This window comes from Passer domesticus, chromosome 5 (genome assembly GCF_036417665.1).
Source record: "Passer domesticus isolate bPasDom1 chromosome 5, bPasDom1.hap1, whole genome shotgun sequence".
Taxonomy (NCBI): domain Eukaryota; kingdom Metazoa; phylum Chordata; class Aves; order Passeriformes; family Passeridae; genus Passer; species Passer domesticus.
In genome coordinates, this window is record NC_087478.1 from 40,503,532 (window position 1) to 40,564,479 (window position 60,948).

Consider the following 60,948-nt stretch of genomic DNA (forward strand, 5'->3'; position numbering starts at 1 on the left):
GCATATACTTGCTATACTAATACTTTTAAGTAGACCACAGAGGCTACTCCTTTTTGGAGAGGCTGTAGATAACAAATTTGAGCATCAACTGCTAGTTTTTCACAAAGGCCAGGTGTTCCCTCACAGTTCAGAATCCCTTGATCTCAGCTATAAACTTGCTACTGCTGCTGTGCTGTAATTTCCCATACATCTGTGAAGACACCAGCAGTATATGTGCAAGAGAGCAATAAGCCTTAGAAAGATTCCCAGTGGGTCCATCAATCTAACTTAGTGGCATTCTACCTCAAAAAAGGACACGAAAAAGTAATGTGGAATGGCTATGCCTTCATTTTATAACCTGACTGTGTAATTTAGGAGCAACATGCTAGAGCTCCTTCCTTACTTCAGGACCGACAGATAATTCTATTTTTTTTCATTTTTATGTCATTATATTTCAGTTGATTTCTCTCTAATAGTCACCAAAGATTTACATTTAGGTGAATAGATCCTCTAGTTTCTGCTCAGCTAAAACTTGTATCCACTTTTACAAGGACATTTAAAAGTCCTGCACTGAAATTCAATAAAAGATAAATACATATGTTCAAACATGCATGGTTTAGACATTTTCTTCCAAATTTAACAAAATAATTCTGTCCATGATTGGTTTCAATGAGACTACATATGGAATGACGTGATATTGGCAGCAGATGCAGGTATTGTGTATTTAAGAGCTTCACTGTCACTCTTCATTAAGCTGTCATTATGCAATACCTTCTATCTAGCAGGTTATTTAGTGGGGGCGGGCACACTGTTGTGTGTGATGTCTGTTGTCTGTTAAAGATAATCTGAAGTACATATTTCCCTCAGCTGGTATCTGAGAATGTAGTGTGTTATTCTTATTTTTAATTTCTCAAAATAATGGAAATTATAGAAAACAATATAAAAAAACCAATTAATTTTTAATGTAACTCTAGAGCAAATTTCTTATTACAGTTTTAGAAAAAGACGTGAATACTGAAAAAAATAAAAGAATTTATGGGCTTTCTCAAAATGCTACAAATGATTGAACAACTTCAGAATTGCAGGGTGGTGAGAAACCACTGAGGTACTTTGAGGCATTGATGCCTTTGTGTGAATACACCACTGCAACTCTTGAAATTTTTTTCATTCTTCTCCTATTACTAAAAAAATCTGTTCATTCATTTGATAGAGCGTTTCTTGACTTTCCTTCAGAACAAGCTAACATACTATTTGTACATAAGTTCTTCTTGAGATCTTAGACAATACTAATGTTGAAGTTTAAATTAATGTGATTACTTAGTAATTCAGTAATTTCTCTTTTCTTAACTCTTTTTAGAAATACATACAGGAAAGTAGTCTGTGGACTCTAACAGTGCTCTACAATTATCATCAATTTGGAAGAAACTGAATGAGACAATAGGGACTAAAATGACACTTTTTAGAATGTCTGACGTGGAGGAAAAGTTTAGAAAATTGAGGCTATATTTTAAATTGTAATACTTTTGATATATTGTTAAGTGATTTGGGAAAAGTAAAAACAGAACCAATTTTTAGAATTGAAAGTTTATGTACTTCATAATCCCTACCACAAGTAATGAACTAAAATCTGATTTGAAACTCAGAAAGAAGTGTAGTTGTCAGGTTTTATCTTGTGATGTTTTTGTCAATATACCCTGCATAGAGAAAATTTCTAGCAGTCCTCTTTCTCCCTGAACTGCTAGTATGACTAAACAGAATTTAATTATGATTGCTTCATAAATTTTGGTTTGCAAGCGATATGGGTTTTTTTCATGACAAGAAATAAAAGAGCATTACCCAGGTAGTAAAGAAAAAAAAGTTTTCTGAGACAGCCAGCATGGCTAGAAACAGTCAAATTTAGAGCTTGGCAGCCTGTCAAAAACTGTATGTGTGCTGCAAGACTAAATGAAAATATCAGAACTTGTTGACAGCCACTACTGCTGACATCAGCAACTAGAACACCACAGAATTTTGCTCACTTTTGTCTTGTTTTCCTGTGTCCATTACCCTCTGTATTCAAACTGTTGCCTTGAAAGCAGTCAATCATAATTTTCCCAAGGAATTGTCATATAGACAACAGCCAAGTACCCTGATAACGGCACTAAAGTTAATTTTATTTTACTCAATTTAAAAATGCAGCCACAGTAGATTAGACCATTTATTCACTTAATCTGGTGGCAACCTTCTAGCAATGGGTAATGTCTGCTGTAAAAGAATGTTCTCATGTTGCAAAAAGCCAAGTGTGAATAACTACATTCACATGAGAAACAATTCCTTCATTACCAGTACCATGATTATTCTCTGTCTAAAAGATCTTAATGTCTTTGGCACACACTCTGTAGTTCTTCATCAACGAAAACTAACTTATAATTAGCGCTTGACCTAACAACCAGCTAACACAAATTTAATTGCTTAGAAGTATGAAATTAAAAACTGTGTTAGTAGAAGAAACATATGAACTGGTATCTACCAGGCTTTTACTAACCTCTAACTCAGAAAAGGCAAGAATGTGAATTTATGCCGATTCTATTTGAAAAGGCTTGAAAGAAAGAATTCCCTGTGATGCATAGAATATATTCCCCTGAGTAAAGACACTTCACATCTCACTGTTTTGAGGGAAAAATGTGCTCTAGGTTAGGCATAAACTGGAAATCTGAATGCCAGATTTCTTACTGAAAATAGCTGGAACACTAGTCTTTTAAGCAATGTGGACGCTGCTGCCACTCAAATTCAGGATAAGCAATTATTAACAAAAGCTTTCTGCCAGCAGCTGCTGTTTTAACTTCCATCTCTATCCTTCCCATCACCTGCTCCTGGGATTCCTGCTTTTCTTTCACAGCAGACATAGTGAAGCAGCTGGATGACAGCAATGTGAAGAGTTAGACAGAGCTGTGGGTGGTAACTCCTTTACGTGTAGGGACTACATAGAGACATTAAAAGACACAGAAGTTTCTAGGTTCAGAAAAAATGAAAAATAATTATGTTGTATGATATTTATAAAGAACATGGGATTTAAACTTGCAGAACCCCCACCTATATTATATGGTACTGTTGGAAACTCCAATGAAAGAATAACCCACAGATGATGATATAAGAGAACTTGAAGAAACTTAGAAATACTATAAAGAAAGTACATTTCATAATCTGGATTTTTCTTATAGTTTTGCAGCAGAGAAACAATATTGAAAGGAAAAATTGTTTTACAAATCCTATCACTGCATTTATGTTTCTGAGTCAGCATTAAAAACATGTTTAACCTACACAATAAAAATGATACAATGGAAAACACTAAAAATTTTATCACCTATTTTCTGGACAAAATAAACCTGAACCAAACATCCTAAACTGGGCAAGAAAACCTAATAATCATTAAAATAGGGTAGCTTCCTTTAAACCAACGAGTGCAATCCATCTTAGTTAATATATGTCATGTAATGCCAAAACTATCCTTATAAAAATATTTTACAAGTTCTAAAATTACTTTCTTTCTGAGTTTGCATGCACGCACTAAACTGTCTGTAGCAGTGGACTTGATATAAAATTTGGGAAGATCACATCAAAACCATTCTTTAACAGTTCCTGTCAATTTTCTTTAATCACAAAGCTTGTTAAAGGATATGTATGGCTTTCCCAACAATTTCATCCTGTTTTTGGATGACTTTAAGGACATAAAATGACCTTTCTGCTGCATATTTATCAGTATATACTAAATTCCTCCTTGAGTGTCCTCTATTACTTTTTAATGCTCTTTCTCTTTACTAGTACTGTCTCATGTTCCTTATGCATTGAGGAAGTTAATCTTTCAAATTCAATCTTTAGGAAGTTAATCTGTTCAAATTTTCCACTGGAGTGCCGTATGAAGAATTGTATATTATTTCAGTACTCATTCATTTTGAAGAACTTAACTAGTGCAAATGAACTTTTGAACTCAGATGTTAATTATTTGGGAACTTTTTATGGATGTTAATTGGCTTTATAAAAAGCCAACAACAACGTTTAAATAGTAAAAAACTTCTGCAATAGTCTGATCAGAGAGTTTTAAGACAAAAAGTGTATAAAAACTCAGATGTCAGACCCCTAGTTTAACAAGCAATGCACTGTCTACTATTTTCTTTCTTTTCTGTTCTACTAATACTCTCTAGTTCTTTTTGTAATACTGTTCTGACAGACAGTTTGCTTCTCATTTCTGTGCTGGCCCACTCAGAATGACACTTTTGGTAAACTGGCAATTTAAACTCTATTATTATTCCGCATTAGACTGCTACAGAATGCCAGTCAGATATTGCAATTTTTTCTATCCAGCTGTGCTGAACTACAAGTAGATATGAAGTAATTGACCTTATTGTTCAAAGAATTGTACAATGTTTTGCTACCTACTGTTTTGTGCCACTCACTTCACTTCATGTGTCTTTTCAAGTCATGACCTTTATGGGGGATATTACTCTCCAACATAGACAAAAAACACTTTTACAAAAGTAAAACATTAACCACGATCAGCACAACATTTAGGCAACAGAAAGGCCAAGCAGACATTTACTGTTAAGATTAGAGATTCTAGATATGATTTTTTTTCCTTTGCACGGGTAAAGGAAAAACATAATAGCTTTTATAAAACAAACACTTGAAAAATCTCCAGTGGATGAGTTAATCTTTCCTATTCTTCCAGAAAGACATGGTGGTTTATTTTGTAGTTGGAAAAACTAGGCAAAATGAATGTGCTACACAGAACAAGTTAAAAAAAAAGTGTAAAAGTAGTCCAACTGGCTAAACTCTATAGATTTCATTTGACCTCAGACAATTTTTAATCCATTTCAATACTATTGACAGCAGTTCTGGAAAAAAAAAAAAAAAACAAAACCAGAAATCCACAGATTGTTCTGAGTTGCAAGGGACCCAGAAGGATGATTAAGTATAATTCTTAAGTGAATGGCCCACAAAGGGATTAAACTCATGACCCTGATGATACTAGCACCTTCTGGATCCCTTGCAACTCAGAACAATCCTTGATGATATTTTTTTATTAAATATCATAAGTAAAAAAGAATAACAATACTAAAAAGGCACTGTCATGAAAAGGGGAGAAAATGTTTCACTGTTTTATTGGGATAGTTATATAGAACTTAAGGAAAAAAAAAATAGAAATCACACTTTGCATAACAATACAAAGAGAATTGTCTCATTTTTAAACTTTTATTTTTAAAATCAGTTTAGTTCATCACCTCCTTAAAAGTTCAAAAAGAATGGACAAAAAATACTTTTCTTGTATAACATAGATAATTCTGTTGCACTGCAGATAAAGTCATCTTAGTCCTTCATGGTCCATGATGTGTTGAAAGACCTATCTTATATATGGCATGCTAGGAAAAAAAAAAACCTTGAGGGACAGCCAAATCATATAGGCAGCTGATTTTTCTTTATTATTTAAATAGGAAAAAACCTCTTTAGAGTGATCTTTTACATTACATACATTGAGATTTTGGGGTTTAGCATAAAACTGCAATATTGGAAGGAATGAACAGATAGAACAAGCAGAGGTCAAACTGACTTTTGTTTCTTTTTTGGCATAGGTAATTTTGTTTAAGACTAAGTATGTCAACCTGTCTAGTCTAGATGAGTGTTCATTAAGCTTTTATGTTTTAGAAAACTCCTCCAATACTTTGGTGTTATGGCTTGTTACAAGGAAAGACGATTCCTACAGTCTCTAAAAGAAAAAAAAAAAAAAAAAACACACTAGAAAAACCCAAACAAACAAACAAAAACAAAGCAAAAGAAAAGCAAGGGGGAAAAAAAGTTCCAGGGGCAGTAGGTAAGACAGAAGAACCAGCAAAGAATACGATGTTGGATTTCCTATTCATTACAAGTTTTATAATAGAACCTAAAGTATTCATGTGTGCTTTGAGAAAGATTTCCTGAAGCATATTTCCACCAGAAGAACCTTGTTCTAATGTTGTAGGTTATTCTGTTTTCACAGAGTATCAGATCTCAATACTCACAAAGCAAAATCCAATGCACAATGTTCCACTTTACATGGGACATGAATGAGAAAGAGCAAAGGCAGATAATTAATAGTTCTTATTCCAATTCTCTCTTGCAGTTGTTCTCAAGGAAAAAACACCTGTTTTTCAGTTCACACTTACTGTGTTCATTACTGTGCAGAAATATTCTGTAATGTCTAGGGCTCTACAATACTTTTTGAAAACAGAAGCTCAGTGCTCTAGCTTATAATCCAGTGTATCTAAATCACAGAAGCACAGAATATTCTGAGTTGTAAGGGACCCACAAGGATCTTCAAGTTCTACTCTTAAGTGAATGCCATACAGGGGTCAAACCCATAATACTTTTCTTAGCATAAGAAATAGTTAGCTGTTTTTTGTTCTTATTGAACACTTTAAACACGAGTTTAAACTTATTTAATATTTTCTTCTTTTTTTATCAGTCAATTAAAAAATATATTTTCTGTGCAAGCACCAAATTTATGAGACACTTTTACAAGTTCATCTAGATTTGTTCCTTACAACAATATAAAATTTAGTGGCTTCATTTTATTTCTCTCCTTGAGGGTCTTGAAGACTCTTAAACTCCCATTACTAGTAAGAACTTCAGGGCAAACTACAGAGATACAGCTAGTTACTGATTTTCCACAGATAATGTCATTCCAAAACTCTCTGGGATATGACATGATTTATGATAGCAGCAAATAGCTTTCTGTTATGAACACATTTCTGTTAGTAAATCTCTGCTTCATAACAGTACTTTTATCTGCTTATAAACAGTTATATATATAACTGTTTGTACAACAATTATCTGTATATAACAGTTATACAGTACTTTTACCTGTACTGTATAACAGGGCAAACTGGCACCTAGTCAATCACAAGAATTTAAGAGGTCAAAGATAGATTCAGTTTTCAGATATTGCAATGAATAATCCTCTTCCTATTTTTAAAGCTCTCTCATAACAAATTCCTAACAGTAAAGACAATTAATTTATGAAAATCTCTATCTGCAACATTTAAGTGTCATCAGAAAATTATAGCAAAGAATACATTAAACTAAATATGTATTTTCTAAATGAAAGTATGTATAAATGCAATGGGATATCATATTTCTTATTCTAAGATATATCTGTAAATAAAACATTACTTCTGAATGGTTCATTATCAGTAGTAGTACAAGTTTAGAAGACAATCACCCACCAGCCTAACAAAGGTAATAGAGAATTTTACTCCATATCTTAGAACAGCAATAACATAACAATAAACAAACAACTGATATAAACTAATACACCCTAATGTTTTACCCACTGAAATAAGGCAATACAAACTTAATCTTAAATTTTCTTTGGCTTCTTGAAATGCTATTTCTTTTCAAGGAATGAAGGATTGTAGTCTCATAGAAGCAAGAAGCCTAGGAAAGGCAGATTATTCAGATGATTCTGAATAACTACCAGCTCTTTATTCTGTTATCTTTTTTTCTTAATTTAATGGGAGAATTGCTTACCTCAAAGAATGTGTCATGTGCTGCACTTAACAAATGTTATTAAAATGCTTAGTCTCAAAAAAGTTCTATCTAAATGCCAAATGTTATGATAAATAGCATTTTTCATTTTATGCAGAACATTATATTCAAAAACTCATTTCTCTATAGTACACTGTCATATCCAATTTCAAGACTAATAGTATTCTATATGGAATTCATAAGTGTTCCACAGAATAAAACAACACATTATTCTTTTCCTTTCAAAATATATCACACACTTTTACAATAATTTTGACAGAACTCAAAGGGTTAGAAACATAACATACTTGACCATCTCCTTCTTATCTTTTACCACATGGCAGATTTATCTGCTCTGAATAAACAGATCTGACATTCCCAAAGAATGCAGACATGAAAATAAATTAGCCTAGAATAAGCTGCTGCATAGAATAATAATGTGGCTACAGAATGATCCCAATCTTTAAAACCAAGGCATCAATTAAATAAAAATTAATGGCATCTTAACAAAAGCTGCACTCGTTTAAGATGACAGCACTGAAACTGCTTGGTAGTAATATTCACCTGGTGAACATCATGTTTATGTATGTGAAATATATGGCTTCACAGAATCATCAAGTTCTTCCTAATATAATTTGTATGTCATTCATGTTATTTTCAAGGTTTTAAAATTGGTCAGAGCCTTATACTTTAAACATGTACATAGGAAAATTTTTCAAGATCACTGTTAAGATTACCAGGTTACCAGTTTTCCTTTGAAATCTTTGGTAGGTTTCCAAACAGTATTCCAGTGGGGAAAAAAAAAAAAAAAAAAAAAAAAAAAAAAAAAAAAAGAAAGCTAATATACTTTCTAAGTTACTTATCTTGAAGAACATTTTTGTTTCTTGACTGCTGATCCTGAAAACTTAACTCTACAAAACCTTGGAGATAATCCTGTCCCTCAGAAAGATTCAGAGAGATCTGTTTTCAGTATGCTTTACAGTTAATGTTTTAGGAATTATTTCCTGTATGAAACATGTTTTCTTTGTGTCAGTGTAGGTGTCTATTTATACACACAGACTTTTAATAGGCTCAGTAAAATATTCTGACAGGAAGTCATTGAACAGATGTACGAGCACCTTATTCAAGAAAAGGACTAAAGATGAGGGCTCATTCCTCCTTTGCACCCAGATCATGGAAGTTGGGTTCAAAAATGTGTCTGTGCATGTGCCAGGGTGTACAGGGAACAGGAGATGTAGAAACATGCACATCTCATGTATACTAAAGGTAAGACATTTTGTTCCTTGAACATATATTCCCCTTTCAGCAATTCCCAAGCCTGAGCATTTATGAACTAAAGATTAAAATTCAAAGTTGATTTGAAGTAAGAAATGCACTGTAATGATGAATGTATTAATGAGTGATTATGCTCATTCTCAGAATGTTATCATTGTACTTGCCAAGAATCCTTCCTGAAGAAACCAAAATCATGGTACAGCAAAACAAAACTGTGGGTAAATAAAGAGGATTCCCACAGAAGGGAATATCTAATTGTGAGTGTACTTTTACTCCCTAGACTATGGTCTTGGGAATAATAAAAAGCTAGTAAGAACCTTAAAGTATAATTTATTACTATTATGATTTAAAACTAAAACTTATATTATTTTTCCCCTGAAAAGCATTCATGGCCATATTCATTTTTTAGTTCTAAGGTAAGAAGGAGTATCTCCTAACACAGTAGTCTTTTGCAAAAGATAGAATATAATTAAATTCCTCTATTTAGTGAGAAATAAGGGAACACTTTTTCACACTCTAAAACATTCTTTGACAGCATTGCAATTGAATAATGAAAATCATAGGTGCTTCTAAAAGGAAAAGACATATAAGGCAGACTAAAGTAACTGCTGAATTAGTAACTGAAGAATAGGTAACTCTAGTAACCTAGAGATAAGGAATACAAAGAAGTGAAACAAAAGTTGAAGTGCTACTATAAAAAAATTTCCTCTACAAGTCATCTCTCTTCTCACAAATGCCCTGAAACCTTTCTCCAACTCATCTCTTCTAGTGCATGAAATTTTGGGTCAGAATTTTTTGGACAAGCTAAAGCAGATGATGTTGTTTTCCCAGCACAAGTACGTCATTCTTCTTTAGTAAATACTATCTGGTGTTCTCAGCCTCTTAATGTGCTAACCAGAACTTCTGTTGAGTCAGCCTGGATGTTACCCCTATTGAATTTGCCTGCAGAATTTGTAGAAAGGCAAGGTTAGAAAAAAGTTTTCTTTCATCGGTATTAATTATATACCTACCATAACCTTGCAGCCCCACAATACACTATTGACACTGTTAATAAAGAGATTGCAAGGTTTATACCCTCAGCACTGATGTTTGACAGACTTTTTGTCTCTAAACTTTAGTTGTACTTCCCGATTTAGCAGGTTGGGTTTTTTAGCAGATCTTTTTGATCTTATCTTTATATGTCAACACCACAATGGTTGTATGACTGACATATTGACTCTGTATTGAGAATACAGGCTTGGTGCCACAGATGATATCTTAGAAAACGGGAGACACAGGATGTGGCACAGAGGTGCACCTACACAGGATGATGAATTGAGACACAGGGTGGCACTGGAGACATGGCTGTAAATGCTCATGCATGGTCAGCTATTGACTTCAAAACATTAAGCTGGAAAAAAACTGATCTTTAGTCTAATTAAAAGAAAAAAATAAAAAGAAATAGCTTCTGACAAATGTAGGTGTCAATATACATGATAAGTTCAGATGTGAATTGCAGATGCAGGCCAATGAAAAGAGCAGTTATAACAGCATTCTAGAAAACACAGAAGCAGATCCTAGACTGAAAAAGAAGATTACATCAACATGAACCAAGAAAAGACCTCCAAGTGCTGGCAAGTTATCATAACATTCACGAGACAAACATGGAAATACAAGTTCAAATGAGCTCTGTAGTACTGCATCATGACAGATTCCTAGGTAGGGATTTATGTAAAAATTGCAGTAGGTAGTTAGGAACAAGAATAAAGAAATCAATTCCCTTACTGAAAAACAAAAACAATGGATACACTCAAAACTAAGAATAGATATTTATACTTACTTAGGCTATACTTAAGTTAGCAGACTATTTCCTCAATAAAATAATTCAAAAAATAAGAAAAAATCATGCCAAGTAGAAAAGAAGATTTAATCTCTATCCATAGTTAGAATCTGTGAGAACTCAACAGTCGTGTCCATATCATGTCCTGCAGTCATTACTATTGAGTCTGCCTCAAATGGCACCTGATACTTAGACTTAGGCAACTAAAGGCTACCTCTACTGACGAGAGCAAAATAACTTTCTGGAAGCCACCGTTAGGTACAACTGTCATGACACAGGATCTTCAAAAAACCTACAGCCTTCAGTAAAGCCTGCTGGAAATGGGAGGTATCAGCACTCAAGGACATTTAAAACAGCATTCGGTACTGATGTAAAACAACTGAATTCTGCCATGAGTGACCTGCAGTATAAACTGAATAGTTCTCTATTTGGGACAATAGATATTTTATTCTTGAACAGAATTTCACTAAGGAAAAGAATATTTGCTTTAAATAAGCCTTTGATTTTTTTTTTCCTAAGGAACTTATATTATTTGTAGATTCATGCATTTCTCTGCTCATTCTTAACCACAGCTATGCTCTTACATAGAAAATTGTATTTCATATTAAAATAATTGACAGCTTTACATGTGAAGGGACATGAAAATGTACATGAAGAAGAGCTTCAATGAAATAACTTCATTTTCAAATGCATTTTCACAGGTTGTTTTTCAAGCAGTCCAGCACAGAGGCTACAGCTACAGTCCAAACAATGAAACCAAAGGCATTTTCAACAGAAACATTAAAATAAATCCCCAAAACAAACTCCAAAGAAACAGTAATTCATTGGATTAAAAACCCTTCCATACGAAAATCTTCTACTGAACAAATCTTCACTGTAAAATCAACCACTGGAGAAAAGCCTATGCTATAGCAATCAGGCTAGGGATGAGTAATAACTACATAGAATGTGTGAGCACATTTTGTAGAACATTTTCTTGTCTTTTAAAGATTCTACAGTCAGTTCAGCACAGTTTCAAAGAGGTAAAATATGTTTTATGATTGGTTGCATTCTCATCCTGAAGCAGCATTTTTCCTGGCTCAAAGAGAAGAAGGATCAGAACATTCCTAGCAGTGGATCTGAGTTATTAACTTGTCTTATGCAATAGCACATTCATCCAAATACTTATTTAGTTATAAAAACTTCACAGACCTATTGCAATAGGAATTACGAAATTTTAGAACCTATGTTACAGGGTATTATAATCACAATTGGTGGGTTTACTGGTACTACAGAAATTTGTATGTTTCCAGAAAGACGTGAGTACCCCCAAATGACTAGATGGTTAAAAAAAAAAAACTTTCAGCTTTATCTTATTACATCTGAAGAAGTTTCTGAAGGCTAATTCAATTACAAAGGTAAAAAAAGTTGAGAATTTGAAGATTCTAGTATATATGTGAAAAAGGAAAGCAGAAGGGCATATTTCAAGAAAAATGCATGAGCAAAATAGAAAGGTAATATTCTCATCTGATTCTGCATGTTAGTGTGATGCAGAATCACATTACCTTTTTTTTTACGTTTCTCTTTCCCTTTCAGGAGAATGATGATGAGCTGAGTTTCTGTTTATAGTCTGGTTCTTAACTGTGGAGGTAAAGGCTGTTGATGACAGACACGCCTAGGGAACTATGAGTAGCTAGCACGCAGTTTTCTTAGGATTTTGCTTTACATGCATATATGAAAGGTCCAAGTTTTCAACATAATTTAAAGAGCTCAAATTTATATCTATATTAAATATGTTTGCAAAAGGATCACAGAAAAGAAATGTATTTTAAAAAAAGGAAGGACAAAGTGTCTAACACAGATCCGCATGCATAGGCTATAGGGAATAACCTCATACACGTGGGGTTCTTACTTCTTCACCTCCTCACAAGAAATATTTAAGGGGGTAACTCCTGTTTCCATGGTGATTCCTGATTAGGAACTGGACCCAAGATGCCTCCCTCCTTCATTCCAAATGATAACACATCTTTTTCTCTAGAGAGTATTTCTCCACTCCACCTGAAAAATAGATATATTGGATGAGGGAAAAAAAATTATTCCCAATTTAAACTTCATTATACTGCAACCATTGTTATTACCCAGAAAAATGTTTCTTAGAATCTGTGCTTTCTTACTGCCAGGGAAACAGGATGGGTTCCAGGAAAGACACTAACAACTAAATAATATATTAAAAATGAAATCCATTGAAGAAGAGTATATAATGGGACAGATCATATCATTTTTTTTACGTTAAATATCAAAGCATCCATAGATATCCAGAGACACTGTTAGACACTTTTGCCCTCACTTGTTTGTATGCATCAGAGTAACAACATAATAGTGACAACAGAAGCACCATTTCACTTAATAGGTTAAAAATGGTGAAGTGCTTTAACTGAACTTTTTCTTGAAATACCATTTAATTAAAAGCTGGACATTTAATTCCATTTTCTTGCTCTTCCTTGAGAGATTAAATTTTTAAAAATAACTCTGATAAAATACTACTTTTCCTACATTGCTGTTAGAAAGGCTCAAAATAGAGTATTTTAAAAGGTTTAAGAGTAGGAATCTACACTGGAGAGAAGGCATACATCAGGATCAAATATCCCCCATTCATCAGCAGAAATATTTCAGATAAGAAAAACAAAAAACAAAAACCACAACAAAAGCCAAGCAAACAATAAATCCCCAGAAAATAGAAGACAAATGGATGACAGTCCTACCAATATTTTTTTCAGGAAATAAAACAGCAGACAACAATACTGTTTCATTAAAGTTTTAAAATCCACAATACATTTCAAAACCATAACTGCAGTAATCCAGCATAGTTCTCCTAGGGTAATAATCATAATTTCTAGTTAACATGCTGTACATCAATGAGGAGTTTTACACAATTCCTTAAATTCTAGCTCCTAATGTAAGTTACTATTTTATTCAAAGTATTACTATTGCATATAGTTTCTACACAAATGAAAATATAAACAAAGAGGAGTATTCTTTCTAAAAAATAATAATTCCAAGTAGAACAGTCAGATTACATGAGTTGCTAGGATAACAGACCTCTGACAGTGAGACAAGATGAACGTTAAAAGTATCTTTAGCTGAAATGTGTCTCTGCCCATGGCAGTGGGGTTGGAGCTGGATGATCTTTAAGGTCTCTTCTAACCCAAACAATTTTGTGGTTCAATAATTGTCAAACTTCTAATTATCTCCACTAGTCTAAGATTTAAAAAACCAAATTAACTGGATTTTCTGCCTCCAAGATTGTTTGTTATGCTTAGACATTGGTCTTCCCCTTTAATCAAGACAACGCTGACATAATTACTAAAAAACAAAGTTTGAAATAAAATATAATTTGGATATGTCTACTTCTCTCATTTACATATTTTATTTTTTCTAGTTGAAGATAAATATTTCTATGTACTCAACCTGTTTTTATTCCACATGTACAGCAATCTTTGTTAGAAAATAACATTTTGGAAAGTTGTAGTCTATCAGTTCCTTTTCAATTTTTTTGTGAATTTTTTCTCCAGATGAGCTTTTCTCCCATTTTATTTTTAGGAGTCTCTTCTGGTGAATTAGAAAGACAATAAACAACAGTTCTCATTAGGGAAATATTTCAGTGGATAGAATATTGAAGACAACAATTTTTTAGAAAATTTCATCATTTCAAGGTTTTCTGTATCTTCTGAGTACATTAAAAAAGCATACTGTTAATAAATTAAATTAAAGCAAACGTGATTTCCAATGGAAATTAGAATCCATGTGTTCATTGTTACTGCCATAATTAAAGACTGTAAAAATAAATAAAATATCTCATAAGCTCTTTTTATTCAGCATATTTCTTCCACTTTTCTCAGTGAACTCACCAAAATCAATTTTGTTTCTGACTGCAGCAAAATATTTTAGGAGAACATTTCTGATCAGGTCTAGCACAGTAACAGTATGTCCCTGAAAGCAAACTACTGTGCACTAGATAGATGGTCTGTATTTAAAATGACTGATTTTCCATTTCACTTCAATTTACCTATGAGATTTTATGGGAAAATACAGGAAATAGGCTCACAGTTGGAAAGCAGGCAGGAGCAGAGATGAAATCCTACACTGCCTGGCAGAAAGGAGACCTGAACCTGCCAGGATCCAGTGCAGCTGAAGTCCTTCAGCCTTCAGGCACATCTACCCCCAGATCCTTGGCCATATGTGTCTCAGAAAATTTATGGGTTATGGCTACAAAGATGCTATTATTTTCTGATACCAATAAGGTTTATTCACGCAGTGGTGATGAAATTCAGATTACATTGTTCCTAAGCTTACCAACTTTTTACTTGTGCATAATTATAAGCCAAGTTCAACTTGCTTTAAAACAGGCATTAATAAAATTACGTGCTGCCAAAGTAGTCTTGTTTAATCAGTGAATAAAATGGCATCAGCTACTGTGAAAAATATTTTTAAAAGGGCAAATCAAAATGACTTAGGGGGTTATTTGATAAAAAGTGTAGCTTATTATGAATCTTTCATTTTGTGATGCATAAATCATTGTAGAAAAGCCTGTACTGTAAGCTAACTCAGGGGATGTTGGAAAGGTTAAAGCCTAGATAAGTAATGAATGAGTGAAAGGAAAAAAGAAAACCTTTTCCTTGGTGAGGTAAGGTACTGCATCATGACAGATTTTGTATAGAATAGATTTATTAATATCTTCAAGCAAAATTTTTCTAAGGATCTTACTTATTAAAGGGGAAAAATGGACTCATGCTGTCATCACCCGCTGTTTCTACAGTTAATAGATGTTTCTTAGTCCAAGGTTTCTCTAGATGTCTACAAGTGAAAAGTAACTCTATAACTCTATTTTCTCTCTTCTTTCAAGTATTCTTTCCTCTTGGTTTCCTGCCTCCAAAGACATAGCTCAAGATTTCAGCAGGGTTTTAAAAGGAAGCATAGAATCATTCTGCACTATTTCTACCATTCAAGTTCAAGTCATTGAAAAAAGTTGAGTTTTTAAGAGGTGGAAGAATGGCTGGAAAAGAGCCCTTAACTTACAGGTTATTTATTAGATATGTCATGCTTATTGTTAAAGCAAACAAGTATCATTCACATAGACTACAAAAATCTATATAGATACACCAAAATGCTTTCTGATGCTCAGAATGTGATCCTCTTCTCAACAGTGATAGTAGGGACACTCATTTTTTATAAGAAAAAAAATTATAACTGCTTACCTCTGACCCACCTAAATTAAGAATATTGATATACTTTAGAAAAATATATTGATATACATTTTTACAAAATTACACCATTTTAATATGTCTTGTTTCAGCTGATTATTTTGAATTCATCCACCTTGGAAAGAAGTGTGCACACAGCCTAAACAAAATTTGATCACAGATAAGATTAGGAATGGATTTTTAAATTTAAAAAAAAAAGAAAAATGAATGAAAATACTGTATTTTTTTTCAAACATAGTGAGAAAACATCCTAATTATAAAAAAGATTAAAGGAAAGACACAGTGTTAAGTGACCATCCTTCTAGGACATGCAGTGGTCTATGCTGGACATGTCTGTATTGCAGAGTTCAGACATATCTTTAAGATATGATATATTTTACTTGCTGGGTCTACCTGAAAGTTTCAGATTGATCTTTTGACCAACTCATAATTTTATCCCATCAGGTACATGACACAATCCAAGCAACTAAAGTCCATGAAAGGTGTCATGCAACTGCAGATGTACTCCAGGAACTCTGCCTATGATTTTGTTTTCTAGTCTGACTGGCCTCACTCCAGACTCCTATATTTTTGTTACCACCCCTAAATTGGCCTTAGTCTTTTCCTTTGTTCCTTTTTCTCTGTCTTGTAATACAGATAAAGTTTTTTTAGCCTGATTGTGGGCTAGGCTCTCAATCTAGTCTTTTAGCTCAACATTTTACCTCATTTCTTCTCTAGTACTTCTGCTTAGTATCCTCTCGTATTCCCAGCTTTTGCCTGCCTTACCCTAAGTAGTATTATGTCTTCTATTACCAGCCATCCCTAGCTCTTGGTCACTTTCTCACCTACCTTGTAGAGATCCCTCTGAATATTCCATAATATCAAAGATATTCAAAATAGAAGCTGTAGATCTCCATCTTTGCTTTGTTTGGCTGTACTAGAAATTCCACAAATGCACAGGAATCCATAGAAAATAATAACTTTGGAGGTGTAACACAATGTATCCAGTCATCATGATCTCTGGTTATTTTGAAAACAGAGATGGATGTAGGAAAGAAAAACTATTTAATGCATTATATTGCAGAGATTCTGTAGAGGTAGCCCAAGCAGATGAGCACTGGGAGTTCTAGTGTGTGTATATGGTGGGACTGCCCTATTGAACAGAACAAGGCTGATGGCTTCACTAATTTATGATGCTTTGCAAATGGTGCAAAACACTACGTCACTACACTGTACATGTCAGTGTTGGGAATGTTTTAGGGATAAAATAAAAGAGCTGCATTATCACTGAGTGTAGATTGTTTTCAGAGTGTAAGACAATATATAGTTAAATATTAAGCTTTCAAAGCTTGATTTCTGAGTTCGTATAATTGTCCTACATGACATAAATCAGTTATTTACCTTTGGCTCAGATATTAATTCTATATCCAAGCCATTCCCTTTAGATGGTGAAGAACTTTGTTCATAATCCAGCTTTAAATCAAGTGCACAAACCCTTGTGCATAAAATAGCTTTCCGTCATACACATTTCCAACTTTTAGTGGCTGCCCCATCCAACAGGCTATAGTTTACTCTCTTCTGGGCCCATAATACCACTTTAGGGACACTTCTATGGGAGGCAGATATGTGAAAGGTGAAATTCTTCCTCCATTTTGAATTCAGCCAGTTCTAGAGACAGTTTTCTCATTCCATGAAAAGTAACACTTTACTCAAATAGTGAAGACAGAAAGTGTTCGTTCCTTCATTTGGTAGAATTCTAGGATTCATGTTTATTTTCCAGCAAACTGTGGTTGTTTTTCTACAAAGGCATGCAAATGAATGCATGAAGAAGCTCTCAGAGGTTTAGCAATTCATTTGTTAAGAATCCTTTCCACAACCACTTACTGGAGGAATATTTTATGTCCATCTAATGATCTAGGTTGTAAAAGTGTGCTCATTAGAATTCATCTTGGGTAATCAGAGATATTAAGAAGTTATGTCCTGTTACACAATGCTGGTTGAAGCCTTTGCAAAGCCTTTTCCCACAAGATGTTTATATTCATCAGTGCAGACACTCTGAACAGTCAGGCTAGCATAAATATTTGCTAATCCATTTTGATAATGCCAGCATTATTTAGGTTACTCAAGTCATTAGCTAGACAAAACAGGAACTGCAAACATGTGGGGTCTTTTTCCACCCTGATTAATTTTCTTAGTACTTAATCTCTGAGGTTTAAGAGGTCCTACTTATTTTCCTTTTTCAGTGATTAAAAATACTTCATTTAATATTTCTGTATTTCAGCATATTTCATGCAATATGATGACTTCTATTTATTACATATTGCAACTCCCTTTTTATAATGCAAACTGTCAACTTCTCAGAGCTCTGTTATGTCAACATGTCCTGACAGGAATGCAAACCTATGAGTGTGGTGAAGCTGTTCAGTGTGGGTAGTAAAACTCTCACTCACAAAATAATTGTGGGCACACCTAAAAAATTTAAAATGTTTGAGGAAAAACAAAAAGGGGGGAAGATCTGCCACTTCTTAATAAACATTGATAAAGAAATAAAAAAGCAGTAAGAAACATAAAAAATGGTGAAAATGTGAAAAACTAGGAAATAAAAAAGTGGATGAGAATTGTAAAGCAACTTTATGATGGGACAATTTTCTGAAAGATGAAGTATTACCATTCAGAAATGCCATGTAGCAATTTAGCACATTCTCAGAATTTGAGGTCTCTGTAAAGTGGTTGTCCTTGTAAGAAGATTTTGAAACCAAGGAAATTCCTATAAAATCACCCAGTGAAAGCATCAGAAAATGACAAAGACGGTGAGCATCCTTTCTTATCTAGCCTACAGAGAAGGTGTTTATTTTTTTTAGTGCATAGTTTTCTATATCTGAGCAGCTTCATACACCTAAGTGGGATCCAAAACTAAGTGGAGAAATGCTTAAAAGAGTGAGAAGAATCCAATATAGTAGACACATCCAAGTATATTTAATACCAAGACATAGGACTTGTTTACTGAAAAGAAACAGATGCAGTCACTCTAGGAAAACGAAGCTGATGGTGCTGCTGGTAGTGTATCCTAAACATTTTTAAATACCTGAAAATAACATCCTGGGTTTTCAGCCATGTGCAAGTTTAATCCAAATGTAATAATCAAATATCAATACAGATTGCAATATAAGACATGCCATTTTGCTAAGATTATACCAGAAAAATGGCAAGTCCTTGGAGTCAGCACATAAAAAATCTATATCCCATCTCGAAATGTGAATAGACTCATATCAAATATGTATGTTTTTTATCATCAGAAAAAATAATGATTACTCACCATTCTAGCAGATATCACATACATGGGGGGAAAAAAATTGTTCCATTATCTTATTGTTTCTTAGAAGAAAAAATAAGATTGGTCTTTGGGCAGCTCAGAAAGACTAATGTAATATTACTTAGGTCAAAGATCCATTCTTCTTTTAAATCCATCCAGGAGCATAAAGGAAAAATCATATATTAAGTCTTTTTCTTTGTAATATTGAGTAAATTAAGGAAAAAAGTTTCTGAAATGGGATCTCTCTATATTTTTCCTGCTTTAGTTCTTCTCAATATTTAGGCTTTAAGTCAGTTGCTTTGTGGTGGGGTTTTTTTTGGTTGGTTTGGTTTTGTGGTTTTTTTGTTTTTTTGGGGGTTTTTTTGGGTTTTTTGGTTAGGTTTTTTTGTTGTTGTTTGTTTTGGGTTTTTTGGGTGTTTTTTTGTTTTCTCTTGTTTTTTGGGGGTTTTTTTTTTTTGGTTTTTTTTTGGTTTTTTCGGGGTTTTGTTTGTTTGTTTGTTTGGGGGTTTTTTTGTTTTGTTTTGTTTTGGTGTTTTTTGTTCACCTCTATTATCTGGAGAGATATTTGATCCTTACCTTGGGTGACTCCAAAAAATAGATGTTCACAGTGAATAGGAAATTCTGATCACTGGCTATATGTTGTCATGTTTCAGCAGTAGCCCCAGTTATTAATGAGGTAGGACTGCATCCCAGACAGACACAGAGAAGGTCCAGCTTGCTTTCAGAGTGTGGAGTTTGACCCTTGCCCACTGTAACTGTCACTAAATGTTCCATCATCTCCCCTCTGAGCCACTGACACAGGAAGTTGCCAAAAGGTAGGAAGGTAAAAACTGTTTTCTGTATGTCTGCTCTTTTTCCTCCAGAAATGCATTGAGACACCAGGCTGTCAGACAGGCTGTGGGTGGCTGCACTCGTCAGGAGCCAGGTGGCAAAGAGAGTGTTGCAAAATCTCTGGAAATGGAACAGGTAAAGATGAAATACAGATATAAAATAACATATACAGACTGACAATGCAAGAAATGGGGAGAAAGATTACACTAGCAAACTTCCCATAAGATGCAAGAGATCCACGATGATCATGAGTCTATTATCTACTTAAATTTCACAGATATTTCCTTCCAGTATTTGAAGCTTATACAGAGTAAAACACAAATTAAATTGATATTAGGTATCTACCATGAACAACAATGTTGTTCAATTTAGCAGCAAAAACCAAACCCACAGACCTTCATAACTGCAGACTTTTCTGAAAATTCAAGCAAAATAATTCTATCTATAATCAAAGTACTTAGCAGAAAGACACACTAGGATTTCCAGCTGAGATGCATTAATATTTTAATCGAGTCTTCCATGGCATTTAGTATAGCATGTATAATGCAGCATTTGAAAACTTGCCTGACTCTCTTAGGACTGTAATTATTTCTGTAATTTTGAAACCTGGTAGAATATGGGTAACGGCAGAAATTATAGGCCAATTTTCTTAATTAATTCAGTCTGCAAAATATTCACACAAGCAATAGCAAAAATTATTAGAATAGATTCCTACCAAAATTAATTCATAAAAAGAGACACTCAACAATAACATAGGACTCTCCCTTGACCTTATTAATGAAATTTACAATAAAATTAATGAAATGATAGTATAGTATTACCTAGAGCAGTGGGACCAAGTTCAAAATTTAATAGTGTAATATTTAATAGTATTTTTACCAGAGTACAACTAGACAATGCAAAGGAAAAAAGCAAACTGATTTTCTGGTAACATATTTTCCTAATTAGCTTGAGCTACTACTGAGATAAAAGATATTTATCAGCAGAATTATTTGACTTTTTTCTTTCTTTTTTTTTTTGACAAATAAAATCTGGTAATCAGAAATTTCAATTACCTTTGCTAGTTCTAATTCATCATGGATACAAAATTTTTAAAAAAGACTAGTTAAAAAGAAAAAAATCAAACAGAATTAAAAGCTGGGAATAAGAGTTATAATCTTTCCCACTCCCTACAGCACAACTGAAATTACCAAACAGTTGAGATCATTAGGCCTGAACAAAATTCCCTGAACCCAAGAGAATAAAAAAAGAACAAACTTTGCGATAATTCCAGAGGATTTTTGATCAGTATTAAAACTGATATGTCCGGATGTATTTGCATACCAATGTGAACATGACTATCAACATTTGTTATGGACATTTGTAACATCACAAGTAGCTGATATCTAGTATTATTAAAGGAAAACATCTATTCATAAAAGATACAAAAGGAAATGGAAAGTAACAATATCTGAAAAATATCTAACAAAATAAAGCATTCTAGTTAGTTGTTGACCATCTTTCAATCTCATTTGCTAAGAAACAGCAATTCATCTGATTCTGTATTGACAGATACTCTATTACATTAGAAATAAAAAGTTCCTGGGGGAAAATAAAAATTCAGATGGCTTCAGAGTTTGTTTCCAATTGTGCAACAAAGCCACTAGGAAAACGAACTATTTTCTGAAATTGGAAAAGTGGTTCCATTTTTTATTACAAAGAAACTTTTTCTATTGACAGGTACCTCTCTCTCTTACTTCAGAGTCCTATGAAAGCAAGAGCAACAGATTATGAAACTTTATATAAACTGTTACACTGGTAAATAAAAATATAATAACTATTGATGCAATCCTAGAACAAGCATTAAAACACGGATGCACATCTAGAGATCTGGTATTAGCTAAGACAAATTGGTTCCACTTTGTTGCATTTTGCAGTTATGCCGGCATGAAGTGAATTTAAAATGAGTTCAAAACACAGCATGCAATTATCCAGAACTAGTAACATAGAAAGTCCTAATCCTACTTTACAAAGCACAATATATTACTGCTGTGACAGCAAAGCTTAAAGATATTTAGAGGTGAGAATTTTGTCTTTAATAATAACTTAGGTTCTTGGAAAAATCATTTTCTGACATATGCAGTCCTCTCTTTGTCTGAACAGTTCCGGGAAACCTTCAGGGGAAGACAGAACCTCTGACAAAGCCATGCTCAGAGAAACTCTATTGTAAGTGCAACACTGAGATCAGCTCATTTCAGCTTGTGTCCTGCCAACAATACAGGTTAAAATACATCCCTGCCAGAACATAAATGGGTACACAATATGGCTTCACATGCAGCTGCACCAGGGGATGCTCAGATTTCACACTAACAAGAGGTTCTTGGCTGATGGTGGTCCATCACTAGAACAGGCCTCCCAGGAAAGTCATCATAAGGTTACAGTTCAAGGAAAGTCAGCACTCATAAGTTTGCAGTTCAAGGAGCACCTGGACAATGCTTTTACTCATATGATTCCATTTTAGGTAGCTGTGTGAGGAACAGAAGTTAGACTCATGGTGATTCTTATGGGTCCCTTCCAACCTGAGGTATTCTGTGGTTCTACACAAGGCATCCCCAGATCCGCTGCTGAAACAACATCGGATGTTTCATGCGGCACATGAAACACATGTTTCATGTGGCACATTTGTTTCACAAATCATGTCTGCCTGTTGTAGCCAAATTGAGAGGTCTGGATCAAAGGTCCTCTGAGGAGAAGCTGAACAAGCTGGGGATGTTTAGCACAGAGGAAAGAAGGCTCAGGAAAGACCTTATCACTCTCTGCAACTCCTTGAGAGGAAGCTGTAGCCAGGGGAGGGTTGGTCTCTTCTCCCAGGCAACCAGAAATAGGACAAAAGGACACAGTCTTAAGCTGTGATGAGAGAGGGTTGTTTGGACATAAGAAAGTTCTTCATAGAAACGGTGATGGGCATTGGAAGGGGCTGCCCAGGGAGGTGATGGAGTCACCTGTCCATGTAGGTTTTTAAGAAAAGACTGCATGTGGCACCCAGTGCTATGGTCTGGTTGACAAGGTGATGTTTGGTCACAGGTTGGACTCTGTGATCTCAGACATCTTTTCCAAACTAGTGGATACAGAATAGATCTGATCTTTAAGACAGCATCAGACTCCTTCACACATGATAAACACCATGTTATGCATATCTAGGAGATTCCCAGTCCATATAAGGAACCCTACTACTAACCTACTGCATCAATAGACTGGGAAGGCCTGAGTTAAGTATAGGTACATTCCTAAAATTCCCTATTCATAGTAGTTCCTCATTCAACAGTAACGTACAGATTGTTTCAGCACAAATTGTGGGAACTGTATAAAGCATTTTTGTTTGGCTAATAAGATGGGAATTTGCATTATCCTTCCATCATGATCTAAAATTAAATACAAGTGGAATTTTTTTTAGTTGTGTCTGTCAAGGGATAGAGGAATATATTTACTTGTATTTATTGTTGTCATTTAATCTTGCAGGAAGGACATTCAGCAGGAAATAAAAGTATTTATACTTTTAAATTTATGATTTATCATGAGGAAGACATAGGAGCTGTATCCGAGTTCTTTGCAAAAGTTTGAAAAAATTCAAGTTTCAAACTGAAACAAATTCTCCATAATTAGAATTTTAATGCATTATTGTAACAGATGACCGAATAAAGATCAAGTCCATGAGGCATTATTATGCAAACAACCTAGATTAAGGAAGCAAAGAAAAGTAGCACAGATCCTGTGCTACTTGGTCCCAGTAGTTCCCTGTATGCTGCCAGCTTCAGGCTGCTGCAAACAAATGTCACGATGTTTCTGTGCTCACTCTCTCAAATGGACTATGCAAACAGGGTAATGAGGGCATTTGAAAAATTCCTTCGGAGTGTACTAATAAATAAATAAAAAATCTCATGCAACAAGGTAGTGTCTTTGGAAATTCCCAGGCTTGTCAAATCATCTTGACAGCACATCATGCCCTGTTACACTGGCTTGTTAGCTAAGGGTGAATGCCAAAATAAAAACTCATGACAGGCAATTATCCTGGCCTGAGAATCTTCACAATTTTCAGTATTTCTCCAGTATAATGAAATGTTATACCAAATACCAAAATAGCAGGTATTTATGTGCAACCATGGAAGATCTTATACCTCACACATATTAGAATTTATTTCCAAGACTACCAAAAGCTGACTGTGTGTTATAAGCTCTGAATGTACATGAAGCATAGGCTGATTAAATTTATTTCAGTAATTATTTTTTCCCTGTTAGTAGGAATATCAAAAATAATAATTAGATAAAACATGCATAGCACAGGTAACTCATGACGTTTTTCCAAAAGCTTTGAAATTGAAAGGTTCCAGCTGGAATGAGGTGATAAGATCTATCAGTAAAGACTGTCTTAATTCTGTCTGTAACATGTTTCTGTGACAGTTTAAAAGAATTTTCTGCATTAATTCCTTCCCTAGATAGTTCCCCTCAGTGTGAAAGGATAGGTAGTCTCTATTCATCTGTATTTTGCCCTAGCATTCTCAGTCACATTTGACAAAGCTGGGCACTAGCAGCATGGTCTCCCTACTTCCAGTGGATGGCTCAGGAGCTATTCAATTAAGTGGAAGGTCATTAGTATCAAATACTTGCTTGCTCCAGCTACCTACGTTCAAACCCATGCCAGTGCAAGATACATTGAAAACAAGACATATGACAACACACTCCCATCACCATAGTGATGGTTTTCCATCTCTGACTTTATAACTGTGGCTTTCTGTTGAATCTAATTGCTCCTCTTGAAAATTAATCCCTTGCAAAGGAATACCAATTAAATGAATATTTTGACTTCTGAAATATAATTTATAACATAAACAAACACCCTCCAAAATATGTGTACAGAGATTCTGAACCTGAAAGCTTCTTTTTATTAATATTCAAATCACATAATTGCTTAAACAATGTGCAAGATTAATGAATGCAAAGAGATTCAAAAGTCAATGATAAACTGTAATTGTATTTATATATAAGCAGAATTAGGTATTCATCTAAGAAAAGTATTGAGAAATTGGAAGATGAATCCCTAACAATAGCAACCTACAACAAGAGAAAATGAGCTAATTATAATCTTTAAGACTGATGATGAAAGAACAAGCATAAAGCCTCCTGGGGTTTAATGCTTAAAACAAACAAAATCTAAACAGCCATCTTCTTACACTTGGAAATATGTATTTCTTAATGCTAGAATTAATGGAAGTAACATTATCAGAAATTACTATGAAGTTGTTCACAGGTATTTAATTCTTGGATTCTTCATTTGCCATGCTCTCAAGATAATTGCTGAAATCCTTGTTTCCATTTCCAAACTGGGAGATATTATTCAATGATATAATGCAAGAAATGCTCTCCTGCCACTGACAGCTTCAATACTTTTGGAGCAGTCTCTATGTTAATAAATACATACTTCTGTTCCACAGTTCCAAAATTTTTTTCTAAGATGCCATCCCTGGTGTGACTGAACTACTGCACATGAAATTTTATTTATTTTAGATGAAAAATTGCTGAGCAAAAGAAAAACCTGAACATTCACGTCCTATAGGAAAACCTGTAAAGGTGCTAGCACTTAATAACAAGGGCTGCTGAGTTTAATCAACAGCACCAGATAACATGTATATGCTTGCAGAAGGAAAAGCTGCAAACCCTTGTTTCAGTGCTTATAGAATCTAACCCTTAAATTTCCAAAATCATGTCTATTTTTGAAATTCCATTATTATTTGCTCCAGTCAACAGGAAGGAGTGTTGATATTGATATCCACCCTATCTGCCACCCAGCAAAGTCTGGAGCTTCAGTTTATAGAAATACTTATAGAACAGTCTTCCTAGCTATTTTTTTGCACTCAGTGAAATAACATCTATAGAGGTAATGATTGAACACAGTAAAAAAACCCTATTTGCTTCAGATTAAACTAATTTCTAAAACCTATTAATTTCAGTGATGTTTAAAGTTCAGCACATGTTTTGAGTACATTGCTGAGCTGGAATTCCAGGTTAGCCTGCTAGCAGGTATTGTGTACATCACATGGCAGCCAGGCATTCTTCCCTGACAATTGCTGTCAGTTCAGTGCTCTGAAATATTAGACATAACAGCACCATGCAGTGTGTGCCTCCATTTTAATGTTAAAAACATGCAAAATTTCAGGATCAATTTACACCCATTTGTCTTTCTAGATGAAACATATACATATTAAGATACATAATGAGTTTCCACTGTTCTAATGAGTTTTAAATGTTGAACATGAAATATTGCCTGAGGTCATTTCCCTAGCATATTTCTGGTACAGGTTTGCAATTGTCTTCAATATTTAGAAACAAGAATGATCACAAATCTGTCAGCTTTTCAGAGCAACCTACAACTGGGGAAAACTGACAGTGTTCTTTAATGCAATGAAAAATGGTCTAACATTTAAAAGTATGATTAAGAACTTGATACTATTAATTAATACCATTAACATCTGTAGTTCTAACACCTAGGCTATATTTGTAGCATATTCTTCATAATGAGTTAGAAAACTGAGTAGCAGTCACATAAGAGTGAGGTCTGTCACTCCCCATAGCACATAGCTTAGTCATTTCTGCAGACCTATTGATATCCCACGGGGCTACCAGCACCAAATTATCTACTGCTGTTGAACCTCTTCAGGAACCCAGTGGAAAAAGCCAAAATACATGTCTAATAGTTTCACAGCCTTTGAAAAGTCACACTCAATATGATTTTTTAAATTAATATTCACTATGGCAAGACACGAAAATATGTATTGCTTTTTATCAAGTATTTTGTTTGCACACATTTCATGATGGCAAGTTTGGCAATGGACGGGGCTGAATTCTCCCCAAAGACCACAACTGAAAGTATCCAGAATTACACAGCACAGGTATCCACTTTTGCAAATTTTTATGAGACTAAGAGGTAGGAGTCTCTTTCAGGTGGTGAAACATGGTCTTTCACAGATATGTTCTGGTAGAAGTGTCATAGCAGAGTGAATAGCAAATTTAATGAGCTTCCAGTATCTTTTGAGCACTGTGCTGCAGGACAAGAAACTAGCCTGATGAATTTTCACATTTGCATATCATTTAGGAAAGTTCATCAGGGAATGCTGCTGTAATTCTCCTCCCATTCTGTGGTGATGATACCTGGCCACACAGTTGCCTCGATTTATAAGGCTGGAAGTTAAGAGAGAAAGTAGCTGAGGTAGCAGAAGTGCAGTCCTGGTTTTAGCTGGGATAGAGTTAATATTCTTCCCAGTAGCCAGTAGGATGCTGTGGTGTGAATGTAGCATGAGGATAATGCTGATGACACACTGATCTTTAGTTGTTACTTGGCAGTGCCTATCCTATGTCAAGGACTTTTCAGTTTCCCATGCTCTGCCAGTGAGACAAAATTTCATATATTTTCTCTTGTATTGTATTCTTAATCTTGTTCTATAAAACAATGTGTCTATTAATCTTCCTATAAAACAATGTAACACATTTACTTGTGGAGCTATACTGAAAATATTAACAAAATCCAACCAAAGTTTCTCATTTTAACCTTTACTTTAGGCATATTTGCATCAAGAATGAATAACAGAGTATAAAAATTTGTTATGTTTTTAGCAGAAAAGACTAGGTACTTGAAATATGTAGTGGATGTCTACTTCATAGCTCTTTTCAATGTTAATTTAAAAAAAATAAGTAATTTTATAGCCAGATGAAAAAGTTACAATGTTTCATCCCTGTCTGCACTACAACTGTTATCTTGGGCTACTTGCTAATGATTAAAATTCTTTCAAAATAATTACACTGGAACAAATTAATTAAAATTTGAAAAACCCATACCTTCTTCAAATGTGTGGTGGGGATGGGGAGGGAGGAAGAAAGCTTCCTCTCAACACATTCCTCTTAAATCTCACAGAATAATTGTTAAAATACTAAATCTAAAAAAAAATAATAAAGGCGCATTTTAGATAATTTTTCTTAAGCTAGTTTTACACACAAAGACCATGTTTAATAATAATAATAATTATTTCATACCACTTTTTTCTAGATGCAAAGTATATTCAGTATAATTTTACCCAAGTGTAAAATTGTGTCCTATTGCTGACTAGGGAAAACACTGAAAAGAGTATACAAATATCAGAAAGAAAAAGATAATTTTTCTCTCTTTTTAAGGTTTGGTATTGAGGAATATGTAAGTCAGCAGCAACAGTAGTTCTTTGGGTTATGAGAAAGATTATTGAAGTGTTAACCTTGAGGTCTGAGAGTAAAATGAAGAGCATTAAGATTCCAAACATAGGGAAGAGATAATGTACATTCAAATGAGTTTTGATTTCATAATATCCAATTTTCACATTTAGTATAAATTAGAAAAGCTTGCATATAAAATTCTTTGTATATTTTATTGACAAACTGTGAGTTTTATCATTTTGAGAATGAAAATGGGAGAGAGGATGGGAAAGATATACATGAAAAATGTTTTAATTTGCTTATAAATATGAATCTTTGGAAAATTCAGAAAGAGTTTAGGCCTCAGCTTGTGGTTTGAAACCAATTCTGGTAATTTATCCAAAGGGTAACAAGTTCCCACTGAAGACACAATAGGCCTCCACCTAAAAGCAGGTCTCCTACAGACAGCAATTGTCAGCCCACATCTGTGCTTGAATCAAAACTCCAGGCCTGAGCAGTCAGAATGTGAAATATGGCAGGGAAGAAAACTTCAGCCTGCTGTAACATTCAGAGCCAGTTTAAACCTGGCTTGACCTACCTCATCAGCTCTGCGGGTGTCAGTTCTCTGGCCAGCTGATTCCCTCACCCCATATGCCATTTTACATTGGAGTGTTCTCATAAGGTTAGTGCAATTCAGAACTGCCGCTGTCCTCTGCAGCTGCAGGGCAGGGTGGAAGTCAGGAAGTACACTGTGCTTCAACATTTATGTGTAAAGCATAAAAAGTGCTGCCACAAGTAACTTCACTATGATAAATACTGATTTGTTACCTCCTGTTAGTCAAGGTTAAGGTTAGTTATGGAATAAAATTCTACTAAGTCTTTGACAGACAGGTCTTCTCGGGACAAATTTCCCTTTGTTGGGTGCAGCATTCTACATCGCAGACCTTTCTGTACTAAGAGGAGAAAATTATCACAGCACTGACAAGTGAATCTTTGAGCAACAGAACCAAACCCGGGGCTTCTGCAGATTCACGTCTCATGAAGAGATCTCTAACACATAAAATGATGTGAGTTCTGCATGAACTTTTTTGTAGGTGAAGCATTTATAGTACTGCTCTCACAGCTGACACTTAGCAAGAGGTAAAACATTGAAATCTGTTTTTTCTATTTTTACAGGCAATACGGAAGATACCTCCCTTAGGATAATTTGTGGAATTTCAGAAACAAGTCATCTCAAATGAAACTTGGTCAAACCAGTCTCTTACTGAAGAGGACATGGTGCATTAAGATAATTGCTTTCATTACACATTAAGCATCATCCATGAAAAAAGAAAAAAAACCCTCCAATACACAGAAATCACTTCAGATTTTTAAAGAAGATATTCAAAAGAAGAGATCACATTTGATTAGAAAAAAAAAATTACAAAAATCACACTGGATTAAAAATGCAGCCAAATTAAAAGCTTACAATGAATGGCAGAAATTATAATTTTAGTGAATGCAAATCAGGAACTATAAATTCAAAAAAAAGAAAGTATAAGGGCACAAGAGGAAAATAGTGCAAATAACATATGAATCTGAGGAGAATCTGTGTTTGGCATGTACACATTGAGAAACAGTAATCCTTATTACTGCATTAATATACTCCACAGCAGAAAGAGTGGATATGATGGGACAATCATTTCAGCTTTCTTTCTTGTGCATCTAAACACTACCTTTCATAATATTTTTGTAAGAAATGTTTCCCTAGTATACCAGTCTACACTCTCTGTAATACTTTCATAGCTGTAGCTCTCAGCAATAGTTAACCTTCTTATGGATATTTCTAATTATAATATCTTTAGAGCACAATCTACAGTATTGATTCTGGAGTTTAAGCAAAGTGAGCAAGATTGACAGAAGGATTATAATCCTGGCCTTCAGAAAAATCAATTTTTAGCCTCTTCAGGTACCTGCTTTTCAGCATTGCACTGTAAACTGACTCAGGAGATAAAGGTGTGCAGAAGACCTGACTGATTTTCACAGTCTCAGAGCAGAGGAATGGTCCTTTGCAGTGTGCAGGAAGACAAGCAAGCACTGCGGAAGGCCAGCATGGGTGAGCACAGAGCGCCTGCCTGCACTCAGACAGAGATCACATGTGACTTCAGGTGAAAGCAGCAGCACAAAGGCATTGTCTGCACACGTAGGAACAGAGCCAGGAAAGCCAAAGGTCAGCTGAAACTGAAATCAACAAGAGAAAGAAGAAAAACAGAAGGAAAGGTGTGTGCATCAGCAGCAGAGAAAGGTAGGCAGAATATAGTTGAAGTGCTGGGTATCACTTAATCCACCTGGACATGCAAAAGTCTCAGGTATCAGACAGGTGTCAGGAATTAATGTTTTAGGTTGCTCAAAGAATCACTGATAAAGATACCTCTCCTAGATGAGAGCAGTAATCCTAAATATTAGAATTTCTATAACACATTAATTAATTTATGGGAGCTTAATTTTTTAATCCTATATTAAATTAAGTTTCTTATTGAGACGCATTAGGAGATCCTAAACAGGAAGAATTTCAGATCTGGAGCAGACAGCCCCCTTTTTCAAGCTGGTCCTAATTTGAAGTCAAAACACCTAAAGAATATTAAAAGACAGAAAAAATCATGAAGATACTTATAGCAAAAGTATAAGATGCTTCCAGCTGGTTCTGTTATGCTTTGCTAATTTGGTGTATTCCTAGGAAGATTAAAAATATGTAGGAACACTAACATCATAAATGCTACTCTAGCTTCCAACATTGTCTTTTTTGTTTTAGTCAGAACATCATATCACCTGTATTCTCTTCCTTGATCAATGAAATAAATTTCCAAAGGTGATATTTGCATAATTACACATGCAGAGTAACAAAGATAAATTACTGCATATCTAGCAGAAGTGTTCTCTACTCCCACTGTTGCTCTAAACTGTTTGGCAGAACTAAATAGGAATGCAGTAGCCCAGATGTTGTAGCAATGACAGGGTTCTCTAAATTCATTTTATATTTAATAGGCAACAGTTACAGGAGTTCTTCTGCACTTACGCTTGCATAGCTGGCAGCTGTATGAGATAACATTTGGAAAGGAATGGCAGGTTTTAAAGAACAAGAAAGATGAGAAAAAAATGGGAGAGTATGTAGGTTCTAGGTAGCATAAGTGTTCAAAAAACAAGTAATTTAAAGGAAGCTCTAAAAGAATGCAATGTTGTAAGAAAATTCTCTTTCTAAAGTTTACAAAGAAATTCAGTCAGACACCTGACAGAAGTTAAGCATGTAATCTTTTAGGATGTTGTTTCAGTTCAAAGTCAGTTCAGAGGATTAGAATGCTCAGGGTTACTTGGTGTAAGTCATCAAAATGAAAAGCCATAGATGAGAGCAAACATTTCCTCACAGATACTGCACCTTGTTGTTGCAGACTCTTCTAGAAGTATATCCTATGATTTCTTTTTTGCATGATTTGTTCCAGTTCCTTTCCAATAAACTGTGAAATAACTTGTCAGTATTTCTGGACACTTTGGAAGGTGATGGAAGAAGATGAGAACTGAAGTAATTTAGCTTGTGTTATCACCAGCAAGACCGAGTTACCCATGTGTGTAAAACATTTAAACTACACCCTGTACATCTCTGCTGGAACTTCATTCTATACCACAGCCTTACACATGCACATAATTTAAAATGCAAATATCCTGCTGGCTAAACAGTTCACACTTTCTCTTCAGAACAGCAGCATTACTGCCAAGATCACTGAAACAAACAGGAGGTCAGAACAGTTTAATACATACTGCAATGTATATAGATCCACATACAAATGTGCACAGCAAATGAAATGTTTAACTAGAACAGAGCTCTTCTTAACCAAGTATTTTTGCCAAAATGGTATTCATAAGAATGTGCATGTGGTTAAATATAGCCATACCTGCTGGGCACACTGTTGCCCTAAGCCAGCTCCTGGCCAGAGACCTCAGGCTGTAGCTAATGCAGTGCTGCTGTCTCCAAGATAATGAGCCCATGGAGCACTTGCAGGTAGGAGCAAGCTGCTTTACACATGGCCAGTCTGAGCTCATTTTATATCCTGAAAATAAATTTTCAGGCACTTTAAGAGTCAAAGTTCTATGCTCAAAACTGGCACCACAGATTGTCATACAATTCAATCAAATCTCCCCAAAATATCAAATAACACCCACAGATTAAGCTGGTGCAATTAGCCTCACTTACTAAACTCAAGAACAGGACAGTAAAAGAGATTCTTCATTAAAATGTCATCAGTTGAAAACAACAAAAAATGGAAATTCATAGATTTTCAAAAAAGCAAATATAATTAAGTAATGTTCAGAGACTAATATTATTAGAAAAATGAAATAAATGATATACATACAAATGATAAGTGCCATTGCATCAAAATATTCTGTTTGCATCCAAAGACTTTAAAAGTGACAATATTCTAGTGTATTTGTTACAGACAGAGTTCCCTAGGAGATCATAGGGTGCACTTCAGTTCCAAGACTGATATTTAAAGAGATGATTCAAAGACCATGACTCCTTTTTGTATAAAAATTTTACTATAATGAACAGTAAGCCAATAAAATTATTTACAAACAATGAACTTCATATTTAAGGTTTTTCTACCTTAAATTTTTCTCCCCTTCTCTTGTGATCCATTTAACAAGAACAGCATTTGAAGCCATTTAAAATTCAAGGTGAATGCCAAGTTTCATCTCAAGCAATTCCCGAATCTGTAGGTTCTCATTTCATATGTGATTCTCTCCAGTCAGCAACTGCTATACATATGAAGATAAGAAAAATATATATGGTTGGATGACTTTAAAATTTGTTTTTCCTACACTGAAAAGCTGATGTGTATCCTTAAATGCTTCCTTTTTCATCCTTGAAGAAGGATTTTTTTTTTACTTTTCCAGTAGTTTTCAAATTGCCATTTTGTATTCCTGTCACTGCAGCTCTCTCAGTCTCTAACTCTTAAGATGCATTGCTAGAAAGAAGAAAATCACAAAACCCTAAAAATTGAGCTGATTTGTATTAATTCTTCTACCTAATTCATGGGGAAAAACGTTCTTTATTAACTTCTTCTCTGAGGAGAGAAATGCCTCATTAATTTTAAACACATCAATCTGAAAATGCTATCCATGTCAGATAGAATAATGACTGACATTACAGAAAGCACAATAAACTGCACAGAAAATACAATCACCCATTATTCACTGTCATGTGAATTTATACTCATGTGTGTAAATACACATGGTTTTTTGTACTATGAAAGCCTTGAAATGCAGAAATTTTAAGAGCAACTGGTATGCAGGGGAGAAGACAGATAAACCACATGGATTTAGAATGTATATTGAGACTGATGAAATACTGACTTTTGCATATCTTTAAAATAATTGCTATCATGCATGCACTTGTCACCCTAGGTCCATAGACCAAGAAATCTCTTCAGAGAATGCAATCAAATTGGTCAGGTTTGATTTATTCCTGGTAAATCCATGCTGGCCTGTTCCCACTTTCTTGTTTTTCTCATTCCTGGAAATGACTTCCATGCAGCTGCAATGTTATGTTATATTAGTGATACCAGTCTGTTAAGCCTATCTAGCTGTCCTATTTAATTTCTGAAATCTGATAACTTCAGAAGTGCCTTCTTTCTTGAGCTTGTTACAACAGAAGTTGTCCTTTTGCTTTTTCCTTCCTGTTACACATGGCATGGAAATGCACAAACGGCCTGACTAATTAAACATCTGATTGAATGGAGTGAAGGTGGGGAAACAAATAAACAGCAGTTTCGTAATATATGCAAATGTCAGCTAGCTAAGCTTTTTTGCAGAGAGCAGCTATCTGAATGGATATGAAAGAAACAATCTGTCAACATATCTGTTAAATTACACCCCCACACCACCTTTCTGTAGTCCCTATGGAAGCTTGCTCATCTCATCTAACATTAAGTCACATTGTGTTACTTGATTTATTGCAACTAATTTGCAATAAGTTGAAGGTAAAAACAACAAAGGAGGTTAGAAAAAAATCTAATCCGATCACCTGGAGTACGTGAAAAACAGAAAAGAAAAAAATGAACAAGGTAAAATACGGTTTATGAGAGGGAAAAAATGAAGTACTTTTATGAGGTATAATACCCAAGTTACACTTGGTGTTCCGCAAGCAAGAGTCATTCTTCTAGTCCTGCTTCAATATCTACTCATTTATTAATTTATACATTACAAAAAGAGGGTTAACCAACCAGTCAATTGATATGAAAGAAGATCACAGAGGAAAAGACTTGACTTACTAAAGACTTATAAATTGTTATCAGCTTTGTATTAGCTATTACAGCTCTATTTTTCTGTTAACAGTGGTTATCACTTCTCAGCAAATATAATCTTTAATGCCTGACAACTAAGGTCTATTCACAGAAACTTTTAATGCAGATCTTTCAGTTTTCTCAAATAGAACCTGTTATCAGGCTAAATTACTGTACATGACTTTTCTCTCAAAGTATATCTGTCCCTGTAAGTGGGAGACTAGATCCAGGTGGAGTCTAAAATGTACATTTACCCACCTCATACTGAGATGGAGCTTTCCTTTTCTTAGTTGATCAGTATTTGTCCATGTTCTAATCTCTAAACTCCTGGCAAGATATAGCATTGGTTAAAACATTTATGTGTGGATAAATCTAAATGGCCACTCCAAATGGATACAACAACAGCATTTCACAATTACTGTGATATTTGACCCTATTTCACAATAATGTGAGTGACGCTGAAGTCATGACAAAATAGGTTCCACAGATATTACTAAAGTATCTTTATTCACTGGCAAAAATGAAATCAATTTTTGTTCAGCTTTCTTCTCTCATTTTATTTTTTTCACACACATCAAAGAAAAAAATGGTGTGGCATATTCTACAAATATCCTGACATTCAGTTTGTAGCCTGACATCACATTTGTGATGAGGCAAGTGTGGAAAACTCCAAGCTGACACAACTTTTTAAAGCAGATGATTGCATCAAAGCTACTTTTATCAAAAATCTACTATTCTTAAATATTTCAATATAGAGTGTTAAAATAAAAGGCATCAAGACTTATTTAAGGATGCAAAGAAACTGCACGAACATTGTGCCAACAGAAAATTCACATAAGGATGTAGCCCTTTTTTTACAAAGAACTTCACACTTCTCTTAAATAGTTTCCAAGACCCTTTCCTAGAAAAAAGGCAAAGCTGATTAGGTAGTAGTTCCCTCTGTCATTATTTTAATTCCTGGAAAACGAGTCCAGCATTTGAATTTTTGCATTCATTAGGGATTCTCTCAATGTGCACATCATACTGAAAGTAACAGGGATCTCTGACTTGAACAGCCTCCGGTGATTGTTGTCCTCTGTTTGGATTCTCTGTCTAGGCATAAAAATTTGTGGGACCTTATAGTGAATATGTAGGCAATGGCACTGATGTCTCTACCTTAACTGCAGCCTCTCCATCACTGAGTGACTAATCCATTTCATCACAAACCCACATGATCATTTATTCTGTTACTGCTCATGAAGGAGTAGATCTTTTAATTGCCTGCAACTTCCCTTGTCACCTCAATTCTAACTTAGCTTTGGCTCTTCTGACACCACCCATGCAGGCCCAAGCAATGTTTCCAAGTTCCTGCTGTGCACCTATCCTCATTTGAATCTCCAGTCCCTTTATGGACTGGAGCCTGCTCAGCCAAGCTACTCTCCTGATATATATCTGCACATTTTTATAAGTGTTAAGATGACCCACTCTTATACTTGAATATGTGTTAATTGTGTATGAGGAGTCTCAAAGAAAGGAAAAAAAAAGTGTAAACATTACCCAAATTTGTTATCTTACAACTCCTTTCTAGAATATGTGTTTCACCACCTCAGGCTTAGGATAAATTTTACCTAGAATGCATTCTTCTTTATTTATCAAACTTAAAACTAGATTTCAGATTTCACTAAATATAATCTTGTATGTCCTATAGTGTTTGTAGATCTGAATCAGTATTTATGAAATTCACTGAATTTACTTCAGAGAATGTCAGATGGGAAATACAAGTGATGAATAAATAATAAAAATATTTAAAGCAGGTAAAACATGAGAAATTAAATTATAGGAAAGACATTGCAAGATATCTAAACTACTTTTACTTCAAATAATTAGAAGTTATTATTTTGATTTGCAATATGAAAGCTTATACTAGTTGTATAATTCCCAAAGAAAACCTAAACCATTAAATTTTTAATGCTAGTAATATATTTACAAATTCTGTTTAGGGTGATAAGAATATAAGAATAAATAATAATTTCTTTTTTAAAATCCCAGCATTTTATATACTCAGTTCATCTAAGACTTGGTTTAAAAGAAAATAATTCGTAGCAGAAAAAAAATAATTCGTCTCTCCAGAAAAAAATTGAGTGTGATCAAACCCTCTATGCTATGAATATTCCTAGAATAATCTTCATCAAGAAAATCCTTGATCTTTTTCTTTTGTTATCAGTTTTCCATAATTATTCACTTCATACATGTTTCAAATTCTTTGGATCTCACTGCAGTCAATCAAGTGAACATGTCTTCTCCAGTGCTTCAATTAGTAAACCTGTATTTTATGTTAGGCTCTTAGCAACAGACAGTTAGACATTCAACTTTGCCTAGTATAATATATTAAAAATCAAGACTAAAGTTCAATATCTCAGCACCTGATCTTGTTCAGTTTTCCCTTAATAGACCTAAGTTAATGGACCATAGCTGAGGTCTTACTCATTGATTTGCTTTCTGAAACTCCAGAACTGACACAAAACTGCTTTCAACTAGATTAATTTATTCTGTCCCTTTTCCAAGTAATTTTCTAGTGCTTTTTGATATTGCCTAGTTGATAAAATGATGCTTTTCCTTAGTGAAACTGCCACAGAAATCAGCTTTATGAAAATTATAAATAAATTTTGTTTTCCCCCTTTGGCTCTTTATTTAAACAGAATTTACAGATAAGCATCAACAACACATCTGGTTATTTTCTTAAAAAATACCTCATCAGCTATTTTACCTACTACTTGCTCCTAGAAGATATTTTTGAATAGTAAAGCAAAAAAAACCCTAAAAAACTTAGCTGTTGAGTTCATCCCCCTAGCAGAACTCACTGAATATCTTTTCAGATTAAATAATGGGTATATAGCTATCTGATTTGGTACGTTCATATAGAAAGATTATTATCCAGAATTCACATTTCATAGCTCTTTCAGTTCAGAAACACTCTAATGTAATTTATGACATACTGAGTTTAAATCATAATGTTAATATTCAGAAGTACTGTTCACCAAATGAAACACACCATTAAATAAGAAAAAATAACCTGTATTTCTGATGATGGAATAATTTTTATGCTGGACAAGACAGTAAAAGTTAAACAAAGTAAAATCAAAATACCCCACATATAATTTAGAATAAAAACTCTTCTTTTTATTAGGCATCATCATACATCTGTAAAATAAAGATGGTCTTTCCTCGGGAGATCAAAAATGAGACTTGAATTTAGCCTTTTCACCTCACTGTTCTGCTCCATACAGGGATAATAGATTCCCCTGCTATGTTAGTGAAAACAAGAGCCAGGAGCAACTGTCCAAGATTTCTACCCAGCTGAGGGAGCGATCAAATTATGACAAACCTTTTCTTAATGGTTCAGTGGGGCAACCTCTGGGCAGCAGATAACGAACCTCTGCCAGCACTGCTTGTCAGAAACTGAACAAATCTCAGTATAGGATGTGAAAAAAAGGAAAGATTTGAAAATAAATACTATTTTTTAAGACAGACACATGATGATAAGAAACATTAGTTGGAGATGCTGCATTCTCAGAAAATATTTCTGTACAGAAGGGGAAAATTGAAGAAAATTGAAAAGCATCTTTTTTTCTCTTACAGAATTGAAATTTGTTTTTATCATTTATATAATTGTTCATCTAAAGTGTTCCTTTTGCAAAACAAATGTATGCAAGAACTTAACCTTAGCAAATTATCTGGTAGGTAATAATTAAACTGAAATTTCCATCAGTCTGGTGCTCTAATAGAATATTTAAAAACTTGCTTTGAGACCAATATTTGAAGATAAATACCAAATGGAAATACTGAAACTGCATTCAGGCAGGTTTTTCCTCACTCTTCTCTCTCCATCCAGTGGTTTTGCCCTTTCTTAAATGAGTTTGTCCAGGGGCACCATCATCTCAGCTGAGGGTCACAGCTGAGGCCTCAGGAGTCCTGTACACCAGATTTTCCTTCTGGAGGTGTATAGTGAGATTTTGTCCAAAGACAATGGTATGAGCCAAATATATAAAATGGTCTGAAATACACCCCCCTCAAACTTATTGGTTTTGAAAGCCTTTGTACAGTTCAGCACTTTGACAAACATTCTCATCAACAGTAATGACTTTGTATTATGAAATATTGCTAAGCAGAATTTTAATAGACTTTTTCTGGAAAGATGCAATATATACACAGAGAGACACTAAAAGTATGTTTCGTTCAATACTTAGAATTCACAACAGTAACTGAAAAAAATTTACTGACTACACAAGCTTTGTAACCCCAAGGACAGTTGGAATTTTGAATTATCATGTAAAGTGTCAACAGAATTAATAATCACATCTTTAATTATGGGTGATGAACTATAATTAGACTTTTTCTAAATAATAAAAGCAGTCTATAGAGAAGGAAAACAAAGCCTTGCAGCTTTTTTTTTAAAGGTGTCACATCCCACAGTTTTCTACAAATCCACATTAATCTCCTGCTCTTCAGTGCTCTCTTATTTGGTCTGTACCTTGGGTATATAAATGAAAACCAGTTATGTGTACTTATTTCATACTTTTCATCTTTTCTCTCCTAGCTGCTATTAAATATCAATAATTTTCAGACAAGGCACGCAGAATGCTAAAGAAGAGAAAAAACATTGACAGCATTACTTGTCCTTAAGATCCAAGATCACTTCAGAACCTCTCACAAGTGTAAATCTTCCTGCTCATTGAAGATAGACAACAATTTTAAATTACTGGGCAGCCAAGAACCCCATGTAATTGTGAAATGGTTTAGAAATGTCCCAATGAATTTTTTAATCACAGCCCAAAATAATCCCTTTTAAAATACAAATGTATCCTCTAACTTGTCCATTACTTCCACATTCCTTCAGGGCTGAATCTTAAGGGGACTCTTGAGAGAGTTTTATTTTCCAGTCAAACTGGCTCCACTGACAAACTGATTTCATAAATCAGAGAAAGATTTTGCTTGGAAGGAACTTTAAAGATCACCTAGATCCCCTCCCTTCTGTCACAGGCACCTTCCACTTGATCAGGTTGTTCAAGTTGTGAACACCTCCAGGGACAGGGACTCCACAACCTCCCTGGGCAACCTGTTCCAGTACCTCATCGCCCTCACAGTGGATGATGGATTAGAATTTCTTCTGATATCCAATCTAAACCTATTCTCCTTCAGCTGAAGGCCATTCCCCCTTATCCTGACACTACATGCTCCTGTGAAAAGTTCCTCTCCAGCTTTCTTATAGCCCTGTTTAGGTACTGGGAGGGGCTGTAAGGTCTTCCTCAAGCCTTCTCTACCCCAGGATCAGCAACCCCAACTCTCTCAGCTTGTGTTCATAAGAGAGGTGCTTCAGCCCTGTGATCACCTCAGTGGTCCTCCTTGTACTCATATAGGCAGGTCCACATCTTTCCTGTGTTGAGGATCCCACAGCTGGATGAAGAACTCCAGGTGGGATCTCACAATAGCAGACTAGAGGAGCAGAATCCCCTCCCTGGCCCTGCTGGCCACACTGCTTTCCATGCAGCCCAGGATGGAGCTGGCCTCCAGCAAGAAATTTTCCAGTTTACTGATGATTAATCTGAATGAACGTTAAGCACTGGAACAAGTAAGAATTAAACAAATAAATCTAATTTGAAATTTCCCACAGAAAATGAAGACCAATTCTAATAGTCTGAAGGGCACTGTCAAGAATTTTTATAAACCTACATGAAAAAAATAAGAAGTGGCAGCCCCTTAATAAACATTTCTTTCATCAAACAATTTTGTACACGGAGAATATTCCATGAGACACACATACTAAGACCTTGTGGTGTATTTCCTTTCCATAACTTTTTCTTAGCTTCCTTAAAAAAATCCATATGGATACATCTTTAAGCAATGTGTCTGGGACTGGTTTATAACTTGCCAAAACCCCAGATTTTTGTGTTGCAGATCCTGGTATATTGCAACACATTTACTTACAAAATGAATCAAAATGGAAAGATAAAACAGCACAGCAGACATAGTAAAGAAAAAGAGATGTTAAAAAAAGTCAGTGAGTAGTTACAAAAAATTATCAAATGTGTGATAGGCAAGTGAATGCAATATGTCACATACAGGACTCAGCATATCTAAGCATGTGTTTAACTTGTTTTGTGCCTCTGATACTCAGCTAAGTTTTCAACTGTAACCATGTAGACAACTTGACTCTGCCTCTGACTTGTAAGGTTCTGAAACTTAATTGCTCTTGGGGAGTAACAGAAAAAGATGCCATCAGCCATCATTAGTCCAGAAATAAACTCATCTACCACAGGCATGAATAGTTAACTTCAACACAAAGAATATTTATTTTTAATTGTTTGTATAAGCCAGCTGGAAGTTCCACATAATATTCATTAAACAGACAGATATCTAAAAGTTTGTAATTTGGAAAAGAAAATAAGATGTTTATTTGGAAGAGTAAAGTGAGTTTACGAGATGAAGCCCAAGCAAAATATCAGAAGCTGCAACAAACATTAGGAGACAAAAAGACAAATGAGTACTTTTACCACTGGAGTTTAGAAGCCACAAAACCTAACATGCTCCAGTCAGAGCCTAGTCATTACTTAAGCAGAAAGCCATGGGGACTGTTTAGTACTTCCAACCTAAATCTGTGCTCTGGGAAAAGGATTTTCTAATACAGTATAATATTGGGGTGGACAAACAACAGCATGACATGTTTGCAACTGTCCAGCTTTCCTTGAGAGCCTATGCAGTGTAGAGGAGCACATGTGCCTCTTAGGTTAGGGAAAAGGCTTGGTGAGTCAAAGAGGTTGTAGGGCTGTGAAGGGCAACTAGCTGCCCAGACTGCAACTCTATTAAAGTTCTACAACTTCCACTGACCTGGCTCAGCACTACCAGCAGTCAGGTTTTCTCCCATAACATGCCAATATTACTTCCCAGATTTTCAAGTTTTTCAGCCATTAAAATTGCTCTATGTTGTTTTTTCTAGACTTCAACTCTGCTCTAAAGGCTGGATATTTTCCAAAGATCTGGTCTCCTGTATTGTTCAATAAATAATCAAGTTTCACCTAAGGTTTCCCTCTATGAAACTTGTTTTTTGTATTTCACCTTTCTAGGAGGAACATTTTAGCCAAAAACTTTGAGACTTATTTTGATGACACCAAGAACTGAATAATAGCTCGTTTTCTCTGATGCCTTATTCAGATGACAAACAAGTGCCCAAATTTCAGTGCTTTAGCTCAGATTAGGAATGAGCTTTTGAAGATCTCCCAGTCAGCACTACTTAGAACACATCAGTTTGCATTTCAGAAAGGCCTTGAAGGGTATACACTGTAGTCTTCTGTCTGAAGCCATACTATAAAATGCACTCTACTAGTGGATCTTCAAGATCTGAAACCTTTTGTTTTATCTTTGATCTTGCCTGAGCACATGAGGACTACTATTTCAGAAAGTTCAGAAAAATACATAGGAAGGGTTTTTTTAATCATTATTTTCCTCCGGCATTTAAAGACACTGACACAGATAAATTTCTATAGGCAGAAAAATTAATAGTTAGATACAGTATTTGAATGTGTCTTTTCATTATCATGAGACGCTCAAAAACCACAATGTACTATGAAGAGAAATGTGATAATTAATCAGAGACACTTTACCTTCTTATAAATGCATTTTTCAAGATACTTATAATGACTTTTTGATTAAAACAAATCCTAGAAAAAACAGTAGTAATTAATAGAAGAATAAAAAAAAATCAGTTAGTTTCCAATAAGTATGCCATTTACAATGTTTGTTTATCCTTCAGTAAATAAAATTATTTGAACTACTTATTTTCCTAAATCCTCCAGGATACTGTATGAATATGATGATACCGAGAGATATACTGGTTACTGAAGCAATGCACCTCTCATACACTAAAAAAAAAAAAAAAAAAAAAAAACAACAACAACACAAAACCCAAAAAAATCTATATTTGTTTTTTTACATTTCCTATCTCTTATGAACCTTAACAAACATAACATACACTAGCCACTTTTTCAGACTGAGATGTTTCTGTTTAGATATGAAAGCTGGATTTTTACGTTGCAGGTCCACAGAAACCATAGTTATTGGTTTATCTTCACTTAATGCATGATCCAATAAAACAGCCTTCACATGCAACTCAAATCAGGCTGGCAGGAACACCCAGGAATCAAAAAAAGGTACTAAGAGAAATTGACAGAGAAAAGTCTAAATTGAAATAAGAATGGAAATAATCAAGTGAAACAAAAAATAATTATTTCTTCTCCCCCCCTCACAGGGCAAATTACGGCCAGAGAAGGACATTAAATGCATATTTCTCCACTGCATATTTTCTGCACTGCTTATGACTCTGTTCTGTAGTTTTCCGTGTTGGATGAAAAGTCTCAGAGCAGCCACTCAGGTCGGCAGGTGCTCTTTGTAAGGAGGACTGTGAGTCAGCCAGCTGCAAGGCAGAGCCTGGAGATGTGTCTGTTTATGAAGTCCTGGAAGGGCTAGCACTGGTCCTCTGGGCTCCACTTAGTTGCAGGTTCTGAGTCAGCTGAAAGAGCTATAAAAAAAGTCACCTGCTTCTCTACCCCTCCTTTTCTAATCTCAAACATGCAAGATCTTGCAGTACAGTCCAGTGACAGTTGAATGAGTGCAGAGAAAATTCACTTTGTACTGATGCTGCTGTTTTGTGCAATCAGCAGACCTTCTACAAGCAAAATTGATTTAGCTCCTCAGGTCTAACTTACAGGATGTTGGGCAAAGAGGAAGAGCTCACAGGAGACTGCAGCCAGGCTCTCAACATGTATTCTCTCTAGTGATATTTAGTACAACACAATCTGATGGACTCTGACTCCACCTATTTTCTCTGCTGATTAAGGGTATTGGTCAGACTCATTACAAAAGAAATTGTACTCATGACTTCCCCATGATGTTTCAAGGAAATCAAAACAAGAAATACTTCGTAAAAGTTAATTTATTTCACTGTAGCATTAGATGGAAAACTTAACTCACCTGTGTTCCCAAGGTAAGATGCAGCTTTTTTTTAGAAATCCTAACACGCAAGTCAGCAGTGCCTCAAAGAACAAAGCCTAAAAAACTGAAGTGAAGAAATCAAAGGGAATAAGGAAAAGGCATTTCAGTGTTAAAATATTCAGCATTTTAGTTATATTCAGGGAGATAAGTAATTGAACTAAGGATGAAAATACAATAGAAACTCTTCAGAAGAGGACAATTTTGTCCAAAAAGAGCTCTTAAAGGATGACGACTTGAAATTTTTTCCTTTTGCCATTATATACGTAATTTAGGGAAATTGAATGGATTTTATATAAATAACTATTGTTATGACTAATAAAACACTGATTTTATTCTGCTTAATATATACTGATTTTTCCACATTGCAAAACACTATGCCATATAGTATCTACCCATACTGATATTGTCAGATGCCAGGTCCACATACATCAAGATACTCTTATTTACTTTTAGTACCCCAGGGAATGTGGCCAATAAAAGTTTCAAGGCAAATACAGAACATTTTACTACAAAAGCAACATTACGTTACAGAGCAGATCACCTGTTCTTCATTTTTGTGTTTACTCCATGTTTACTTCCCTCTATCTGAAATCATCACTGAAATACATCCTTAAAGATAAAATTCCTTTATTAATTTCCCAGTGAAAATGTTTCATGCTTTTAGTGATTCCCAGTTAAAAAAATTTATTGTAGGAAAGAGAGACAAATACAGATGCAGGGCCCATGCCTTTCTTCATACTGGGCTAGGTGTGGGAGATGTGGGAAATAAGGAACACAGAATTTTCAAAGATGCTGAGGCTGGGTATCCTTGCCCTACAACACCTCTCACTCATCAGTCTAAAGGGGGAAATTTTAGACATCACAGCAAATGAACAAGCCATCTCCAGCCTTGAGGTATGAACTAATTTCATTACATTTTACTGTAGTTGCACTATAGCTGGATGAAGTATTTCAGGCTATTTCTGAACACACTCAGTCCATTTCTATGCAGCGTGATAAATTGAACTGGTAACAATTAGTTCATTAATTCTTTATAAATACCTAACAGATGTAATCTTAGGATATGAATGAAAAATTTCACAGAGGTGTCCCATCTTATAAATCTTCTCATCACAGAACCTTCCTTAACCCTCATAGCAAGAAAATAAGTCACAAAATAAAACCACAACTAGAGTTGCATTAGAAGAAATATTACACATAAAATTCAAACTATAAGGACATAGCAGATGATCATCTGTCTATTTCAGCTACCCAACTGTCTTTTTTTGCTCTCAGATCTGCTAATATCAATTAATTTACATACATTTTTGAAACATGGGTAATTATTTGCAGTGCTTGTTGTTATGTTGTGAACTAACTAGCCAGATGCTAAACATTATACTTGTGGAATTTCCACATCATTAGATTGGAAACACAAAGAGAGCAGTGTCTAACTTCTACCTTTTTACACCACTTATATGAAGGTTAAATATAGAAATTACAAGGCAGACTTTGTCTTTTCCTTGGTATTTCAATTTTTTTTCATTATGAGTTGAAGGACAGGATTCATTAAATACTTGTAATATGATGATCTGTGTTGCATGTAGGTAAAACCTTATAAAAGAAAAGCCTTGTAAAATCAGGCTGTATTTTTATTTCAGCTGAATTAAGAGCTAGCCTGTTAAGTTCCCATGAGAAAGAATCATAAGAATGAGAATCAGTTTGCATAACAATCTATTCTTGTAAGAAGGCAGTTTGCATCTGTTAAAAATAAGAAGTGTATCCCATGAGAATCCACAAAGGAAAAACGTGAACACCTGTGTAAAGAGAGAGCCTTAGCATGTACACACAAACACCTTTTAACCAATGCATTGTGTGGCAAGAAAGTTACTAACCAATTAGAATTAAACATGATAGCTCGGAAAACTGGATAAAAATAGGCTGTAACATTAAAGTGGGGCTTTTGCCACTGAAACTTTGAAGTGTTATGCCCGTCATTATTCATTGCTATTGTTATAAATCTGTAACTTTGAAATACCTGAAAGAGGAACAGTTTTCTGAATGGTAATCTCTAATCTTTCTGACTGTCTACAGTACTAACACAAAAGAAGATGCTTTCTCCCCTGCCTCCCCCTTGTTAAATGAATATATCGCTTCTAAAGAATGCACAAACAGATTTGGGAAAACTATATTAATTTAAACTTTTCTGAACTTTGAATTCATATTCTGGACAACAAATTTTCAACCAAATAACTATTATTTCAAATCTTATTTCTTAAAATTTCTTCCAATTTTTCACAGCTTGCAAAAGGAGAAGCAATATTGGATGGTCAGGAGAAACTCTACAGAAATGTTTCTTGAAGGAGAAAAAGAGCACCCAATATTACAGAATTATATATGGAGAATTATATATAATATATAGAATTATAGAATGGACTGGGCTGGAAGCAACCTTAAAGATCATCTAGTTCCAAACCCCCTGCCATGAGCAGGGACACCTTCCACTAGACCAGGTTGTTCATAGCTTCATCCACCCAGACTTAAACACTTCCTGGGGTAGGGCATTCACAATTTCTATCCTTGGAGCTAGGTTAATAATTTTAATTGTCTACTAAAAAGAAAAAAAGAAAGAAAAAAAAAAAAAGCCAAAGAAACACCACCAAAATAGAAATAATGGAGGAGATGAACAACAAACTGAACTGAGAGGTTTCAACACAATTGTATCACCTGGTACAATTGCCCCACCTCAGGGCGGCCAAACAGACATGGCTGCAGTGGGATCTCAAGATGATGGAAGGAGGGATCTGCTTAGTGAGATTGCATACAAGGAGAATGAAAGATAAAAGTACAAATTTGAGAGTGTCAAGAGCGATGGCATTCTGGAAAGAAATACACTAAAAGCACAAGAAAGTATTACAGATGTATTATTCCAGGTGTCCTATTGTCAAATTAACTCCCTAGCTGACATGCAATGTTTGTATAAAGCATGAAGAGCTTTTTTTTAACTACCATGAAGTGAAAATCTGAGGTGTACAAGTCAAAGTGCAGCAACCATGCACATTTTCAAACACAAAGAATAGCTAAGTAGCTGTTTTCTTAAGCAGTTCTCTTGATTGATGGGCTACCTGGAATAACAGTCTATTCTCTGTCTCTGGAAATAGAAATGTTTATTTTGCAGTTACTATGATGTCTAGCCTTCACAGCTGAAGTCTACAAGTGATGCTTGCCCAAAATCAATCATTTCTATCCTTCTCCTGAAATCTCTCATCTCATGGTCTTGTGAACTTTTATTATTCCTTCCTGTATTAATAAAATACAATGGCAAAATATTGATTATTTTATATATATATATCCAGCTAATAAGAGGCATGACAGAATTTAAACACAGAGACAAATCCCAATAATTTTTCCTCATCTAAATCCTTTTTTTGCTACACTATACCATAGCCCACTACTCAGCAAAATATAAAATGCAATGAGGATTTCTACTGAGTCAACATGAAATTTTATTTAGTGATCTAAACACCCAGCCAGTAGTGACTTGAACCCTTTTAAGCTGCCACAAGTACAGCTAACTGCATAGAAGCCAAAACTGTCATAGTCCTGGTCTTCAGCTATCCTGTCCCAGCCAAAAATCACACATATGACCTTGAATAAATAATCAGATAGAAATTTCCATTTTAGAAGACTAATTATTTTTGGTAATTGATCTCATGCAAATCTTCGGCTGACATAGAAAATTATTTGCAAACCATTTACACACACTACTCCATTTTTATTGGAAAAAAAATAGAAAAAATAGAAATATGGTGATAATGGACTATTTTAAGGTGTAGAATGGGGGGTAGAAAAAAAAAATTAGTTTAACTGCATTTAAAAAACATTTAAAAGCTATATGACATGTAAAACCCAACAATTTTATAATACTGTCAAATATTTGATATAGGGTATAGCATAAATAATACTTGTCAGAGACTTCTAACAGCCTACACCTTCTTCAAAACATTTTATTGTATCAGTTTTGTACAATTAACATTCCTGTGGTTGTGGGGGCACCTAGTGGCAAACTAAGCACGTTTTATATATAAAGTACCTGATTGTCAATTATCAGAAAACTGGTTTATTTGCAGAGAACTATTCTGTTGCTTGAATAAAACCCACTTTTTATGTAAGATGAAATTCAACACAAAGTCACATTAAGAAACAATAGCTGGACATAACACACTGGCAATTTCCCTGACTCCCCCTCCCTTCCCTACTCATGTCTGATATGTGTCTATAGGAGCTGAAAAATAGACTTTGAAAATAAAATCCCTTTTTATCCTGTATTCCCTGTCAGAATTCATTACTCTCTGAGCAGCTTCTCTTAGACATTTCACACGAGAAGGGTTTAATGTTTAATGCTAAACTTACTTATTTGAAGATATTTCATGCTGCACTGGATTTTGATTTAGCAGAGGGATATGACAGAGCAGTGAAATCACAATACAAGCAGAACATAGCAATTCAACATACAGTAGGATCACAGTGCAAATACGATTCCTATTACTGGTCCTTATATGTTTGTTATGATGGCACTGGGTATCCCCAGTCACCAGGAGGGAATATTTGTATTGAATCCAGCCCAAGCCTGTTTCTATCTAAGTTCATTTCGTTGCCTGTCTTTTTATAACCTATTGAACAACTTACACCCTTCCTCCATGCTAGTCAGGCTAGCTCGGGAAAACACTCACATTCTTCATTAACTTAAGAAATAAATAAAATAAAGTAATCAGTTACACAACCAGCTGACCCTCTCAACAGGTACAGCCAGCTGATCTAAACCAAAGTTTACCCTCCAGTCCTCCTCGTGCTGGCCTAAAATCAGCTTTCTTTGAAATACCTGTTGTCACTCCTCTCTTCCCTGAGCTACGTGAACCAATTGCCTGCACCCACCTCATCTGAGCAGTCTTCCACAGCAGCATGAGTGTTGTTCAGTCACACCACCATCTCTTTTTCCTTGCCTACATCTGGAGGGGACCATGCAGCGGCAGATTTCTAATTATATAAAAGCTGTGCTCAGATACCACGAGGAGATCACCTGAAAAAACAGTTCTCTCTCTTTCATTCCAAGACATACAACATAATATATACAATAGGTACAAAGGCAAGGAGAAATTTTTCATTTATATAAGTTTCCTAAATAAAATAAATTTAAAAAAAATATTTCCTCATTTCAAAAATCAAGAATTTTATATGAACAGTGAATCCTCTCTGGAGGTTTTATGGTTTGTTTCATCTATTCAAATTTACCATGCAGCTTTCCAATAAGCTTCCTCAGTTGTCTTCCTTAAGGCTTTCTCCCTGATCAGTTGAGCAGATTCATCTGTGAAATTGTTTTTCCTTTCCTCATTTCTGTCCAAGGCCCATATGAAGAAAAACAGGCAAGCAGTCTTCATTCTAAGCCTTCATTCTACAGAGAAAAATCCCAGTGTTTGCAGAGATGAACCATACAAGGATGTTTTACTTGCTCCTTAAAGAATCCTTGGCACTTAGTTCTGTCCTACACTTTATTTGGTGGCACATTCTGCATGCCAAAGACACTGATATTTCAATTATTAATATTTTACTACTCAGAAGCCTCATGACCTAGCCTTATAATTACAGCACTAATTCATAAATGCCAGCTTTAACTAGGTTTGTTGGGTTGGTTCAGGGGTTTTTTTGCGTGTTGTTTTATTTTGGGTTTCATTTTTTTTTTACCTAGACAGCAGCAAGCAATATCTCCACACTATCTCCACTGGGCTGTGCAGATCCTGAACAAAGTCTTCAAGGCTGGTAATAGGCAGTGCAGCTCCTCTCTAGAGAATTGGAGAAGCAAAAAAAGAAAGCAGATTTTTCCATGGGACTACAACACAGTTTTATCACACTTAGGAACAGAAAAGGCAAGGTAAAGTTGCAGTCTAAATCCCACTACATATGCACCTTTTAAGCCTGTACTGGTGCCTCATGGGGTCCACCTCCAGAAGCCAGATCCTTCCCCAGGAGTCAGTATCCACCTGCCAGCAGCCACAGAGTTCTGACTGTTCAACCTGCTCCTCACAAGAGAGAAAGACCACTGATCCTCCTATCCTCAATAACCTCACGTAGCTCTGTCACCAACATCATTTTGACTAACAACTCTTATCAGCTGGATCTCATTACCAGCTACAGAGAAAGTTCACTGAACTCATTATAGACAGCAGATAGGAATCACTTGTTCATTTTTTTGTCAGGATACAGAAATGCTGTGCAACTCTATTGCCATATTATAAGTTTCTCTCTCTATAAAACTGCACATTTTGACATGTCTCACTTCAACTAACAAAATTTTTTTATGTACAGAAATGGATTCTTTTGATGAAATTATTCTATCAAAACTACCTCTCACCATTACACAGAAGCATTACAAAGTAGGAATAAAATAGCACAGAGTGAACTGCCCTCTGAATCTCTGGCACATGGTCTTGCATCTTTATCTAGGACTTTTCTAGAAAAAACATTTTAAGCATTTAAAACTGCTTAAAATCACAAAGTCAGTCTTTTCCAGCCCACATTAGGAGAGCATAAGTGAGTAAACCTATTAGCATAAATAAACACAGGAAGAGGTTAGCTAATTAGTCAACCTGATTTTCAGTGTTTATACAGCTGTAAGGCAGCAATTTCCCTGCATGGATGAAATAACTAAGATATGCCCAGCCAGAGAGGAATGGCCATAAATGTGAAAAATACAAATATTTGTGTGAAGATTTTGCTATAGTTTATATATAAAAATATAGCAAAAAAGTATATTGCTATAGTTTATATGTAAACCATAAACTATATAAACACTGCATTGCCTCATCTGTGACAATTAAACTGTTTTTATTATATCATTATTACCGTGCTGAAAAGATAACATTACCCTCAAAGTGACCTGAAAAATACTTGCTGTACAGTTTAAGTATTAGAATTAACTCTTTCCCAGATTATTTGAATTGGACAGATATCCTTTCACAGTGTCAACAGAAAAGGGAAGTATTATTTTTACCTATTATGATGTGCAAGTGTGGAAAAAAATAATAGGAAATGAAAACTATAAAACAGATGAACAAACTTAGAAAATTTACTGACATACCACAGAAATTTCAAATGTATCTACAGGGCCTCTATCCAGTATTATTAAAGCGTGTTTTGTCATTGTCATCTTTTCATCTTTATTTGTCCATATATAAATATATTTTCTCTTTTTAAGTAATGTATCTCCTCTATACCCTTTTTATTGTCCTCATGCTACAGTCTTATCATTTCAATGCTGAAAGCATACAAGATAAAGTCGACTTTCATCACCCAAAACAAGGATACCATGATTTTGGGAGATCACAGATAAAGAAGGCATTCTGGTAAGACTTATTTTCAGCACTGAGTTATTCTGGAGCATTCATTCACACATGAACCAGGTCATGTCCTAATATACCTTCAAACAGACGATGGATCTTCACTTTTCTCTCATGAATAGTCATTAGTATTTATTGCTATTCCAGAAAGTCCAGCTAAATTCACCCACATCAGAACATAATTAGTACTCTCCAGGTTAGGGAACTTGTCCACCTAGCACAGTATTCTGTCTCAGACAATGGCAACAGAATATTTCAGGAGAGGAGACAAGCCTGAAAACTTTCTTATGTCTGCTTTCCCTTTATTTTCCCAGGACCTGCAACTACTATATTTATGATACTAGAGTGTGCTCCCTTCCCTAATCTCTTATTTTCCATATGAATAAATATTTTCTATAAATCTGCTTTTTTTTTTTTTTAACTGATTATACCCTCTGCTTCTATGGCCTTCAGTAGTAGCAACTTGCAGAAGATCACTGCCTCATGTATAAAGAATTGCTTTCTTCCTGTTCAAATCAACCTTTTCTAGTTTAAATGCCCTCTAATTCTTTTTCTGTGGGTCTTAGAGAATAATATCTCCAAATTCAACTTCTTGCTCAGCCTTCTCTGAACTTCCTCTCTAAACTGAAATCCCTGTCTTTCCTCATTGCCTTTTCTAACTGTTCTTGTCTCCTTACAGAACTTCAGTTTTGTCTTGATCTTCATGTATTCCTTGATGATACTCAATACCTTGCTGACCATTTTGATTGCTGCTGCATTATAAGACAGTGATTTCAGATAGCTGTCCAAAATGACTGTAAGATGTTTTTCCTTAATTGTAAACATCAATTCAAAATTTGGTACTGTGTCAAGCTGAACGTGTTCCTTATATTACTTACCTTAAAGCAGTTCAAAGTGAAACTCAGCTGCCCCATTTTGTTGAATCTCTCAGTTTTGTAACATCTCACTTGAAGCCCTTGCTACTGACACGGCATTTGGCTGTCCCACAAAGTATCTACTGCACTTTGTACAACACATCTAGCTGCCTTCATTCTGCTGGGGGAATTTTAACTGCTTATGAGCTAAAAATATATTAGGTTTTGGAATTTGTTATTCATTTAATTTCTCTTTTGAAGTTAGGATTACTATGCTCTTACCCAGCTCTACACTGATTAGGTTAGCTACTGATACATATCTGATCACATCAGGACAACAGAAATAGGCTGATCTGAGTAGTTCTGGACCTTCAACAATACATGTTCCCAGTGCAGACTGCCCATTTTGTGGATCTTTGTTCTCACCTGGGCATAGGAAGGCTTCATCCCTTTATAAAGGTCTTTCTCAGTCTGCTCACACGTTTTTTGCATAGCCTTGAGAGGCAGGCACATAGCAAAGCTTCAGATATTTGCACCTAGCAAATTTGCCAACTGCTCTTCCAAATTGTAGCACTGCTACCAAAGAATCATCCTATGCTCCCAGGAGGTATATACACCCTGAGTTCTGTACTTTAAGGAGTTCTTGCTTCTGTCCCTGCTGAGCAAAGCTGTTGTGCAGACTGCCTGGCTAGCTATGGTTTCATCATCACTCAGATACTGCTTTTTATCATGGCCTGAACAAGCTTAATATTTCCCTTTAGAGGGTTCATTAACTCAGAGACAGGGGAGCCTGTCCAGCTATCACTCCTTACCTGAACATCTGCCAAAAATTGATCTCAGCTTTGCCATTTAAACTAATTATCATTAAACAATTAAGATAATTAACAGAGATATAAGCAATCTACAGCCTGAAGCTGAGCTGACATTTCAGTTTCTATACCTTCCTTTCTGGGCTGAGTTAAGCAGTGAACACAATCAGCCTAGCTCACTTTGAAATGTCTTTCAGACTAACATGATTAACTCAGCAAGGTTTGTCTATGTCATCTTAAAATAACTGTTGAAAGTTTCCTCAGGAATTATGTCAACCAGGGGCCAACCATCAGTTTCTGGCTTCCCTTCTCCCACCAACACAGACCTTTTCTACTCAGTAAACACCTGAAATCCATCAGGTATGGATTCAATCTAACCTACAAGTCTGTATGCTTGTGTGACACATTGTCTTCTTATAGCATCTTTTCTTTTGGCACTGTAGATGTATGGAAGAGGCCAGGATGAAAGATGCAGAAAGTAAATTTGCAAAGAGAGAGTATTATTTCAGGGGATAAGTAGTGAATGTGCACTAAGATCCCTTTGATTTAAGCATATTGTGGGAGAATAGGTAGGGTCATAGGAAACTGCTCTCAACAGTGCCACCTGGGAGTAGAAAAGGAAAACTAACAAAAGATGCTATCTCAAGGATAAATGCAGACCAGTGGAAGACTACAAAACTGACACAGACATGTTTTACTAGAAGAGAATTAGAAATATCAGTTTGGATTAGAAATAGCAAAGCACATATTCACATCCAGAGGTGAAAATTCTGCAGTCAGCCATTAAAAATACATGCATATGTCAGACAGAGGAAAACCATGCTTCCAATTTCTTACTTGTAATCTGTTTCTGTCAAAAAATTGAACACCCAGACAGATAATTAAGGGAAGTAATCTGCTATAATAAAGGCAAAATACTGATCCCTAGGTCCTTCATTTGCTGACATCGAACTCCATCCCTAATGCTTTCCTAATTGCAATACTGAGAACTACTAAAAATTATACAGTTAAACTTGCACATGTCCATGTAGTATTACATTTATGTCATTGTTTGGAACATTTAAAGTCTAATTGAAAATATATTATTCATGGATGTTAAAAGAGAAACACATAACTTTAATTTGAAAGCTCCTTAGGAAAAAAAAAAGTGCAATCTTAAGAAAATATTTTTCACTAATTTAGGTGAAGAGAGAAGCATGAAGTGAGGAAAGATAAGTGGCTATTTTTTCCAGTAAACATCACATTTTTGTAGAAAAAAATAAACCAACCATATTTAAGGGTTTTTTTGGATTTTTTTTAACAGTAACAGATTACTTCATTTTGTTTTCAACTGATTTTGAAATTGATTGATTATCAAAGACTTTTGGTTTATTTTGTTCAAATATATATATTCATCATGAAACAAAACTTATTAATGAATCCTTGGATTCTGCAAAGATTTATGTACATTCTTACAGTTACAGTATTTGGCTATTCCTATTGATTTTGATAAACTTTTTCAATATCCAGGATTTTCTGTGTCTACTCACAATATGTATTTCCATGTATGAATGTAAACTTCCTCTTCTTACATTTTTAAATTTTCAGCCTCTCTCCAATGTTAATATTTCTAATTCTGGAGCCAGATAAGGCTGTGTATCAATGTTTTCCTGCCCCCTAAAACATTTCCAGAAGAACTAATGTAAATCGGACAAGTAGCAGACAAACAAAAGATAATTTCTCTAAAACTGACAATGATCCAAGAATACTGCTACCAATAGCTGTAGGATTAAACTATGCCTTTGTGAGTAAATTCAGCAGCCTAATCATTCTGTCTCAGACCTAAAGCTGCAGCCTCCTTACTTATTTATAAAACAACTACAAAACCAAACACAGAGATTTTTGTCCTGACTTTTGCAGTGAAATATGGATCTATGGTAGTTAAATATATCTATTATATACACCTTATAAAATCAGGAGATTTTAGTTCAATTTAATACAAATCAATTAAAATTGGACTACAAGAAGATCGGATTTCAAGAAGTGTTTGAACAATGCTCTCAGGCACATGGTGTGATTCTTGGGGTGTTCTGTGCAGGGCCAGGAGCTGGACTCAATGATCCTGATGGGTCCCTTCCAACTCAGGACATTCTAGGTCTCTACATTTCTTTTTTTTTTTTTTTTTTCTAATTCTTGGTCTGAAATACAAATTCCTTTTTTTTTTTTCATAGTACACAGAATATCTCATACAGAGCAGATAAGATGGAAAAAAGATTCACTCTTTAAATGTACAAGATCAAAATTAGAAAAGTTTAACAGCAAGAACATGGATTTTTTAAAAATATTTCCTTAATGAAGTTCCATTTAAAGACTTTTTACCACTTCTATATTGAGAGGCCTGCTTTTGTCAAGTTTTTATGTGGCAAATACAAAAATACAAGCAGTTGAAAATAAAACCAGATTTTATAATACAGTACCTCTTGTATTCTTTGCTATTCAAGGTATCATTCTGTATCTTACCTTCATTCAAACATTCTTACCCATAATTCAAACATCTTCTACATAACAATAATAACACAACCTAAAGATCTACAAAAATAGTTGGATTTGTCTTCTATCTAAATAAAGACATTTTATTATTTTTTATTTTCATACTATATTTTATTTCATTCACAATGAGAGATTTCTGGCTTATATTATCTTCTTCGAGAAAGAAGGGATACAATAACTGAGTCACTTCTGCAGAGAAAACTTTCTAAGACAAGATCTGTTCACCAGCCATTTTTCTTGTTAACATTCTTTGTGGGTTACTTATTGATGAGGAAAGTCAAGCAGAACCATGGATGCTGCTGTAGCTACCCTCAGCCACTGCAATGAATCTCATGGCAGTATTAATTAAACTAATTTTTAGGAATTTACACAGCTGCAGTGAGTTTTAATCAAGTTCAGGCTACAACATAATTAACTAGATGTTAATTTCAATCACTAGCCCCACATACACACTGTGGGATCTGAGAATAAACTACAGCTGAGTAAGAACAGTGAAATTCACTCCAACAAGATGAGCAGATTCACAGTAGCAGTAGTCACAGTCATATCTGTAGTTCTTCAGAGTTTTGATTTATCTATGTCTAATTATTTTCCAGATATTCAGGCTGAAATATAGCAAATAGAAATAAATTGACAGTAGTGTTGCTCTGTAAGTTGCCCTTTATATGCTTTGAACATGGTCTCTGATGCCAGTTAGAAAGCACTACTAATGCCTAAGCAGGAAGACATCCAAAACGGTCAGTGTTACTTTGTCATAGTTTATCGTAGTTTGGGCACCTTGAACATAATGCAGAGACTTAACCTCTAAGAAGTTATGATTACCATTGGCATCTTCAGGGAAGAGACAAGAGTAATAATTCTTCTTTTGCTGTACGAAAAATTGAAATGGCGTAAACACTTAAAAAAATAGTAAATTATTGGTTCTCTTTGTTTTTTTTTTCAAATTGTATTGCAGTGACTTAGTGATAGAAGAAATCATTCTGTTTCAGAATGCTGGTTTATAACTGTCTATTTTATCTGGAGTATTGTATCTGCAAAGTAATTTTAAGAGAATAAAGAAGGAATAAAGGGCCAGAGGGGGTTTCTTTTTATTTACTTCAGTAGCATTTGACAATTCACTAGGCGGCTTTTTTTATGTACTAGACCTTGCAGACCACATCAAGGCAGCTTGCAAACATCTCATTTTTTATTGAGGCAATGTATACTCAATGACTTTAGTATCTGAAGTTTCATCTGAATTAAATTTTTTGTAATGCCAGCCTTGGTTTCTTTTCACTTGGAATCTGGCAGACAAGAAGTCACAGAGGGGAAAACAACAAAACCCCACATTCTTGGTTTATGTCCTTTCTCCCAGCCATGTAGAAGCACACTATGAATTAATTATGAGTCCATATGAAGCCAATAACTTGGTGACTGAGGATTTTTACGTGTTCTGGTGCTTTATTACAATATTATACTCTGTGTTTTCCTTGTTTTTGCTTACACTCAGACTTGCAAAGAACTATGTGCATGTGTTTCTCAGGGGTTTTTTAAACAGATGAGTTATCTGAATGTAGTTAATTTTAGTGCTAAATATGTTCATTTGGTACACATTCAAGCAGTTGCTCTGAAAAAACAAAATTATTAATATCAAAGGGGAATGCTGAATAGCTTATTTAGACCAAAAAATTGCTATTCCCCTGCAGATCCAAAAGAGCTATGGGAATTATTATTTTTTTAATCTCTGGAAATAAATAGAGACCTGTGACATTAATTATGGATATGTCTTTAATGAATGTATGGATCAAAAGAGAGTATAAACAAATAATTATACAGCAAATGTATTCAATACCATCCCAGAAACAAATGTTAATCATTCTGTAACTTCACAAGACAGCAGTAAATGGTTAGAAAGTTATTGTTAAAAAAGAACATTAATCATTGAATAAATGATCACAGGACTACAATGTTTGTTACAATATAAAGAAATACTGGAGACCTGTGTCCAAAAACTCAGATGCAGGTTACGTGCTTGGTAAACAAGTCTATTTACTCAGAAGGGTTTTAACAATCTTATAAGTAACTTTCTCATGACTCACCAAAACATCTTCTAAAAGAGGTAGCAACAACATTATAAAAGCTAACAAAAAGAATATTGAGTTTACGTGGGATATCAGCATGTCTGTGCAAAATCCAACACTACTCAGATTCTGTACCTTATCAGTTCCTCCAAATTCTGATACTGTGACTCTCTGCACAGAGCTTCAGCTGATAGTGCTCAGCTGTGTGGCCAAGGCTTAGATCTGACAAGGATGCTGTTGTTAAGATGAAATAAAGTTAGTGAGCTAAAGCCACTTCAGCTAACAAAATTTAGAAAGGAGTGTACTTAGTGAATTGCTCAAGGATTCAGGAGGAAAAATAGTCACATGAAAGCACACAAAGCTCTTCAGCTGTGTTTCTCCTGTTTTTACTGCACATAGTAAAAGACTTCAAACAAAAGTGACCTAGTGAGTTAGATTACAGATAAGATCCTACCACATGTAGGACTTCAAGACTTAGAAAGCATTTGGGTTTGATGAAAGCTAAATGTAAATCTGATATCCTGTCATACTGAGCAGGTAAGACTACATGATTTAGAAATACTTTTTGAGCTTAATTTCATGAAGTTCTCTCAAGGAAAGGATAGCTTTGATTTTTAAAGTGAACCACTAATAACATCAGAATGCCACAATGCTAAGTAGCATCTTGCCTATCCTGTCAAGGACCATGCAGCAGGGAACAAAAAACAAATAGATGCCATGAAAATACAGGATTGTGCTTGATGGTGGTGTGAAAGAAAATTACACTAAAAAATGCCTTAACTGTCTGAAATAAAGAGGACTTTTTATCCAAGTTTAAAATATGTCTGTGTATTTACTTTTCAAAAATCAAAACAGCATGCCAGAAGATTCAGCTCACAACAACAGCAGCCTAGACAATGTTTAGGTGGCCCAATGTGGCAGGATTGAAGAGGGCAAAATATTTCATATTTTGGCCAAAAAAACCTTCCTGGTTGACATATTTGATTTTGTCAGGATACTTTGAAAGTGCAAATGAGCCACTTACTAATTCAAACTCTCAAACCTTTGAATTCAAAAAGTGACTTAGAAGTGAGCTAGATAGAACTGCTTGTGAAGAAATTTTCAGAGGTGCATAGATGGAACAGCAAGGAACTCAGCAATTTATGAGAAAAATACTAAGATAAAAGGGTAAAATCTTCAAGGGAAGAACAAAAATAAAAGCCGAGAAAAAGACAGCAATTCAATATGAAGAATTAAGCTATACAAAAGGGCCTATACCTCTCCCATTTGAGAGACAAGTGCTGGATTAGCAAACACTCTTCATTGGATGAGGTGAGTATATTAATACTCAGCCTCCTAGCCAATTAATCTTAGCTATCTAGCTCTCTCTTGTTGAACCACCAGTAAGCAATTTCAGCAGACCCTCTTTTGTGACTGGTAAAAGATCACAAATTGCCTCAAAGTGGGTGGAAAGAGAACTCTCAGCAGTCACCTCCTATAAGTTATTTTCTCACAAGCTAACTCTGCATTATTTTAAAAATATGTGATAAAAAAAGCCATATTGTCCACATCCTTTTTTTCCAGGTGCTGGAAAATAATCTGAGAAGAAGTCAGTAGCACACTGTCACTACACATCCTCCTACAGCAGTCAGGCTTTGAAAATTGATTGATTAGTTCTCATTTGTCCTTTCGGAGAGTGCTGAAAAATGTTTGTGGATTATTTTCTAGATAAGAGTCTACTTTCTGAAATTTAAACAGAATCATATCTTTTGCTGAAGAACAGTCTGACTTCAGCAACAAAGCTCCATGGAGTAAATAGAGATTAGATGTATTTATTGTTTCCCACCAGCTCTCGATTTGGGCTCCAACCAAACTCGTAATTCTGTAATTTACTTTCTGAAGTTCTTAAGTCCCAAGTCTCCCAACACATGGCACAAAGATACTCATCAGCCTTCATAATCTGTCCAAGACCATGCACCCTACAGTTTATGATTTGGAGTGTGTGAAATTACTGACGTGCAGACTGGCTTACTGGGGCCTTGATGGGGAGCTGTGTGAGGAGAGGCTGAGGCCACTTGGTCTTTTCAGCCTGGAAAAGAGGGGACTGAGGGAGACCTCGTTTGACAACTTCCTCGTGAGAGGACAAGGAGGGACACACACTGTTTTCTCTGTGCTGCCCAGTGACAGGACCCAAGGGAATGGCCTGAAGTTGTGCCAGGGGAGGTTTAGGTTGGATATTAGAAAAAGGTTCTTCCCTCAGAGGGTAGCTGGGCACTGGCACAGGCTCCCCAGGGATGTTGCTGGTCACAGCACCAACCTGACAGAGTTCAAGGAGCATTTGGACAATACCCTTGGACATGTGGTTGACTCTTGGGAAGGGTCCTGTGCAGAGTCAGGAGCTGGACTCAAGGACCCTTGTGGATCCCTTCCAACTTGGCATATTCTGCCATTCTGTAATTCTTTTGGACACAGAATTACTGACAGATCTTTCTAATTTCAAGGACAAGCTATCAATACTAAGATAAATATATATAGTACACATTAAAATATACATAGATAAAATGCCTTAAGTAGTATTAAAAGTCTTCTTATTTCAAATTACAAAACCATGAAGGCAAAATTAACAAACAAACAAACAACCCACAAAAAAAAAACCCAACAAAACAAAAAACCCAAACAAACAAACAAACAAAAAAAACCCAAATAAAACCTAACCAAGTCAACCCTCCCTATTTCTATTTCTTTATTCTTTCTATTTTATAAATTTTAAATATTTATTACAAATTGGTATGATTTAATCACTTGTGGAATCAATAATTAATTAGTAGAAATGTTTCAGATATCTTATAAATATCAAAGGCTTTTAATAATTACTTTACAAATCCAGATCAGCAGAAATTATGAAGGCTTTAAACATTGTGGGAGGTGGAAACAAGCTAAGAAGTTGAGAACTATAAAAATTATCAAAAATGAATGAAATACTTTTTGATCTTATGCTGTAGCCTTGTTACAGTGAAGATTAATACTGAAAGCATGATCCAGCATGGATTTTTTTGATGCTCACTGCAACTAACAACAAAGCTTTCCCAGCTTTAATGATCCAGAACCAGGCCCATAGAAATGTCACAGTATCGATCAGATACAGTTCAAGTATCAAAAATAGCTCTTCAAAGCAAGGAAGCCGGCAGTTGCCATAGGAAAGTAAACTTGCTTTTGAGTCTTACAAGAAAACATATTAACGATTTCCAAAGTACCATTTTATGTGAGCAAATTACTAAAATTCTGGATAGCTAAGTTCAATTTTAAAAAACCAAAAACCTCTGCACTGCATCCCAGAAGACTGAAAAAAACCAACAATAAACCCTACCATGTATTCTTAAAGAAAATCCACAGTTTCAACTTTAGAGTCAATGTTGGCCACTTCTACCTATGGAAAAAAAGGCACAAAAAAGCATTTAAATTAGACAAAATTACTGATTCCCTTGTTCTTACAGCTGTCTTGTAAGCACAATATATCTATGAAGTTTTTTTTTTTAACTCTATGCAAAAATAGGAGTTTTCCTTTTAATTCAGCTACTGGATAAATGCTGTGAAATTTTCTGTTGCCATTCTTGATACTGATGTTTACATAATGAAAAAAAAAATCCCCAAACACTGGAGAAAATATTTTATTTTATTAAAAAAAATTTAAATAATAATTTTTTAAAATTAAAAAGTTTTATTAAAAACTGGAACTAACTGATCTTTAAGGTCCCTCAATCATGTTTCTATGAAAAATAACCATGTTACTCTGTCACTGGCAGAAGACAGAGGAAAAATTACAAATAATCAGTTCATTGTT

At 34.9% G+C, this 60,948-nt stretch overlaps 1 long non-coding RNA gene across 11 annotated transcripts; it reads right to left on the reverse strand.

The window, feature by feature from the left end:
* Positions 1 to 32,117: 32,117 nt before the first annotated feature.
* On the reverse strand, positions 32,118 to 49,638 carry LOC135300321 (uncharacterized). Of its 11 annotated transcripts, XR_010362187.1 has the most exons (7): positions 49,447 to 49,638; positions 49,225 to 49,322; positions 48,775 to 48,934; positions 48,418 to 48,562; positions 43,483 to 43,567; positions 32,802 to 32,953; positions 32,118 to 32,247 (listed from the first exon to the last, which is right to left on the reverse strand). It is a non-coding gene; the product is annotated as an uncharacterized LOC135300321 (long non-coding RNA). The 11 variants fall into 11 exon arrangements; XR_010362186.1 differs by lacking the exon at positions 32,118 to 32,247 and having other exon boundaries at positions 32,580 to 32,953; XR_010362194.1 differs by lacking the exons at positions 32,118 to 32,247; positions 32,802 to 32,953 and adding an exon at positions 41,926 to 43,030 and having other exon boundaries at positions 48,418 to 48,519.
* Between the last annotated feature and the right edge of the window lie 11,310 nt (positions 49,639 to 60,948).